This window comes from Glycine max, chromosome 11 (assembly GCF_000004515.6).
Source record: "Glycine max cultivar Williams 82 chromosome 11, Glycine_max_v4.0, whole genome shotgun sequence".
Taxonomy (NCBI): Eukaryota; Viridiplantae; Streptophyta; class Magnoliopsida; order Fabales; family Fabaceae; genus Glycine; species Glycine max.
In genome coordinates, this window is record NC_038247.2 from 37,182,780 (window position 1) to 37,244,438 (window position 61,659).

Here is a 61,659-nt window from a genome sequence, read left to right on the forward strand (position 1 = left end):
TCATTTTCTTTCAAATAAAGATTAAATTAACAAGTGAACACTACACTGCATACCTTGGACAATAAGTGAACTTACCTATGCAAACCAGCACAAAACACAAAAAAATAAGCAAAGTAAAAGTGAAGTATAAAACAATGACATTCCACGTTTCTTGAAATATGACAAGAAAGGAAACTCTCAGAAAAATTTGTCTTCGGCAATAAACAAGCGGAAGAATCACAGAATCTGAGCAGCTGTGTTCAATTTTTCAGCCAAGCTAAGCTGCGTTCTTGTAATACTAGATAAATACAGCAAAAGCAAGTGATCCTGAAATGGATGAAACACCCGTGTCAGCACAATCAAACTATGGAAGGCAAGCTGAAAAGACTTGCCAAAAAAGCCAGTAATATAAGAAGTAAAATCTGTTCCATCGTGTTTCACAATTTTCATCAAAAATAAGAACTCCCAGTAAACCACTAACACAAAGCATAATCTTACCTGCAAACTGTCATTCACAAGCTTATCAAAAACTGATGGGGACAATTTGGGAAGGGAACCTACAGCATCTGATATAAATCTCCCGATTTTGTTGTCTGGTGCAACTAGCCCTTCCTGTGTTGAAAAATTATTTAATAATACAATCTCAGATGAAAATGCGAGAGATTAAAGGCAACAATATCATACCACAACATCGTTAACATATTTGTAGATGTCATCAATCAAGACTAGCAGATGTTGCATTGATGCTTCCATCCCTTCTAAATCTGAGGGAATTTTGTCAACTGCGGTTGCCTTCAGCATATCAACTGCCATTACCATAATAAACATAAAATCACAGCTAAAATCATTCAAAATAAAGAACATTATGGTTCCATTTTTATAGAATAAAAATAATTGCAAACGATAGTTAAAAGATGATACTGATACACCATTGTCATTAAGTGGTAGAGAAGAGAGAATTAGAAAAGTCTAACATAAAAATAAAATTTCAAGGAATTTTCTTCTACGCTATGAATATAAACAAATGGACAGCTTACTTAAACTATGAACTTTCATCCAAGTAAACGTCCAACCAGACATTTAACAAAGGGATGTGAAAGCACCCACAATTCATACCCTAAAAGACTAAAACAAAGAGACAACGGTTTACAAATTTGTCGTTCCTGAAGAGAACCCAGGTCAAATGGGAGGACAGACAATTCCATCTTGTGAAAATGTTCAGTTTCAAGACTCAATGAAGTATAACAAAAAAATAAGGGCGATAAACCTAAGCCATCTTGTGAAACTAGAAGTTCTAATTAAGGAAGATAAAACAGTGTCACTGAAACATCACAGTATGAATACAACAGAAGTAATGCAAATACATTTTTTCATATAAATATTGCAATATACTCTCAATAATCCCACAGAACTTTAACTAGCACAGCAGAATTTGTAATTTAGACTAGATCCTTTCAGCACAATCCAATGTGAAACTATTGCATAATTAACAGCTAAAATAATTACAAGATCCTCCATATCAGACAATATTTTTCTAGAATACAAGCCACAGATATACCAGTAATTGATTGAGAGGGAAATTTAAAACAATTTTCTCTTCAGATGCATTCACGAAAGTAAGCACATAAGCTTTAGCAAATATATTAAATACGAAATAAAATTAAAGGTTTAGAGAGAAAGAGAGAGAGGAGAGTGAGCAAAAGGAAAGAGAGAGGTCGATTCAAATGATACGTCCGACCATTACTTACATCCAATTCGCTCAGCTTCCACCATACGAAGATCCAATGGAATTTCTTGAAACTGTGCAGCAATTTGCCGTTCTCCAAGAGATAAATTGTTAGACACATATGCTTTAATAGTACCCGCTCCATTTGTAAATCCTGTATCAACCGTCAAGTGTATGGGATTGGGGACTTCTCGAGAATAAAACTCGTGAATTAATGCACTACCACCTGTTACTCCAAGACCGGTTGAATACCTGCATAAATAACCAAAGTTAACATTGCTTTTTTCTCCTAGAAAACAAGAAAGAAACACAGGGATCCTACTGAGAGTCTGAGACAATAAGAAAGGGAGGGGGGGACAAAAGAAGAAACAATATAGGATTAAAACAGCTCTCAAGTACATTTTTATACTAATAACTGAAGCTCTCTCACTAGGAAGCAACAAAACCAACTTCATTTATAAAACATAGAGTGAAAATGGCACATTGCCCTCCACCCAAATACAATGCCAAACAAATAAACCTTTCAGAAACCAATGTAAACATTTTTAACCTAGGCCATATGGATTTCAAAGTTTTCTGGGCCAACACTTCATTGAAAATACCATTTTGATAACCTTTTGGGGGGGGGGGGGGGGGGGGGTGGGGATAGACTTTTAAAAAGTATTGGAATTACCATCCTACTATGATTTCCTTTGGATTCACTTTTTGGTGGGATATTAACATATTGTGGTGGTACTCTATATCCAACGCAACCTGGAGAAAAAAATAAGCAAAAATCATTTATTTAGTGAGAACAGAATAATTTAGTTGATGTTTAAGACCCTACAAGCAGAAGAGAGACACTTAAAAGGATGACTGAAAAAGGTCAATAATTGAGTCAAAAAGTAAATTTTAACTATGCAACTTTTTTCCCAGCTTTTAAATATTAGTGTCCACTATATAAGTACTCAATATCTTAAATTTAAAGCTAATATTAATATGCAAACTTTTCGCTTTCTTGAAGAAATCTATGTGGTTCACTCATTCTAATTGACTTCGAATCACCAAACTCATTGACAAAGAGAAATACATTGGCTCAAAAGATGATAAACTATACAAATATTTTTCCTGCAAGAGACCTGAACCAACTTTCACCTAGTAGGATATGGCTACAAATATGAAATGTGCGTTCCTCTAACTTCCTTCCACTTCGAGTTTCACAATCTAAATAGAACTTCTTTATATTGTGGGAAAAGTAGCCTCAATTGCTCAGATATCTAATAATGACTAAAATGGGAAGGAAAGAGATGGGATGGAATGAAATAAAATTATATAGCATTATTTGGATATTTTATGATAAACAGAAAAACTATGTCATTCCATTGTCTGGAAAGTATAAGGAATAGTAGTATTATGACTTATATTAGAATTATCCCATCACATACCCATAGAAAAAAAAAAGTATTAGATGACAGTTGAGACAAGTGAAATAAATTCAATTCCATTCCACCTATTTTAAAAAATCCAAATAATGCCAACTATTCATTCCATTCCATCTCCTCCTTCTAACAATCTAAACGAAGAATTCACCAAAATTTCCAATATAAAGTTAGTGACATCCACACGTGCTGTTCAATTACAACTTGCAAGTATGAAGCAACAATTAAAAAGAACAGAGAGCATAGTAATACAAATAACATTAATAAAAGCTTAGGTCCTATTTGGATAAACTTCTAAAAAAAAATAAAAAAGGCAAAATGAGAAAAATGCCACGCATTGTCTGGCAAATGAATGAAATAAATTGGAGCAAAAATATACCTAAATATGAAGCCAAATCCTACAAATCAAAACATGAACTAAATAATTAAAACTCATACTAAAAAGAGAAAAAAAAAATCGATAGTTTCAGATCCAGGCGAGGAACTAAACTCCTCATATGTATAGCAGCGGCTAACAAATATATACTAAAATTATTATTGATAATAATGAATTAACAATTAATAGTAAAAAAGAAAGTGAAGAACCTGTTCGATAGATTCGTTGTGAGGAACAGCATAGGAATTGCGGATATCGACGGTTCCATCGGGAAGGACGGAGCCGAGTAGGGTTCCGATGACACGATCGGCTTGGTCAGGGCGTCGAACGTAGCAATCACAGATGTTGAAGATGACCAGAGGGTGGACCTTCGCGGACAAGCTCTGCGAAGAAGAAGATGATGAAGAGAATTGCAACACTGTGCGATCGCTCGCGGCCATCTTCGGAGATTCGATTCGATTCGATTTAGCACCTTCACTACTCACTTCACCGAACACAACACAAGCACCCTAATCTGTAACTAGGGTTTTACACATGGGCTTATCAATATTTGTTGTTGGTCAATAGGCTTATCAACAATCACAATTCAACATTTAAAAAAAACAAAAACTCAGATCACTTCATAAAATAAGCCCGTTAGGCCCAATCAAGGAAGCTCATATTACTTACATGGTAATATTTTTTATTGTTTAAGCTATATTTATGAAATTAACTATTTTCGTCCATCTAATTTTATAATTCTATGAATGATAAAAACACATAATAAAAAAATTTAGTTTTTGTTGTTAAAGATTGTTTTCTAAGACTAAAAAAAAAAACATTGTTATTTTTATCAATTATTTATTTATCTGTGGTTCTCAATATCTTTTGTGATTTTATTCTTATCTTTATTTATTATAACATTTTAATTATCTTTTTTTTATCTATAACTTTATTATTCCTCTTAGAAATAATAGGAGTGTTCATTAATCCAAATCAACAGATAATCTGATGATCCAAATCAAACCAATTAAATTGGTTTATATTTTTATTTTTTTAGTTTGGATCCAACCCGAATCAAACCGATTAGAACCGATAGTAATTGATTTGTGTATTGGATTGAGAATTGTTAAATCCAAACTAACTCAAACCAAATCAGACATATATTATTATTTTTTAAATATTGAAATTACTTATATTTTTATGTTGTTTTATGTATCTCATTTACATTTTATGTCCATCACACCAAGTGTGGCGCACACACAAAGAGTCTCATCCAGTCGTTGTTTTTCCTCCTAACGACGGTTGTGAACGCCATGAGCTTCTTTCAAACCTCCACCTAGTTGACATTGGTAGTACAACTTTGACCTTGAGACCTCCTCGCAATAGATTTGACTAATTTGATATATGTCATGGGATTATCTACACATTGGTAGTACAACTTTTATATTTTATTTTTGAAATAGATTTTTTTATTGTTTTTTTTTATCGGATATTTGATTATCCAAACCAAATTAACCCGTTCAACATCGGTTTTGTTTAGTTCAAGTTAGGGAAAAAAATAAAATCCAAACAAACTCGATCCATGAATACCCTTAAACCAACTTGATCCATGAATACCCCTAAGAAATAATACATATAGATGATATGATCATTATTTTCTCTAAACTCTTTTCTTTTCTACTGCTCCTAGTTATAATTTATTTAACAATTATTCAATATAATTATTCTATTTTTATAGAGAGAATTTTGTAAATAGTAAATTTTAATTTTTTACAAATTATAAAAAAAATTACAACTATAAGTTGTATAAATTATCTTTTATTATGAAATTATTTTTCTAAAAATTATTAAAAAAAGTTACATAAAATTTTTTAACTTGTAATTATTTTCAAGATACTTTTGTTGAAAAACATTTGAATAATAATGATTTGAATTATAATATTTAATTAATAATATATTTTAAGTTTATATATCAAAGTTGTTACAAATATATATAAAATAATTTATGTTGAATACAGATCTTATAATACATGGGAGACGTTTCATGAGAGTAAATTCTTAGGTGCAAATAAAAATGATAAATATCAATTTTCTTAAATTTAAAACATAAGAAAGAAATTAAAAAAGATACTTAAAAATTCACTTAAGTACATTATTATCATTGTTGTCATCATCATTGTTATTATTGTCTTCATCGTCATTACTATCATTTATCAATGTTGTCATCATCATAACTAATATTACTAAAGTTGTCATCACTATTATTATAATCATCATCATCATCGTCATCACTTTCATCGTCACTATTATTATTAGTTTTGGTTTAATGAATTGAAATTTAATGATCAAAGTTAATCGTCAATCAATCAAAAGATAAGTGTTGAATTTTACCTTTTCACAACTACAAACATTGGTAGCTAAGTGGTAATTTCTTTTTTAGTTTTCCTAATAAACTCTCTATTATAGGATAGTTGTTGGCCATTACCTTATTTCAAAATGCATTTTTAAAGAATTCTAATATATCGTTCCTCAATTTGCTCAATCCCCTATATTTTGCCTCCTCGTATGGATACACCAATGAAAAAATTGAGTTTTTGATAACAATACAATCCAAAGGGAGAGTAGGCCCAAGAGGTTGCAGAGGATACCAGCATATCCCTTGCCTTGCCCGACAGCACTATCACAATTATAACAAACTAGCATGTTTCCACTATTCTGTTATTTGCAATTTTGTTATCATTGTTATCTTTTTCTGTTATGGGTCATGACTGCCTAGTCTTATTCATTGTATGATCACTATAAGTATACCATGGAAAGAAAATAAGAATAAGAGAAGAATTATCAAATATAGGTTAGTGTAGTTAGCTAGCCCTTTGTTCCTAACAATTTTTAAGAAGTATCAATTGAATTGTTCTTTATTTTTTTTTATTAAGTCTGCATATTTCGTTTAAAGAGAGAATTAAAATTTGTTAGGGGAAATTTTTAAACTTAATTCACCCCCTCTTAAGTTATTGAGACCACTTGTTTAATAGACCCCCCTTCTTATGCCAACTCCGATTCCATGCTCTGCACCTAAGTCAGCATCACTCCATGGCAGCTTCCCATGGAAGCTCCGTAATGAAGTCACGCATAATCATGCCACCTAGTCCTGCACCCAAGTCAGCATCACTTGCCATGGCGGCTTTCCATGGAAGCTCCGTAATGAAGTCACGCATGCTCAAGCATGCTGCCTCCATCTATTTTCATCGCCGACAACCACGTCTCTCCTTTCTCAATTTCTCTCCCTCTCATGCTAGTGACGACCAGAGGAATGTTCGCAATCACGGTCTCTCGCTCTGTCTCTATCAGGCTCCTTCTTGCACCTGTTGTTCTCGTCGTCATTCACGTCGTCGCCCCTCAATCTCTTGCTCTGTCCATCATCAGCGTCGACGTCCTCCGCCACACCCGCCACCATCTCCCCACCACCACGACCGGCACGGGTCTGCACTTTGGGGACAGTGGTGTTACGATCGTCCAGCTCCTGGTCGTTCACTGTTCTCCTTGACTGCCCCGACAACACTATCACAATTATAACAAACTAGCATGTTTCCACTATTCTGTTATCATTGTTATCTTTTTCTGTTATGGGTCATGAGTGTCAAGCCTTATCCATTGTATGATCATTATAAATATACCATGGAAAGAAAATAAGAATCAGAGAAGAATTATCAAATATAGGTTAGTGTAGTTAGCTAGTCCTCTATTCCTAACAATTTTCAACATTCTCCTTCAACCAAATTGTTTGAGACTTTTGCCATAGAAAGTTTCATCTCATGTGTGATAAACAAAAAAAAAGTGTGTTGTACTGTACAATCCTCTTAAGTAACCATCTACTGATTGAGAATTTAAATAAGACAATTCACCTTTTTCATATTCCACATCTGTAATTTGTCCTTTGTCATTTTGATCCTTTCATCAAGCTTAATTGTCCACATGTACCATGTTCCACTTCTTTAGTTTTTACTTATAAGTCAATAATAAACTCCTCAAACCACCACATCGATCTCTCTTCAAATTAATATGAAATATGATGTTGCCCCTTCCTTTTCCCCTCACAAGTTTTTTTTTATATGCCCCCTAACACTTAATTGATTTAAGCCCCCTGCTACACACCAACACACCCCTCCTTTTGCTTGCTTGAGATCAACCATCTCCCTCCACAACTATTTTTTTTTTTCAGTTAATTCACACGGGTTGTACATATTAAAGAAAAACATATTTTTCTCCTTATCCCAACACCCACTAGACCTTATATAGAAAATGAATTCCCTAAAATATATACTTAACCTCGAAAATTGCACACCTCCACATCATAATTAGTCATTCCAATTTTCCTTTAGTTTGTATAGAAGCCCGTTACCACTTTTACAACGACATTCCTATACAACCTTCTTCGAAAATGGTATGAGAAAGAGAATTTGTTGGTTTAGGAAAACTATATATAATTGTTGGTTCATGAGGAAGCAGACCCTCCATATTAAGATATTCAATGGATGGAGAGGTGTTGAGGGTCTTCTTTCTCAAATCAAGATACTTCTTATTAAATGAGATAAAGGGGTACAAAAATATATATGAATAATTTTTTTGTGCTGTATTAATTTTTAGTTAAATTTAAATTTACCCAATTAAATATTATAGGACAGTTAAATTTGAAAGAACCATTTTAAAATATATTTTAAACTACTTTTATATATAAATTCTACATTTTTTTTGTTTTTCTTTGTTATAACACCTATTTTTATCTCACAATTTTCTTTTTTTATATATTTTTTCTTAATTGTAGAAAGAATCGTAAAAATATTCTCTTCTCAAAATGTATTCCTTTTTAACTCACCTTTCACATATTGAAATAATTTACTTATATTGACAAGAACCACCAATGCCCAGGTTGGGCCTGTACTCTAAACAAACGATTGTTTTTTTATGTCTTCACTAATTCAAATAAGCATGAATTCAAATTGTTGTCCATACCGCAGATATAATGTAAGATTTAATTTGCAATGTCTAGCTATCGACTAATCCTCTAGTAAAAAGGTTACGTAAATTGCAAGTTGTTGATTTCGTCACCTTGTCATTGACATAATTCATATATAATTTGCAATGCAAGTAAAACTTCAACCAAACGTTGTTTGATTACCCACTCATTTCCTTATTCTAAATCGAAAAACTAAATATGTTTTACTAACGTTATCTTTAAATTTCGTGTGTGGTGTGGTTTATCAAATCAAGACTATGGCACCCAACGACCGTAACGTTTTTTAAGAATTGAATAATACAAGTGAGCATTATGCTTATGCAAGTCATGGCACTAGAATATATACTCATTGAAAGATGCCAAAAGTAGAGGGACAAAACAGGCTCAAGCAAAAAAAGGGATAGCAGATAAGCCCAAAAAAAGAGGACGTTCTTTTTTATTTGATAGATTGATCACAATTACATCACACGCATGGCCATCTTCCAACTTAAAAGTAGAGGAAACCTGGCCCCTTAGGCAACAACACACGCGCACCACCATAATCATACTCATAATATTACATTACATTACATAATTTACATACAAAATAGAAGGTTTAATAATAAAAAAAGAAAGAAAAATAAGGAGAAAAGAAAACAGATGACGATATATCATAAAATATAACCAGAAACTTGCTTGGTTTGGGTCTTTTAATTTACCCAACTTGATTGACCACGAATCGTTGTAATCCAATTAATTAACTGGATTTGAAGGGAATGGCTCTGATTACAACTTGGTGGTAAAGAGCCGCAAGAGCTGCACCAACGAAAGGTCCAACCCAGAAGATCCACTGTATAACAAAAATGCCAAGCCTCATTAACTTATTAGGCTTCAGAAAATTCTTAAATTTGATACTTAAGAGAGAGAGAGAGAGAGATTTTAGTTAACATACGTGATCATCCCAGCCAAGGTCTTTGTTGAAGATGATGGCAGCACCGAGACTTCGTGCAGGGTTGATACCAGTTCCAGTGATTGGGATTGTGGCCAAGTGCACCAAGAACACAGCGAACCCAATTGGCAAGGGTGCCAAAATCTGATCATTTGATTCATTGATTCATTGATTCATTCAGTTCCATGAATCATACATGTATCTATTTAAGTAATTTTTTGCATGCATGTTAATTATATATTATGAGACAAGAGAAGAGGGCATGCACATACAGGGACGTGTGAGTCTCTAGCGCTACGCTTGGCATCGGTGGCAGAGAAAACGGTGTAGACAAGAATGAAAGTGCCAACAATCTCAGCACCAAGTCCATCACCTTTGGTGTAACCAGGGGCAACAAAGTTGGCACCACCGTTGTGTTGGCCGTAGAAGGTTTTTCCCTCGAAACCTTTCACCACGCCAGCACCAACGATAGCACCCAGAACCTGCATCACCATGTAGAACAGCGCCCTGGTCAACGACAATTTCCTCGCCAAGAACAATCCGAATGTCACAGCCGGGTTTATGTGTCCCCCTGAATCAATAACACTAAGTATGATTAGAGATCCTAAATGGACCAATAATATAATCAAAATCAAAATGAAGAGCATATATAATTTATGATGATACCAGAGATGCCAGCAGTGCAGTAAACGAGAGCGAAGATCATGCCACCGAAGGCCCAAGCAATGCCTTGAATGCCAACAGTAGCACACTTGGAGCTGGACCTATTGACACCCATGACGGTTAAGATGGTTATGTAGAGAAAGAGAAAAGTGGCTACAAACTCGGCTATTCCGGCTCGGTAGAAGGACCAAGAAGTGAGTTCGGAGGGCTCGAAAAGTGGAGCCGGGGGTGGCTCTGTGTAGTCCTTTCCATCGTCTTGGCTCTGAGCCGCAGTTCCAATCGGTTGCCTCTCTGAGAATTTGTTAGCTCCCAAGGAAACATCTTCCTCTTTTCCCTCCATTTTTCTTTCTCACTCTAGCTATTTCTTGCACTTGTGGTTCTGATGGGGTTAGGGCATTATTTATATATGCGGACAGTGAGTGGGGGTGGCTGGGGTGGGTCCCTACTATGTTGTTTTCAATGGAGTTTTCTATTCATGAATGAATCATCGCAGTTGGAAGGGTATGATTGGGCAACACAGACAATGGTACCTTCCTCGCTGGCACCACTCTAACCACGAATTTCCCAGGCCCACATGGGCATGCTTTCAGTGAGTTGCACATGCACATAAATTATACATGATATGGAAACCAAAATGGAGAACTTGCCAAGTTTTAATTTAAGTGTCAAATGTGAAATTCCAAAATGTTTGGTAAGGACTAAGGAGTGGCGGTGCATCTACTAATATTTATTTATTTATTTATTTGGAAAAATCACACTCATGCCCTTTAATGTTTAGTGAAATTATATTTACTTTGATAAGAGTCTGAAAACTTGGAAATTGAAAATATATCCACGACTAGCAAAATTATTATCAGATTTCTTCTTTCTCAAGCCGCAAATCAATTAGAGTATGGTTGGCATATGGCTGTCCAGCAATTAACTTATCTCACGTCCGCCACTACTAAATGTTAATTCTCAATTAGAATAATTGAACGTAACGACCTCTCTGCATTTCTTAGGTAAACTCTTGTATATTTTGATTCTATCTGTTAGCTAGGACGAGACAATGATTAACTAAGCCTACATACAGAGCTGCAAGTATGTTAGGTAAATTTGCTTTATGTAGAAGCACAAGATAAAATCAATTACAGAGTTAAAGAAAATGAATAGAATAAAAGTTACGAATTTTTACTATTAAAGGTAGAATAAAACATGGATGAGGATCAAAAATAACGAAAACTATCTCAAATCATGAAAATAAAATGAATTCACGATAAGGTTATATGTTGATTAAAAAAATATGGTTTAACTTCTTTTATAGATGAGACAAAAAAAAAATTCATTAAAAAGAATAGTGAGTTTCATATCTAGGCTTAATTGCAAAATCAATAATAACAATTTTGCCAATTTTATTACTCTTTTTTTCTCGTGCATTTTTTTATCCAAATTTTTTCTACAAATTTTAGTTTACCATTACATTTTTTAATTTTTATACATTTTATCATTATGTTAAAACAAAACAATGTCAGTTTTACAAAAAATGGTAACAAAAATAAAAACAATGTCATTTTGTTTTTTTAAACTTTTAATAGGTTGATATAATTTGTAAAAATTTAAAAAAATATGGTAATAAAATATGTGAAATAATACTGTTTTCTGGTTTCTGTGTGGCTATAAAAATAAATAAATTTAAGCCATCCATTTAAAATACTATAATAATTAATAGCTACTTTCAGTCATACACATACAAAAAGTTGTTATCACTGATCACATAAAAACAAATTAAATATTCTTAGAGCTTGATTATTTTAATAATGCTACCTAACATGCGTTAATTCAGTTCCTTGTCTAGGCCCAATGACTTGTCAAGGATAACATTAATAAAAACCAAATGATTTGTGATCACTTTGCCTAATAAACCATTTTTTTAATTATATAAAAAAAAACATAGGAGTTTTTCTTCATCATTGTGCTCTGGCAAGAGCCACTGGTTAGATTCATGAATCACTCACGTGTTGGTCAAAGTACAGTGGCACGTTCCTTCTTGTTCTTGCTCCTTTTGGTCCCTGTGTTTTGTTGTGTTAAATAAAGAAACTGATCAGGAAATAACTTTTTGTTCTTCACATTTTGTTTTCCTTTTAGGTGCGGGGAACACAATTCCAGTATTCCACTCAAGTAATTTTTGTGGCAAATTGCTTCCTCCATATATGCTATCCACTTCTCATTGAATAAAGGACTTTGGAGACAGTTATATTTGTATACGAAATATATCCCACATCCATAGAGTTACCAAGTTTTAAACATCCCACATCCATGACCATTATTTTGTATTAGAAATTTCTCTTATTTGAGGACTTTTGTATTTTGTAATTTTTTTTACAAAGCATATCAGTTTTACAAAACGAAATTGGTATGAACATCTATAGATACTGTTACAAGTGAATTCGGCCTACTATGAGAAATTGAGAAGTTAATTTCTTTCTACTCAGAAGTCAAATGTTATAACATTATTTTATATGATTTATTCATTAATTGCACATTATACATGAGATATAACTCACATTCGATGTAAATTTAATTAGAATATACAAATAGTGCATATAATGTTATTATTCTATTGTCACAGATCGACTTTTTTACATAAAAATTAAAAATATATATATATATTTATTCAAATAATGCAACCCAAAAAATATATATTCAATAATACAACATTATATCAACTGAAAAATTGGTTCCCTCAAGTCGATTTTTCACTTGTTTTTTATTTTACATGAATCGATTTCATAACATGTGTTTTGTTTTTTTTTTTTTCAAAAAATTATGTTACGATTTCATAATTTTTTTTGTTGGGTGTTTTCTGCTACTTATTTGGCTTGTTGGTTCACCCAGATGACACTTGTGACAAGCTTTTTGCCATTGCCGCAAATGATGGAGTTCGACCATGGGGGCCGGAGATACGCGTAAATGTGAGAAGACCTGGTGGTGGTTACGGCAAATCACGCTGGCTACGTGGTGAGGGTGAATCAAACAGTAAATGGATCAATAATGATAGTAGAGCACAGTACCATAAATCTCTTTAGTTAAGTGTTATTAAGTTTTTAAGAACTCATTAATTATACTTAATCTATTTTTCCTTTTGGAATGTGTTACAAAAAATCACTAAAAAAAGTGAAAGACAGGAAGAACCATTATACTTTTTGTATCACCAACACTGTTAGTGATACTTCTACTCCAAATGAGGCAGAAGCTTGGGCTTTACACTCAGTCATTCTTTGGATAAAGAGACTAGGTCTTTCAAATGTTGTTATAGAGACCGATTACAAAGCGGATTATTTTCAAGTTAACACTAAGGGTTCAACTGATTTTCATGTTATCTTGAATAGCTGGAGAGATCTTCTTTTATCAATTTCAAACTCTAGAGTGAATTTTATAAAGAGGCGAGTTAATCATGTTACTTACAATCTTGGGAGGGCAACAAAATTTTATGCTAACTCTCATGTCTTTGATTATATTCTCTCATGTATTATTTCACACATTGTTAATCAAATAATATAACTTTATTTTCCCTAAAAAAAATATACCTTTTGTATTCTTGTTTTCAAGATTTATTTTTCCACAGGGCTGCCTTCAAAACCATCTTCTATAATCTCATTTTCCACAACTAATTCATGACAAACTCATACTATCTGCAAATCCAAGTTTTTTTTCAAAGGATATGATAATCCAAGTTGAGGAACCTTGGTAATTGACATATGCAAAGAAATGGTAAAAAAGAATATGAACATGGTTTTTGTAGCTTCAACCTTCAAGATCAAGAGGATAAATAATCAAATAAAAGGAAAATCATAATACCATTAATACGGCAGAGTGAACTTAGATTTCATCATGTCCAAAAAAGAATGAAGGAAAAGGAATTAGATATAAAAATAGACGAAATGAGATAATGTTATTATTCAGCATGTGATTTAATGAGTGTGCGACTGCGCTTATTTCATACCGCATAAATAAACCGTCAACCTTTAATTATTACATAATATTTTGAAACTTGTGGCCCTCATTTAGTAGACGGTATATGGTGAAGAAATATTACATAATTTTAATATAGTTTCCTGTCAATAGTTTGTCAACATTGAGAACGATATTAATAAAATATATAGCTAAAGAAAATTTATCATAGGCTTCCAAAAGTTTTATGTGTGTGTGTATATATATATATATATATATATATATATATATATATATATATATATATATTCAATTATTGAGGCATACGGTGCTCTGAAATGAAAGAGACAACTATGATTTTTTTTTCTTAAGATAATCTATTCTTCTAATGACAAAATACAAGGGTCCTAACAAAGTTTAATTTTAATACATTCCAAGTCTAAGTTCCATTTCATAACTTTTTTTTATTATTTCTTTTAATTCTTTTTGTTTTTTTTCCACCTCATCAATTACATCGATATATAGGCTATAGCCTCTTTATTTGTGGAAAGCACATTATGAGGAGATAATAGCTTTGGGTTTTTGAAAACAGAAAGAACCAAATCATTCCTTTTCTGGTCCAACATTAAATTGTCCGCAATTTGTGGCATTTGCTACGTTATTCTTCACTGCACCATCAGTTTCGCCCTTGTACTGCTTCATTGTAATCATTGAAAGGATTTGGTGCATTTAAAATATTCAACTGGTAGTGCCTTTATTTCAGATAATGGAAAGGTATAATCAATCATAGAGCTAGTAAATTGATATACAATATGCTACTCCTTTGCTCAAGTTTTAAAAAGGATTAGTGTTTTTAAGCATTAGTTGATCCCTACTTAAAGGGGTTTGCATTATTTGATAGTGAACCTTGCTATAAGTTTATTATATGTGAACGTAAGGAACATGACTTCCCCATTTGCAGATCATGAAAATATTGAAGTTGGAGAACCTTTGGACTCACAAGGTTTTGAAATTTATTCCATTTCCAAAGCATTGACATTTCACTTCCAAGCTTTAACGTACACCATTGGTTTATTCGAATTTTACAAATTTCAAACATAAAAGCTTTGACTCATAAAAGTCACTCATATTCCTTAACCATATTCATGATGAATCATGCCATCTATGATTTTGTTAAAGACTTAAAGTGTTCCTTTAAAGTTCAAACATTTTTACTCTTAAAAGCATAAAGTATAGAGAACAATCATTTCCCAAGTATGGAGATTTCTAGCCCGTTGTAATTTAGATTTTGATCTTAGCTTACTAGCTTCTCTAGCTTTTTGGATATGGTGGTATGTACTTACAGAATGAGAAGTTCTTTTGGCTGATGATTATTTGATAAAGTATTTAGTTGGATTGACTGCATTGGCAGGCATTTGTTTATGTGGGTGTCTCACATTGTACCTACCCTTAATTCCTTGATTTCTGGCTAAAAATACATATATTTTTTGCCTGTGATATGTGTTACCTTGTTCCATTGTTTTTTCCTCCTAATTTTGATGATTTGAAATTTCAAATTTCATGATCTCTAGTTATTAAATTGCGGAGTCTTATAAATTTAAGAATTTAATATTGATTGAATCCTTAGGGTCTTAGGGCAGAGAGAAAAGATTTTGAGTTCAAATTTTCTGTTAGTAAAAATTAATAAACTAATAATTAATATTTATCAATAAAAAAAATAATGATTGAACCCCTCCAATAAAATTAGAAAATAATAAAAATCAAATTTTCTGGTTTAAAGCACTCATCGTTCTATATATATTTTTACACAAAAAAATACCATTGTTAATTTTAAACTATATATTATGAAAATTTTCTGCTGCTCTTTTTCAAAATTTTACTTTTCTTTCTTTTCTTGTTTGCGGGTAGAATTGAGTGAGATTGGCCTAGAGAGGGCAAGATGGAACACCATAGATTATGAATCCCCTTCATTATGGCGACCTACTAGATCCGAGGGGGTTTATGTCATTCAGAATTTTTTTTCTTCTTACAAATAATGCTAAACTTAAAACTTTTACTTCGGGGAATTGCTATTGGTCCCAACCAAATTGATATTAGCCCCTACCACAACACAACAAAGATCAAAATATTCTTTCCAATTAATGGCACTACCCTTCCCCCACCCTTTCTTCCTTCCGTCCTTTCTTTCCTTTTTCTCTCTCTTCCTTCCTTGCTTCATGCAGCTCTTTCTTGTGCATGGTATTTTTTTTTCATATTTTTCAATATAACGAAATCATGATTTTATTGTACAAATTGCACAATGATTCCATTTTTTTTTATTTTGTGGCAACCCCAAGATTTGGTTGTATTGCAAAATTTGTTTCAAAATGGAATTGTTATTCCATTATGCACTTTTTTATTAACTCTCGCTTACACAATGAAATCGTGCATTTTTTTTGGAAACCCAATTACATAACAAAATTACGATTCCTTTGCACTAGTGGGGGTGTAAAAAAATATATAATGAAATCGTGATTTCATTGTGTAATGTACAACGGAATCATACTTATGTTGCATAATATTTTTTGCACCTCACTAGTACAACGAAAGTGTATTTCTGTTGTGCGTTGTGCTTTGTGGGAAAGGATATTTTTGGAAATTTTTAATATTGGTAGGGGCCAATAGCAAAGGTATTGGGACCAATAACAACCCCCTACTTTGTGTGTACTATTGGGCCACCCAGTTTGGAGACTTTGTTCATCTTGTTGGGCCTCTTCTGGCCTTTAGTCCAGTGAAGTGTTGAAAAAATAATATTTAATTTTTTATATAAGGACAAAAATAAAATTATAATTTTGATAAATAATTTTCACAAAACTAGCTACTATAAGTTGTAGCCTTGTAGGTCACTAATTTTATATATATATATATATATATCCAACTCTTCATATTTACTTTTGTGAAGTACACAATTATCTGGATTGTGTAAATTATACGCACCCAACAAATTGAAATGGGAAAGAAAAATGGATCCTTATCTATTAAAAAAATTACCAAATTGAAGAGTGATGTTTGTCAGTGTGTGGAAGTAACTAGAAGTCCCACTCCTACGGTATGGCATAACAGTTCAAAGGAATAATTACAGTTCAATGGAACAATTAAAAGGGGTAAATGAGAATCAATAGAAGTGCTGCAAACACAAGTTATTCCATATATATTCCATCATTCTCATGCACTGAAGCCAAACGATAACTCACAAGTATTTGTCTTTGGTTTATCCGAATTCCACGATGTTGTTTTCTGAAGGTTGAATGGATAAGTAACATGCTTTTTTAACCCTTTTTAACACGACATAGACATTATCATCACACTACAACATCTAAATATGTCCAAGCCATTGCATGCCACCTTATTATTCAAACAAAAAAGACTTATTATTTTAACCTGAAAATGCACTTTTTAGATCACTATCATAATTTATTATTCCAAAATCTATCTATAATTTTTATAAATAAAATAATCTCATTTGATGTCATTTTTTCCATATATTTTTACCTTTTAACTATTATAAATCACTACATGTACAACATTTTATTTTTAAATCTAAATAGTTAAACCCAATTACATACATATATAGGCAATTTTTAAGTCCCGACATAGAGTGTCTTTTTTGCATCATGGACGCTGTGAGCTCTGCTAGGGTTTCAACTGATGCAACTTCTTCCCATGCAAAACCCTCAACGAAAGAATATGATCCATTACGTCGCAGCAACAGAAAGGTCAAAAGGAAGTCTAATGGAGGCGAAGAAGATTGTGATATGGATATAGAGAAGGAGAATGTAGGGGACCCGATTACTACAAACAAAAGTTGTTGTCCAATGGGACTCTTCAATGACAAGATAACATCACTTCAGGTCAAAGGAAGATTCACAAGAATTTGCGTAGATCTCGAGTTAGACAAACCGCTACAGCCCAAAGTCATTGCACGAGGATACCTGATCAACCTTCAGTATGAAGGAAGGGCTTCGTGCGATCTGTTTCAAATGTGGGAAATATGGTCACAAGGAGTCGCAGTGTGGTGCAGATCCATCGCCAAGCGTAGAGAAGCAGAATTCAGGGGTCACCGGAGACACAGAAACAGCGCGGCAACAACCCGCGGTGGATTCCAATATTGGGGGGATCTCCGTTGTAGCACAATAAGCCCCACAGAATCAGCAAACGACGGAATCTAAGGGATCCAATATTATTGGACATAATGAATATGCAGATCATGTGCTGCTATACGGGCCTTGGTTACTGGTGAAGAGGAATGTTCGAAACCTATTAATTCGGGAGGACATCACGTCGAGAATCCAAAGCCAATGTATCCTCCTCAAAATATCATATCCATATGAAGATTAATCCCAGGACGAACAAGGAATGGTCCCTTACTGTAATCTATGCTAGCCCACAACCAAGTCATCACCAAGAACTTTAGGAAGAGTTGATTAATATAGCAGACTCTATGTCTCACCCTTGGGCTGTGGCGGGTGATTTCAATACTGTGTTTTTTCACAATGAGAGAATTGGAGGGGGCCCTGTAAACGCATAAGCCAACAATCAATTACTGAACTGCCTTGATCGTTGTCACCTTGAAGATATGTGCTTCACCTAGTCTGGTGGGGTTTTGAGGGAGCAGATTGATCGCGTAGTGGCCAATGTGGCATGGTAGGAAGCCTTCCCCAACTCTGTTGTGATTCACTTGGGATTATTTTCTTCCGACCACTGCAGCCTTTGGCTAAAATCTGATGCTAGTAGTCCTAGCCAACACAAACCTTGTAAATTTTTGGGCCCTTGGCTAGACATCCAGAGTTTCACTAACAGGTCCATCAATCTTGGCCGATAAAGGACGATTAGACACCAAATTTGGAACGCCTCACTCATTCTCTTCAGATTTGGAATAAGATGGTCTTTGGAAACATTTTCCAGAAGAAGAAACAGACTCTGGCAAGATTGGAGGGTATCAACTCTTCTCTGATGCAGCACGTGGATTCAAGCCTGCACCATCTGCGTCAAAAACTATGGGAGGAGTATGTCAACATTCTCTAACAGGAAGAACTTTATTGGTACTAACTAGCCCGCAACAAATGGATCAATTTCGGAAATCGCAACAGCAGATACTTTCACCAATCATTCCCACTGAGACAGCGCCAAAAATGGATTGATGCCATGCTTAATTCGGACAATGAATGGATCACAGAAGAGACAACAATCAAACAATTGGTAAGCCATCACTTCCATCAACTCTTCCATTCAGAATTAATTATGCCCATGGAATTACATACTACTCATTGCTTTCCTATGATTATGCCGGAGGATATGCTTCACTTGGAGAGTCCTTTCTCGCTTGAGGAAACAAAGAAAGCTCTCTTTGCAATGGGGAATTTCTAGTCACCTGGTCCTGATTGCTACCACCCACTGTTCTTCAAGACCCACTGGGAGACAGTGTGAACATCCATCTATCAGGTGATGAATCAAGTGCACAAGAATCCGGCCTCAGTCAACAACATTAATCAAACAACACTGACCCTGATCCCCAAATGTGAAGACCTGTCCTCGGTCTCTCAGCTGCGGCCCATCGCACTATGCAACATTGTCTATAAGTACTGACAAAGATCATAGCCAACATAATAAAAAATATATCGTCGTATGTGGTGGGGCCTTTATGGAAAACATTAGTCAAGGCAGAACTTCTGTGGATAACTACATCATCTTGCAAGAGTTGGTGCACTCATTTACAAACCTGAAAGGGGCAAAAGGTTATATGATCCTCAAACTGGACTTTGGACTTTCAAAAGGCATATGATCGAATGGAATGGTCTTTCCTTAAGGATACCCTATGAGTTTACATTTGCCGAAATGGATGATTGACTTAATCCATGCATGTTTTAGTGCATCTTCTACTGGCATTAACTAGAATGGAGCCCAGATGGAGAACTTTTGCCCTCAAGGGGACTGCGGCAAGGATATGGAGAACTTTTACGTTTTGGACGGATTGCTGGATCCCGGGCTTCAAGCCTCTGAGCTCGATGACGCAAATTCAAATTCCTCAGCATGAACTCGGGTTGCTGGTCTCAGCCTATGCAACACCGGAGGGGTGGAACTGGAATCTACTGGGACAGCTTCGGCCCCCTCATGTCTGCTATGTTATTGCTGCGGTCAACCCACCAAACCCAGAGAAGCAAATGGTTGTGCTGACTTTTTAGCAAATTTAGGACATGAATCTAATTCTCCTATGTATGTGCTACCTTCTGTACCCCCCCTCCTAGCCTCGCTTGTTGCGGCTGATGCGAGAGGAGCTTCGTTTCCCCGTTTGATGGGAGTTAAGTAATAATAATAACATTCACTTTGATAACAACAAAAAAAAAGTGTCTTTTTTGCGTTAATACTTATAAAAGAAACACGGGTTTTCTAAAAGGTTAAATATACCAAAATAAAGAAACAATATATGGTTTCCAAATCAAATTCAATTCATTTTTTAAAAATATTGAACTGGAATATGCTGAAGATAAACTACCATAATAATTCTAAAAAGAACTTAGTTGTCCTGTTGGAGCCCGTCTTTTTCCTTATAGTTTTTCTCCGTGTTGGATGCGCTTGAATGTTGTGTTGCACATGTATGCCGTAGCCTAGTAGGAAGGGTACCAGCTTGACATACCAACAACGTTCAGATCAAGTGGCAGGATTGAAATTATATACCTCAGCAAAAACCCACATTCTTTTTTTTTTTAACCAGTAAATTGTATTATGATAAATAAATATAAATGGTACCAGAGACACCTAAGTTCTGAATTACAAAACAAGCACCCACACAGATTTGATGGTTAGATAGTATTGACCCTAATGTAGAGTGTAAATACTTAATAACCAAAAATCTGTCTCTCACAGCTTAATGCTTTTAACTGCTTATTTTCTTTTAGTTTTTTTTTTCTTCTTGAAATACAAATAATTTCAAGATAGAAGTTGCTCTCGTATATATGTAGTAGTATTTTTTTTTCTATTCTCTAATAGGTATTTTTTTCTAATAGATAATATTAAATCATCTTAGTAGAAAAACTTTCCCAGAAGAACGTATAGAATATCTAGAAGAATTTAACAATCTAATTTACCTCTTAAGAGTCCAAGGAATATTTGTAATGCTAAATGGAGAGAACCCCGTCCAAATTGGAAGCATTCTTTCAGCCTTCAACCGAAACCACGACTTACTTTCCTTTCCTACCTGTTTCTTCGGCCGGTGGGTATTTTTTATTTTTTTTTCCTTGGTTGGTGGGAGGGGGTGGAGGTCTAGTTGGCCTTTGCTAATAATCTAATAATCAATATTTTGTTCATTCTACTTTCATAAAAGAAAAACAAATATTTCCATTGTATTTAAAACACAAAAATCAAATAATAAATATTTTCTTTAATTTTAAAGCGTATAAAAAAGATAAGATAAAAGTAAATAATTATTTAACAGGAACCCTAAAAAAATAACACACCGTGGAAGCATTTCTCCAAAGATAATTTGTTAAATATTTTACAACGATCAAGACCATTACAGAATTTAATCCACTTTTCCTTAAAGAAAAAAAAGAATTTCTAAATTACATCTTTTGTTTTTTGCTTTTTCCCTCTTTATTGAGGTGTAACACTACCAAACTAAACTGAATAACATTATCCATAAAATGCCCAAACCGAAAATTTCACTTTGGCCATCGTTTTTGTGCCGTTTTTTTTTTTCCCTTATCATATCCATTTGTTATTATCGTTATTATCCCACAAGTATCCAAGAAAAGTCTTGGCGGCATCCAAGCTTGGAAAATACGTCGGTTCAAGGAAAATCTGAGTCAACGAGTCAGCCGAGTCGCAACTCAACCCAACTCGGTTACCGTTAGCCTCGGAGCTTCCCATCACCACCGCCAACACCTGCTTATACGCGTAGAAGAATCTCTTCATCGCCGCCTCAATCGCCTGCATCGCCTGCAACAAGTGAACCTTCTCGAACGCGCTCTTCGAAACGTAGAGCTTCATCGCCGCCTCTTGAATCCTCGGTCCTCCCTTCGGATCCACCTCCACCTCCAATATCTCCGGCACCTTGTGCCTCAGATCTCTGCACATCTTCGTCAGTTCAACCAACTCCTTCGACCTGAAGCAGAACGAAGCCGTTTCGCCGCCGGAGGATTTCACCGAGAGCTGATTCTTCAGTCTCAAGAAATCGTCCGGATCCATCATCAGGTGGAGGTCCTCCACCTCCGCGAGAAGCTTCCAGATCCTTTCCACGGCGTAGCAGTCCTCAGCCGCCTTCTCGAAGGTTCTGGAGAGGACCGCGTCTGCGATCCTCTCTAGAACCTTCCGCGACGCGTGGATCCACGACTCGGCGATCTGGTGCGTCGCGTGCAACGCGTGGTTCTCGTGATTCTCTACGCGCTCATCGTACGGCGTCGTCTTCAGCGCGTGGATCTCGTTCGGCTTGCACACGAGGTCGTAGAGCAGGCTCGGTTTGCCCGCTAGGTTCGGCTCACCCAAACCCAGCGTGTAGGAACACCTCCTCATTTGGCATTCAACTGAGAGAAGGATCCTCTGCGCTACGTCCTTGGATTTGTACCACGTGGCAAGCCGCGGAAGCAGGCTTGCCTCGCTGTAGCTTCTGCTCTCGCTGCTATTGTTCCTGCTGAGATCAGCGGTTGGTGCAGTGCCACGTGTGTCGGAATTTTGTTCCTCATCTTCACAAAGTATGGCAATGATTTCAATTTGATGTGTGATAAGAGACTCTATCCTGCGAGTCCATTCTCTGTGGTTGGAGTAAGGTCTTGGATCGGAGAGAACAATGGAGAGAAAGCGGAAGGTGATTTCGAGAGCTTGCAAGATAGGTTTTAAGATTGGTTCGTTGTTCCAATTAGGAAAATCTGAGGAGTTCCAAAGCTTTCTGAGTTGAGGAAGACGGAGATAGTAGTCGTAAGTGGCGCAAACAGAAGGTGCGGCGTGAGAGATATCTGTGGTGCGGAAGGGTAGTTGCAAAGAGGGTAAGGACTTGTTGTCGGAGAGAGAGAGTTTGAGAGTTTTGGAAGGCATGTCGGAACTTGGCATCTTTGATTTCCAATGTAAATCAACCATTTTCGGAGAATAAATAAATAAGATGATTAATTTTGTTTTTCAATGAGAGGATGGAGAAATGGGTGTCGTGGAAGGGTATTTATATGAGATGAGAGAAGAGTTGTGGCTTTGTCAAGTTTGAAAGAAGGAGGAAATTAAGGAGTAGAAGACGTGTCGACTGGGAATGTTGGGTTGGGGGGCATGAAGAACGAGGGATTGGAAAGTCGCGGTGGTTTGAAATATGAATTTAAAATTATACGGAAAGTAGTACTAGTAAATAGTAATAATTAAAGAAGACGGCTTCTAGCATGAGAAAGTGAAGTAGTTTGTTTACCATAGGAAAGTTTCTTTGACTTAGATATCATCTGTTACCCACAGCCACACTAGTATACCGTGATCTCTTCCGTAACTAATGGTTTGTAGAAAATATTAGTTAGAAATTCCAGCTGTACTTAGGGACGCAAGCAAATTTGGGGAACATATTTTTCAACAAATCCACACATTTATTTGTTAATCTCAAAACAAGAATATTAAGATTCTAAGATTCCTTTGGGTATCATTATTAAGTCAGTCCAATCCAAGCTCATGTTCCAGCAAACTGAACATCATAACCAAAACTTTCTTCCGTAGAAAAGATAATTACTCATAAGAATAACAAACAAGTTTCCTTGTAATTTTATTGGAAAACAAACTAATCTTTGTCGTTGTTTCTCTATATCTGGTATTTTTTTTATTTTTTTTCTAATTCGCACCGGCGACTCCCTTGGCATTGTCCTCTCGCCGGCCACGGGAACGCCCACGACCTCCCCTGTCGGAATTATTTAAAAATCAACGCTCCATCGCGGAAGTCGAACACATTGCGACTGTGGTTTCTCCCAATCGTCATCGTCGTCGCCAACAACAACCAAAACAATCAAACAATCCCAAACACAAACCCACACCCCCCAAAAAAAACAACACACGAAAAAAAGAAATCAAATCGAACAAAAGTTGAGAGAGTCTCGATATTTTTTAATAATTTTAATCTAATCTTATTTTCTTACAAAATGGATCTAGTCACAAAATGACACTAAGAAAGTTGGAGAAGACGTAAAGTACACCTGGACTTTTAAATTAATTGTTATTATTTTGTAAACTAAAAAAACTCTGGTATGATACATAAGCTACTTTACTTTCCTATGTTAGAGGCCGTCATTAAAGAAAGGATAAGAAATATTATTTTATAATTCTCTTAGGATGGCATGTACATGAATTAAGGAGAGGGGATAATATTAATTTTATGTGTTGATAGAGGAGGAATGCAAAAAAATAACAATAATATATCTAGACGTAGATGCAATGCAAAGGACTAAGAAGAAGGTGTCCCGTGTCCGTATACTTTGAACTGTCAAGGAGAATATTGGAATTGGAATAATCAAAAGATTAATTAAAATGACTAAGTAGTGGGATCGTTCAAGTTAGACCTTACATATCATGCACGCGTTTGGAAGCCAACTGTGCTGTTTCGCCAATATCAATCGCTTTTTTACAATATGTTTAATCTAGTTAGTTGATTAAATAGGACCTATAAATTATTATTAATTTTATAATATCTGTTTTTAGTTTTTCTTTTATAAAAAAAATTGATGTGCAGTTATATTAAGCGCAACCCATTTCACTTGATGAAATCCATGAATAACATACTTAATTAATCAATATTTATTATTATTTTTAATTAAAACAATATCCTTTTTATACTTTAGAAACTAATTCAACTAATATTCGTAATTGTAAAAAACAATTGGTGAATTACTCTTGAATCCTTTTTTTTTTCTCAAGCATCACGATTTTCCTGAATAGCCAAATGAACACACTTTTTTTTTACTTGATCTGATCATTGGAGTTAAACAGTACAAATTAATTCAACACATCTTTATATATATATAAAGAGTGCAGTTCATAAAGTACAGTAATAAACAAGGCTTCATTATTGCTAGTTGATGAGTTCCGGTCCTATGATCAAACTCCTTTTTAATCTAATTTAGAAAATAATTAAGCAATTTTACTCTGTATCTCCCATATACAGTGGTGACCTAATTCAGGAACTCATCTTACTTTACCTCAGTTTTAAGAGATCTGCATGACGATTTCTTTTGCCAGATGCATAGTAATTACTTTATTTATACATATCTTGAAGTACATTGTAGATATTGGATACTATACATTTCCTTAAACAGTAAGGAAATCTAGAGAGTAGACTCTAGACTAGATACGTAGAATAGAATGGAATAGAAATGGTTATTTAAGTGCTTTTTATTTTTCTCATTCCGCAGTCACCAATACCAGCGGCAACCAACTTTTTACTTAAAACTTACCGGGATTCATGCCTTTTTTTTTTTTTTTAATATTAATATCAATAATAAGATTTTATAACATTATGAATCGTTTTTTGTTGCAATTCGCCAACTTTGTCCAGCGTCACATATTGCAAGTGAGCGGGCCCCACGAAAAACAGCTGGATATCATGTATTTATATATATATGATCACCAAAAAGGTTAATTTTTAACACGGTCTTGCGGCTAAAGATTTCATAACTAATCTCATAATCTACTCTAGTATAAATATAAACATATTACACGATTCTAAATTTTCTTACATTACCCTTTTAATGATTTTATTAATTATGTAAAAAGTATTAAGCATTTTTACACATTTATAATATTAAAGTATTTTACTTTTCATTTAACATTTTTACTATATAATATTCATTTCACTTTAAAATATATGTTATTTTAACTAAGTGATGGGACACAATTGATTAATATATCAAAATTATAGTTAAATCATTTAAGTATTATTCGAATTTAATTATTGGTAAAAATATTTTTTTGTTAAATTTTATTTATGTTTTAGTTGAACTTTAAATTAGTTAGATTTTATTTTTCTGATGAACTGAATGATTAAAATGGAACAAAGATGTACCAAAATACATGTTTTAGTTTTTTTAACTTTTCCAACTGATACAATATTAACTTTTGTGACTTTTAATCTAAGTTGTAAAGAAGAAAAATCTTAGAAATTGAGAGAAATATTTATGGTTTTGTTATTACTGTATTTAAATGGAGATAAAGGTTAATTAAGTGGTTAAGATGAAAAAGGAAGAAAGTTGTAAGTTTGATCTTCTTTATTAATCAAAATTAACCAAACTAACAATTAATAGTATTTGTTAATAAAAAAATTGACTGTATTTAAATGCTGAGAAAAAAAAAGGAAGGACAAGTCGCCGTTATACATAATTGAATTGTCGGATGTATTGATACCTTAACTAACCTGATCCTGAAGTGAGTATTGTGTACTGATAAAAAAAAAAAGTGAGTATTGAGTAATGTCTTGTCTCAAACATAAGCAAACATGGATTTTTATTAGTCAAATTAAATTAATTTTAAAGTCATATAAAGAATAAATGTACACCCGGGTTAGAAGAATGCAACTCCAAAATATTTTATAGTGGATTAAGAGTTCCTTTGTTTTAAATCTTTTCTTGAAAAATCGCTTTTGTAAAATTTTATGGGTTGGTTTAAATTTTATATATAATAGAAAAATATTTATGATTATTTTCAAATTTTGCTTTGAATCTCTATAATAAAAGTATAGTTTCATTAACATTAATTTTATTTTAATGACGGACTCGTGGGATTTATTATTTAATTGAATATAGAAGTACTTTTTAAAAATAAAATAAACACACTTAAAAAAAATACTACTATACTGAAGTGGATTACATTACCCTTTTTCATAAAATATATTGATAGGTTAAAATGGGTTGAAACAATGTGAGAAAAATAAGAGAAAGAAAGACTTATATAAGAATATTACATTATCTATTATTATAAATTATTTTAGATATAAAATTAATCATTTTTCATTACATAGTACTATATGATTAAAGATTTTTTATATATTATAATGGGATAAAATTTACACAAAAGCTTATTAATTTCGTGTTGATACTTTAGCTCTCAAATTTGAATTGCTTTGGTCTTTCAACTTTTAACTTTAAGTCTATTTTGTCTTTTAGCTCATTGATAGTATAAAACCCACGCAAGGAGTATTTTATAATCACTGCAAAATGCAAAATACGAACAACGGCTTACTTTTAAGTTGACACAAGGATTAAATTGAACAAAATTTAAAAGATATAAGAATAAATTAATTTTTTAAAAATATAAAAAATGAAATTTAAGTATAAAACATAAGCTAAAACTCTAAAAGTATAATGTAGCTTATAAATAAAACAGAATACAGTCTTTTCTATCATTATCTCTATACTTATAACGGATTAGCATCATCAATGTTTATATATTCAAATTCATTTGATCATTCGGTACTGTCTGCCACTTTCTTTTTATGGGTATAAACATATATATTTCAGTTTTGAGGCTGAAGTTTCCTTAATTATGTTTTTTCTTAGTTTTTAAAGTTTTAACCCGCTTTTCCTATTTCCATCGACATCCATTGCGGCGCTACATTGAGCAACTTGCTTAGCTCTATAAAATTGACACAAAATGTAAATGAAAGTGAACGATTAAACGGCTACAAACAATTGATCAAACCCATTTATCATCCCAACCCAAAAAGAAAGAAAAAGAAAACAGCTTATAGAAGATTGAACTGCAGACATTTTCTTCCAACCATATCTAACTATGCATGTCCCACAAATTTGTTAATTACTTATTACTCTGACTATGATGACTATCTTTCCTTTTTGTCTTCTGAAAATGACGCTTCCATTATTCCAATTTGATCTTTCTCTTTTGCAGCCCTGCAGGGGTCGATCCCCTTCCATTTTTAGTTCTGTAATTTTACGAAAGGGGTGTTGATTTATTTCAGGAGTAATTTATTGGAGTTAAATGACTAAAGTCTCTTATTCAAATAAGATTTGAATTAATTAAAATAAAATACTAATTAGTACATATAATTAACGAAAATAAGTAGTAATAAATGGTTTTTGACAATAATTTCACCAGAATTGTCAAAGACGTGGTGGTGCACTCACGCTGTCGGCGAAAGGTAGACAGATCAGGTTGCTCTGGCGGTGCTCAACTGTGCCATGTTTGCAAGAAAATAAAAAGAAATACTTAAAAGAAAAGCTTTCCGTTATCCTGTACAGTAGTTAAATAAAAATAATATATAGATAAATAATTAATAAAGTTTAATCAAATAAAATAATGATGTATGCATGATTCACTTCATGGATTATGTCTATATTTAAGGTAAATAACTGACTGATTTTAGAATGAGAGATTATGCATATCTTATTTATATTTTAACACTTTATCTATAAGCAATGATTCAGTAAAAGAAAATACAAGCAATGATAAGTTTTATCATTCACTTGCTTGAAATGATTTAATTTTGAAATGTCATAATGTAAAATAATTATATCATCGTTCAACGCATAATTAATGAGTTTAATAATGCATAACATGTATTTCAGGAAAAAAAGAAATATTCAATGACTTGTAATGCATCATTGATTAATAATGGAAGAAATGGTTAGCAAGTTAGTTTGAGTGGAATTAAATTTAAATTCTTTAATAAATTTTTGAATTAGAGTATGTTCATGAAAAAACATAATAAAAAAGAAAATTTCAACTAAAAATAATTAATTAAATTTTTGGATAAAAATTAGTTATTGATATAATAAATGAATATTTTACACCTATAACATGATAAAATAAAATGCTATGAACAAATATTTCTGGCATACTATTTCAAATCTTTTTATAATTGATTTAAAATTATGTATATTCTCAATAAATATATTTAGTGAGTCTCATTTTTTTTACAGGTAGTGAGTCTCATTTCTAAGTCCTGTTTTGTGATCATATTCCTTAAGTAGGCAGACTTGATTGAATTTTAACAGATAATAAATTAAATAATGGGTTCACTACTAAAAAAATGAGTTTTAACATCGTCTTATTAACATCGGTTATTTGAAAACTGATGTTGTTAAGCACTTACAACATCGGTTTTCAAATAACCGATGTTAAATTAACATCAGTTATTTAAAAACTGATGTCGTTAAGCACTTACAACATCAGTTTTCAAATAACCGATGTTAAAATCACACTAAATTTAGTTTTAACATCTGTTATTTGAAAATCGATGTTGTAAGTGCTTAACTACATCGGTTTTCAAATAACTGATGTTAATATAATTTTTTTAATTATTTATATATTTTAAAAAAAATCATATATTGCGTTATTAATTATATTTTAATTTAAAAAAATATAATAATTAATAAACAATAATAAATTCAAAAGGTAAACATTTAAAAATTAAACTAAATTTTTAAAATGAATTTCGTAATTTTAATTTTATTATTTTATGATTATCATTTAAATATAACACATATTTATATAAATTATTTGATATTAGTTAATTTGAAAAAAAAATTGTTTTTAATAATAGAGTTTAACTTTTATAGAATTTTTATAGAATGTTGGTAAAAATAATTATATAGTAAAAAAATTAAAATTTATTATTAATATATTATTATTTAATTATTATATTTGAAAGAAAATGATATTTTTATTATTTTTAAACAAATTTTTCAGAACAAAAATAAAAATATTTTCATGAGATATGGAAATTATGTTTTAAGTCTTTAAATATAGAGTTAATTATAATTCACATGTAATTTATTTTTATTATATTTGTCATTTTTTATTATTTTTAACTTCATTTGTTAATTATGTGAATTTTTTGTTAATAAATTTAATAAAAAAATTATTTAGGAAAGAAGAAACAAAGAAAAAAAAATTATATTTAAATAGTGATGAATATTTTTTGTCAAAAGTTATTTTAATACTCAATTAAATATTTTTTTTTTAGATTTACTTAATAAAACTTTAAATTTTAATTCACGAACTAAGTTTGAGAACATGAATAACATATTTGGTCTGGTAACCACGACACACTCAAATTTAGTATGATTATCATTTATGAAATGATTATCACCGAGTTCTTATTATAAAAAAGTCATCCCTATTAATATTTAATATTGTATTAAAACTTAAATTTAAAATCACTAGTTAAATTAAAACAATCTTATTAATTGATTTATATACTTAGTAGCAAACAAAAATTGTTACAATTTTTTTATAATATCAATTAATTGAAAAATATTTTGATATAATTTTTAATATAATTATTACAGAAATTTACGATACTATAACTTACTGTCAAAAAAGTCATAGAATGTATGCATACATTATTTATTTGATTAAAACGTATTTTTCGTTCATCTATTTTTTAAAAACTATAGTTTAGTAAAGGTATATCCTAATAAACATTAACAATTTTAGGACAAAATGAATCATAAGATAAATTCATTTTCTCTATGTGTGAGGATGGAAGAAAGTGACTATCATATATATATATATATATATATATATATATATATATATATATATATATATATATACACGTCAATCAATTAATGAGTTGAAAAATAATAAAGTAAAAACACAAGATAATGAATCTTAATAATTTTCAGAGTAATTTTTAAAGAATAAAACAAATTATTTAATCACATTTCTTAAAAAATTTGAATGGCATAAAAAAAAATCTCGTATTGTATTAAGAATACAAATAATAAAATTTAATGATGATATTTTAATAATGTAAAATAATTTAATTTTATTATTTAACCATAAATTAATATTGATATGATTTCTAAAATAATTTAAAATTCATATACCATATAAAATTATGTACACAGCTAATGCATAGTAAATTTTCTAAATCATAATAGTTTTAGAAAAAGTGTATTAGATAGTACCAACACTCCAAGGTACATCCACGCATCTATATAAACTCCGAGTTCATGATTTTTGTTTTTTTATTATTTAATTTATTGATTTATTGCTAGCTGCGTGAAGTGCACCTAACTAACGGGTTGATATGAATTTTATTAAACTTGGGGAATATACTATTGGGATTTGAAATGTTTAAAATGCTTGTTTGATATTTGAAATTAATCATAAAATTGAAATTAGATTTATTAATTTAAATTTATATAGTTGAAACTTGAAAGTCTTTAAAAATCAAAATTATAATTTAATATCACGATTTTATCAATTAATAAAAAAATATTAATTTTAATTATCTAGCTGAAAGTCTTTAAAATCAAAGTTATAATTTAATATCATGATTTATCAAATAATAAAATAATTTTTTGACGTTCTTTCTAATTCTTACTTATGTTTGTTTCAGATTATCAAGAATTGATTTTGAAGAAATATATATATTACATTAAAAATTCTTGTAAGCATTTTACTAATTTTTAAAAAGTTTTTAAAATTTAAAAAAGGTTATCCTATGTTAGGTTCAGTTGGGTTTACGTTAAATAAGACCCGAAACAATTTATAAAAATCATGGTGTCCAATTTTTGTCAAACCAAATTCTTAAATTGGGCCTATACGTTATTTCTCCTGTAAAACCCTAAACCCTCAAATTGGTCCCACAATTACTGCAAGAGTAGTATTCACAAATTCAAATTTAATACCTCTCCTCGAAGAACTCAGGTGCGCTTCTCTTTCCCCCCTCTTCTGTTGTCTTTTACAGTTTTTAGAATTCATTTTTATATATTACTCTGCCATTTGCTTTAATTTAATTTTTGTTTGATGTTCTCCGTAATTCATGAAAATGTCGCATGTTTTCTTAATTGTGGAGCATTTTGGGGATATCCCCTCCCTGGTTGCACTTGAGGTGATTATTAGGAGAAAAGCACGTGTGTGTTTTTCTTGCTTATTGTTTATTTTATTTTTTCAACAATTTGGGGTGTGTGAATTAAAATGCCTCTATAATAGGAGATTCAAGTTGACCAACTGTTGAAATTCTGGGGTTATATGGGAAAAGGAAAAATTGATGCCACTGACGTGTTTAGATTGTAACAATATATAGTTAAATTGATGCCAACTGTTGAAATTCTGGGGTTATATGGGAAAAGGAAAAATGTATCCACATGATTTATAACAATATATAGTTAAATTGTTTTTAAGAGTAGTAGAAATAGAAATTACGTTAATAATAATATATAGTTAAATTGTTTTTATTGGAGTTGCAATTATTTTTATAAAATATAATTGGAAAATCTACGTTAAGCCCAAGCTTAATAATATTTATAGTTAAATTACGTTAATAATATTTATAGTTAAATTACGTTAAGTTGATAAGTTGTAAAGGAAAGTCTACTTTTTTTTTTCAGGCACGTTAAGTCCAAGCTCCTTAACTTTAGATAAAAAATAATAAATTATTGGAAAAAGGATGATTTTGTTGAATTGATCCTGATAGACTTTCATTGCGTATAGAAGAAGTTTGAATTGAAAAATTCTTTCTTCAACAAAAAGTTCCCTTCCCAATTCCTCCATCTCTCTTTCACAAAAAAAGTTCTTCTCACCGCAAACTTTCGTTCCTTAGCAATTCGAAGAATGGTAGTATGATTTCTGTTCAAATACATTTTACTTGATTGATCCATTAATTTGTTTTATCTTAACTCTTCTAGTTTCTGAAGCTAAAACAAAAATTAAAGATCATTTTCAGCAATAAAAATAATTGAAACTTAATAGAATGAAAGATGAATTTTTTTTATAGATAATAGTTGAAACCTTGTGCGCAGACTATGGTGGATAGGATTTTCTTGCTATCTTCGAATGGGCTAGTCACTTGTTTATTAAAGTTTGCATGTGGGTAGGAAGGTTGCTATTAATTGGATGGTCTTCGATGGTGCAGAATTGTGATCTGGTTGCTATTAATTGGATTTCATAGTTGCTATTAATTGGATTTCTCTTAGCACCTAGCATTTTGCTTGAGAGAATGAGTGGGGCAGTCTGATGGTGAGTGTCTTTCTTAAATCAGTGAAAGTAGAGTAAATAATGTCATTTGTAGATAGAAAAAAAAAAAGGTCAATATCCTATTATAATTATAATTTGACATATACGTGATATGGTGCAGTAAAAAAATATACATAATATTTTTTTTTTGGTGCTGATATATATGATGTTGATTTTTTTTCATCAATAATTAATATTTGTTATTCTATCATATAAAGTTACTTAGTTTAGATAAATTTATCCTTAATGATATAATTAAATATTAAAATCATTTTTATTGATATAATCTTTATCTGACAGAAAATAAAATATTAATATAAATATTATGAACTAGGCTAACAATCTAACATACTATATTAGTAATATTTATTATTTAAAATACTTGTAATATTGATATACATGAAGTTTTTGCTAACAGAAAGTTTTATTAATATATATGCTATGCTATATATACTATATTTTATTTGTCAAAAAAATAGTTTATTTTTTATGAAATAAAAATTATATTACCTAAAACTGATCTAACGCATATGAGAATTTATTTTTAATCATACACCTAGAAAAAGAAAAGAAAAAACCTCAATCGCATAACAAGGACTTTAATATGCATAAAAAAAAAGTACTCTAAATTATCGCGTTTCTGGTTACACTTGCCCCACGGTTTTTACCCGATTCATTTTATGCAACACGATTTCTACAAAGAACAAGAAACTTGCTATCTACAAATGACATTATTTGTGGATTTTTCCACAAATATGTTGCTCTATTTGTGGATTTTTCCATAAATGATTTTTCCATAAATTATGTTAGCCACGTAAGTAAGAGTTTGGGTGCAAACAACACTGTATCCTTTCCGCCATATTATCCTTTATTCTTCTTCAAAGTTTGAGTGTAGCATTCATATTGATATCTGTTTTTCGGAATGATGATTGATGTAGGTGTTCATTCAGTTATTTATTTGATTCTTGTTTTCATTTTGGATCGTGCTGCTCATCATCACAGGTACAAATGTTTGTTACCAATGAATATTTTTATTACGTGTTCACTGCCATTAATGACAATTGATATATGCTATATAAATTGTGTTCATGATGAATGAACCTTAGATTCCCGTTTGAGATTGGATGCAATGATTCTTGCGGATAGTTTGCATTAATCATTGTATTTAATCTTGAATTGTCCGTTTGGACAGTTTGGGGAGACTGATATTTTTATGGTAGATTCATGTGTTAAGGTTAAAATTATTTTGTTTAATTTGATAAATTTCGGTAATGCATTTCTAGTTGTTCTCTGGGTGCATACTTGATTATCGGAAAATTAATTTCACCGATTTCATGTTGTGTACTTGGAGACCAATGTGAAATGCTGCCAAAATTTTGTCAAATTTAACAAAATAGAATTAACCCTGATGTATGAAGCTACCATAAAAGACGGTCTTCCCAAATGGGATAGGGCCACACCTATAATAAAAAAGTGAGATTTTCATGCATCGAATAACTTTGAGAGTATGACCGAGTTATTACTTAGATGGATCGAAGTTGGATGAATGAAAGTCGCATCAGCCCAGAATATGAGAAAGGCGTCGAGCAATTCTTACAATTTGCTTCAGAAAGAGGTCAACCGGATGAAGATGAAAAATATTATTGTCCTTGCATCAATTGTTTGAATGGAAGACGACAAATACTGGATGACATATGAGAGCATCTATTGTGTGATGGAATTAAGAGGAATTATACGACGTGAATATGGCATGGTGAAATGACAGACATGCAGAGTGGGCAGCAATCCGAACCGTTTGATGTAGAAATGGGAGATCGCTTGAAGGATATGATTCGTGACCTTGGACAAGAGTGTTTTCAGCAAGCACATGCCCCTATGTATGATACATTACAAACTGATTCAAAGAAACCTTTGTATCCAGGGTGCAAGAATTCGTTGACGCTGTTGTCGGCAGTTTTAAGTCTGGTTAATATCAAAGCCAGATATGGATGGAGTGACAAAAGCTTTAGTTCACTGCTTCAAGTAGTGCACGACATGCTTCCAGAGGAAAACACATTGCCTAAAAGTTACTATCAAGCAAAGAAAATATTGTGTCCCATGGGTATGGAGTTTCAGAAGATTCATGCTTGCCCGAATGACTGCATATTATACAGACATCAATTTCAAGAAATGTCGAAATGTCCTAGGTGTGGGGTATCACGGTACAAACTCAAGGATGATGAGGAGTGTAGTAGTGATCAAAACTCAAACAAGGGCCCCCCAGCGAAGGTGTTGTGGTATCTTCCGATCATTCCAAGGTTTAAGCGTATGTTTGCTAATGGAGACGACGCAAAAGACCTTACATGGCATGCAAATGGGAGAAACTGTGATGGAATGCTTCGTCATCCGGTTGATTCCTTGCAATGGAAGAAGATGGACCGTTTGTATCCGGATTTTGGCAAAAAGGCAAGAAATCTTAGGCTTGGACTAGCCACTGATGGAATGAATCCATATGGCAGTTTAAGCACGCAACACAGTTCGTGGCCAGTTTTGCTAGTGATTTACAATTTGCCTCCTTGTTTGTATGAAACGAAAATACATGATGTTGTCTATGATGATAACGGGCCCAAGACAGCCAGGAAATGACATCGATGTTTATCTCAATCCCTTGATTGAAGACCTTAAAAAGTTGTGGGACGAAGGAATTTTAGTGTTTGATGGGTTTCGAAATGAGACATTTAATTTACGTGCAATGCTTTTTTGTACCATTAATGATTTTCCAGCATATGTGAATTTGAGCGGTTACAGTGTTAAAGGCCATCGTACATGCCCCATTTGTGAAGAAGACACAAGCTACATACAACTGAAACATGGAAGAAAAACAGTTTACACTAGGCATCGACGTTTTCTTAAACCTCATCATCCTTACCGACGATTGAAAAAAACATTTAATGGAAGTCAAGAGCATGAAAATGCACCGGTACCGTTGACTGGCGACCAGATTTTCCTGAACCTGATGCAATCACAGAGACTCGCACTGCCTCCTGAACCTGATGTTGGTCCTTCAGCTGCTCGTGTCAGCACAAAGGAGAGTTGTGTTGATCCCTCAAGAAACGATCTAGACACCGGTGACTAATACAAATGTGGGTTGTATATTGAAGAATATCCTTCTCGCCTGGTTGCCCTGGGAAGAGTTTATGAGAGATCCAAAACCATTCACAACATTCCTTTGCTGCATGATCAAGTTAAGGTTGGTGTTGAGGAGATTAGAGATATAGATGCTCCCATTCCTGTACTCACTAAAGAGGTTAAGGTCATGGGACAGGCTCTTAACACATTCCTTGCTTGGCCGACACATCTAGTCAAGCGTTTATCAGAACAGGTATTTTAGTGTCATTAAATGCTTATTTTTCCAATTAAAATGTTTACTGTGATTAAATTATGTCAATTAATTATGTTGGATAAACAGGGAGCTGTGAGACCCGCGAAACCTGCAGATAGGCCGGATGATGAGGTCGATGATCCGCTATATCTAATGACATTGACCATTCCACAGCTTTTTCTGAAGCCATTGCAGGTTATGTGGGATGCTACCTTGTTTGGCCTGTTTAATGAAAACTTTCCTTTGTACATAAAGTATGAAGATCTGTCTGAAATTGCACATGGTGGTCAATGTCTCAGCATATCTGTTATACAGTTGTGGATTCTGTAAGTTAATTTAGATTATTGTTAGTTACCTAATTTATTGTTTTACCTTCATGCATAATTTACTTTGTGTTAACAACAATAGGCATATGACTGAGACAAGTATGCGAGCTGGGAATATCGATGTGTATGGATTCCTCGAGCCACAGTCTATCTAGAGATCTGGCCAATCACAATTTGAATCAGAAAATTACATTAAGAACTGGATGCAAAATTCAAAACGGGATGTGTACCTAGGAGCCTACTTGAATGGGTAACTTAAACTCAACAAATGAATTTAAATAATGTATAATAGTATAATAACATATATTGGTCTCCACTGCAGTGCACATTGGCAAATGGTCGTCATTTTGCCTAAGGAAAATGTTGTCATTTGGTTTTGTTCGTTGCATAATAAGCCAGACAACTACCTCAAAGGCATAATTAATAGGTCAGTGTTGTTTTTTAATACATTTGCATTAGCATTAGTCAGGTAAATCAAAATTTTAAATGTACAATAAGAATCTATGTTTGTATTCAATAGTGCTTTGAAAGGACTTGACGATACTCAACAAAGTAAATCCAAGCCTCCTGCTAGGTGGATTGTTGTTAAAGTAAGTTATTTAAACAATATGTTTTCACTTATATTTTAGTATTGTATAGACTAATTTGTACTGAACGTTGCATATCTAAATTTCATAATGTATTTAGTGTAATAGACAAAAAGGAAGCACTGAGTGTGGGTATTACGTCATGCATTGGATGTCAACTATAATCTTAGGAAATTTCCAGAATAATTGGGAAATGGTAATTTTTAATTCACCAAATTTCATATTATTATGATTGCTAATATATTATTAACTTATGTTTTATTATATCATGCAGTATTTCACTGATCCTAGACCATTGGAACCAGAAAGATTGAAGGCGCTTCGCAACCAGTGGGCAAAGTACTATTTGAAAGTGAAAAATGAAACTTAGGATGTTTAGACAATCTTGTAATTGTAGTTTATATTTACTTGGTTAATTTACAATTCATGTCTCAACATTAAATATGTTTTAAATTCATAGTAATTAGTAAATTTCTTATTGAATTTTCTGGTAAAAATTGTTTCAAAACAGAATGAAAATTATATGTTGTGTGGTCTGATTTTAAAATTTGCAGGTTATTTTTGGAATTTATTGAAAAAATAGACATCATGTTAAAAAAAAAATTTCTAAAACAACATCGGTCTTTAAAAAAACTGATGTGAAATGTTACTAACAACATCAGTTTTTTTAAAAATTGATGTTAAATGTCACTTACCTCAACATTTTTTAACATCGGTTTTTAAAAAAACTGATGTTGTAAGTAACATTTCACATCAGTTTTTTTAAAAACCGATGTGAAATGTCACCTACAACATCAGTTTTTTAAAAACCGATGTCAAATATCACATTTAACATCAGTTATTTTAAAAATCGATGTTAAATGTCACTTACAACATCAGTTTTTTAAAAAATCGATGTTGATTTATAGATTTATAACTTTTTTTTTCCATAATTCATATCATATAACATCGCCTATTTAAATAACCGATGTTAAATATCACTTACAGCATCAGATTTTTAAAAAACCGATGTGAAATGTTACTTACAACATCAGTTTTTAAAAAATCGATGTCACATGTCACATTTAACATTGGTTATTTAAAAAACCGATGTTAAATGTCACTTACAACATCAGTTTTTTGAAAAATCGATATTGATTTATAGATTTATAATTTTTTTTCCATAATTCGTATCATATAACATCGCCTATTTAACTAACCGATGTTAAATATCACTTACAACATCAGCTTTTTAAAAAACCGATGTGAAATGTTATTTATAACATCAGTTTTTAAAAAACTGATGTCACATGTCACATTTAACATCGGTTATTTAAAAAACCGATGTTAAATGTCACTTACAACATCAGTTTTTTAAAAAACCGATGTTGATTTATAAATTTATAATTTTTTTTCATAATTCCTATCATATAACATCGCTTATTTAAATAACCGATGTTGTATTTATTAGTTAACATCAGTTTTGAAAAACCGATGTTAATGATACTACTTTCCACATCGGTACTTTCAACATCAATTAAGAACCGATGTTGAAAGTCTTAAATAATCGATGTTAAAACCTTATTTTCTAGTAGTAGTTAAAGTTTGCTAGAAACTACATAGTGTATATCTTACATTTTTTTATTATAATAAGAAAATCTTCCATTGATATGTATTTATTAAATTATAAAAAATATATACATAGTTTGATAAACAAGTGGTAAATCTGTTCAAAATTTAAGTTTATGTCTTTGGTCTGTCAAAGAAAAAAGTTTGTGTTTAATTAAACTTCTGTGACCTTAATTTTAGGTGATCTTCGATTTTTATAATATTGATTTAAGTTTGAAGGTATAGAATCTTTTATCGCAGAGACAAGTTTATACAAAACTTAAGTAAGACTAGTTGAAAGAATTTTTTGTGAATTTTATTTCGACGTATTTTATCTCATATATATATATACACACACATATATATATATATATATATATATATATATATTTATATAATTAAAGTATATATTATCTTAATTACTAATTTATTTATTGTACCCTTAATTTATTACATAGTTTATTAATGAGAATTCTCCATGTATGTAGATGCATTGACCTATTAATAATACACGTAGAGGTGATAAACATGAACTATTCGTTAAGTAAAAATACTCAAATTTAATTTGGACCTTTAAAATCATCAAAGTCCAATGAAAGTTGAGTTATTTTAGATTTTTGATAGGTTAAATTTTTGGAGACTAAACCCAAATCGAATTATGATTAGACCAGATTAAAAAGACACATTTAACTTAAACTCAAAATTTAATGTTTCAACGATCCATTTTGTCAAAGTGTTAAAACTAAAAATATGTAAATATAATTTGTAAAAACAAGTTTATACTTTGAAGTGTGAACAACACTTACATTTAAGAAGAACAAATTGAAGTTTATTAAACACACGAACAAAATAAATAGTTGCAAAATTTAGAATCAAAATATCTGGTCATTTGTTTATTGTGATTTTGATGATAAGGATAAATGAAGATCTGGATGGATGAATAACTGTAAAGCGAAAGATGATGTATTCCTAGCCAATGATTATTTGACCCGAAGAACAGTCGAAACGTGTTAATGTTGATAGAAATCAGTGCATTGGGTAGGTTTGCCAATTTGTTGGCAAACATGCATGTTTTGTGGCGAACTACATGGGAAATGGGAATCGATCAACTTAGAATCAATGAATGAATACTATAGGCTAGCCGCCATCTCATTTTTTTTTTCCCTTCACGAAATTGTACTAGTTGCATTTGCATACATATAACGTGTAATTGTGTAAATCATGCTGCAAAAATGATTCAATCATAATATTAAGAAACATTTACTGTGCTATTGTGTTTTCATAATTATCTAAAAATTCCTTATTGGTTTTTAATTCAAACACATAATATAAAGTTGTCTTTATTTCCTCAAACAGTAATCGCATTTCACTCAAACACATTTACTATGCTATTTTATTTTTTCATAATATAAAAAATTATAAGTATAATAGCAGTATTCTTCTTTTCGCCATTCAAAGAAAGATAATGTTGGAGTCAGCCGTCAGGGATACCTAACTTGGTCCCATGATTCATGACCCGTAGGATCAAGCAGAGGATAATATATATCCCCGTCAGAGTTGTAGTAGATGAAGTGATGAACTAATAGTTTAATGGATAGAGATGGCATGATAAGAGTCTCTTTCTTTAACTTTTTTTCTCACCAGAAGTAAAAGATAGTATAGTCGAAGTTTGGTATCTAATCTTAGGTTCTCGTTATCAGATATTGGCCCATTAAATATTAGGAATTTTCGGGTTTTCTATGTACCCTTCAACATTAAATGTAGACATCGATTTAGTTAGTTGAAATTTCAACTGTTATTTATTATATTTGTGTATCCTTTTTATTCTTTAGTCGTCTTTGAGTCAATGTCTGTATGTATTTAGTCTCTATGCGTTACTAATGCTTGATGCGAAAAAACTATGCATTTTTTGACATTCTTTGATCGCCTTTGAATCAAGATACACACATATTTAATTTCTTTGTGCCACAATATTTAAGATTGAGTGACTATGTATCTGATTCTTATTGGATTGATGTGTTTAAGATTTATTATTGGACCCAAATATGATATTAGTATACAATTTATTTTAAATCTAAAAGACCGAGAAGATGATATTTTTAAGTTATGTTTTATTTATTCAAAACACAACTTAACCAAAGAAACAATTTCTATAATGAAATAGATAAATTAAATTTTGATTGAACTTTTTAATAATTGAAAATCTAATTAATTTTTTTACAACAATTAAAGCTTAAAGAACATGATTCAACTTTTTAACAATTGAGGGATTCAATTAATTTTTTAAAATAATTAAAAGATTCAATATAACATTTTAATAATTAAGGAATTTAATTAAATTTTTAATTATAATTAAAAAAGTAAATTATATAATTAAGCCTAAAATTTATTAAGAGTGGGGTAATATTTTTTTAGATTAGAAAATGACAATAACATAATATAATATTTATACATCATATTAAAGTAAAATGAAAACTTAGTGGGACATATGCCTCACTCCCTTAGGCATAGATCCGTCCCTGGATATTATCTCCAAAGTGTTGGCATGGGTCACATATTCTTTGACTGGTAAATTCTCCATCTGTAACTTGTTCATGTCACTTGGCTTCATAATTCAAATGCAGCCGACGATGACAATAATTTTATGCACTGACTTTTGGAACCGACGGATGCAAAAGCAATGATATTCTGACGTATAAAAGAATCAATTATGAATCATGCTAAATGTAATTTTTAAAGTTGTTATTTGAAAAGTCAAGATTATTATTATACAAGTGATCTATGATTAATAGATGACAGAGTAAAATCTTTTACATCATAAATGTATAAATTCAAAAATGTATTAAAAAAAAAAGAATATTAGATAAATGTAATTTTTCAAACGGTCGACTGATGTAATTGAATCCCAAATGTTTGGACCTATTCCTTCACCAAGAGAGTATCACACTGTCACTATTTGTTTTAGGAAATCTCTGGATCGCATGAACAGAACAAGACAATTGAGTACTTAAATTAATTAAAATGAAATTGTATTACCTTAATCAGTGAATTCAAACTTAAATCTTGAAATGTATATTTACGTTAAATACTAAACAAGAATTTTTGTAACTCATAATATTTTTATCCAGCTTGAGTACGATTGAGATCTCTATAAAAGTATCGCAAGACCAGAACAAGAGTAAACTAATAAGACCGTAAAAGTAGCATGAAATTGTAATGTGTTTCAAATTTTTAGTCAAATTAAATCTAGTATTTGAAAATAGTAATAAATATATAAATAGAAGTAAAAATAACAAAACATATAACATCTCAGTAAATAAAAGGTTAAACTATTATTCTCAATGATTTAGTACTTGACCTCTTAATTGTAATGTTTAATAACATGCCAAAAATCAAGTCTCTTAAGAATGTGAAAAAATACATCTAAATTTATCATGTAATTTATACTGGGAACTAGCAATTTATCTTGTAGTATGTCCATCTAGTCGTGATATAGTGACACACGATTGCGAGGTGTAGTTAGAAACTATATATATAATTTATTTTGATAATATTTAATCTAATTTATGGGCATTACTTTGGTGGATTAGTATTTTAAAAATAGTTTAAAATGGACAGTAATCTTAAATTATTAAATTAATTTCATTTGATAGATCAAATTTTCATTTTCTACATTAGATAATAGCTTCTACAAATCTTTTCCTAACTTCCTAACAACCACTGTAGTCAACACCGTAGGCCGGCCGCCACCGGGAATCGACGGCATTTCATAAACTTCAATCTAGCTTCCACCAATATCTTTTTCTACTTCATGTGGTTTCATCATTTTTTTTTTCTCATTTTTCCTTTCACAATCAGTTTTTTCTCTACCTCCAGATGAACTTTTATTTTGAAGCCATAACGAAAAGTGAATCTTATAGGTTGTAGGGTAAGGAATTGGAAGAGAAAGAGGAATGTTATAATGGAGAGGGTCTATGGTAAAATATACACCACGGATCAATCGGACGGTTTATAACTGTGATTTAAAATGGACCACTTTTATAGGTGGAACACTCTACAATTGGCCCTAATTTATGCTGTTTAATTATTTAAATTTAAGTAGAACTTGATAAATAAAGTGAAAATCAAGAAAGCTTAAGCACGGATATTGTTTTGAATTGTCGTTATTTTATACAATCATCAAATTACACAATTTCTTACCTCTGGCCGGTATACATTTTGTTTTCCTGCCAAGCCTTGGCAAATGGCAATTCAGTGATACCCGCCTAATGCAATGCCCTCGTTTGACAGTTTTCACAACTAGTGCAGCTATGTGTTTGTTTTAAATTATTATCTATAAATAAAGGTAAGTTGATTTTTTTTAACAATATTTAATCTAGTTAATTAAGGTTTACTAAATCTGTAAAGTGTATGTGGAAGGATCCTTATATTTGTCATACTTTGAGGTAATCTTGATGAACGTGAGAAGAGGTGTGATAATGAGATATATTAAAATCTCCCATCAAATAAAAATAGCACCGAAATATGAAAGATAGTTCAACAACACTTATACTTGAGTTTAAACGTGTTCATCCTTGATTTTTTGGGCATGGCCTATTTAATTATTGGGTCTCAATGTGGGTCAGTTTCCATTTGGTTAGTTAAACGTGTCTATGAGATAAACCCATACCATCCTTGATGACCTGAGAAAGGAACTAAAAATCGCATACTTGAAGAATTCATGATCAGATGCCATCGCTTTGGATGACTTTTTTCATTTTTAAGGAAAGTGGAAACAAAACATCGCAACTCAAATAAATTGACCATCAATCATGCATATTATAACCAAATGAAAAAACTTGTCGAAGGAAAAAATGTTCAAAACACATGTAACGGAATAAAAAAAGATTTATTTTGCATCTAAATTATATTTAAGCATGAAAAATTTTCTTTAATAATGTGAAAATCTCACGTGTATCAATATCTCTTTATTCTAAACATGAAATTTTTTTGTTTGTTTTTTTTCTCTTATCAAATATTTCAAATTATTTATACTTTTAATGCTAACAAAAAATATAATAATATTCCATTTAAGAAATTAATCAATCATTTAATCATATTATCTAATTTAATTGATCATCAAATATTAAAATAATATTAAAATTAAAATACTCATTTGTATGCAATATCGTAATTAATCATTAATTCTATCAGTTCAATAAAATTAATAAATGAAATCTATTAATATTTATCTAATAAATACTATCATATATATATATATATATATATATATATATTAATCTATCTGAATTATTAATGTCATATTTACAATAATTCTATGATCAAGAATAATTTAATTTAAAATTAAAAAAAATATTTCTCATTATTATAATATTTATTATAATAATAAATATTTATTTTTAATCAAACACATTATTAAATAAATTATTTAATCACATAATGACAATAATAATAATAAAATAATACTTTATTATTAAAACTAAAATTAATTATACGATGACTTTTATTATAAACATAGAAATTTATTCCCAATTAACTTGCAACACAATCTTTAGTTATGTGAGCCTCACTTTATGAATTTTAACAAATTTCAACAGTCAAAATTAGTAGTAATGTGTGCTATAGCACTCTTCACCAAAAGCCACAATTATTTATAATAAAAGAGTAATTAAAATAGGAATTTATAGAAAACATTAGGAATAATGAACAGCATAAAAAATTACACCTAAACAAGAAAAGATCTCTAGTATTTTACCAAACCAGGCAGCATGCTAAACTAGACTCAATTACCATAGACAACTTAATCAAACAAACTGAAGCCCATGTCGTCATCAGATTCATCTGCTTCTTCCTTCTTTTCCTCCACCTTGGATGCAGCCGCTGGAGCAGCGCCAGATTTAGTAGCAGGTGCGGCAACAACCGCTACAGCAAATTTACTAGGATCCTGCAATCAACACATCAATGGTTACTAAGAAAAATGAAATTTGATTTTTTTTAATAACTCATTGCATATTTTGGTTTCATGTTAGATTCTCCAGTATTACACTAAAACACCGATCAACGTGATTTTAGCGGATGATTTTCACATGTTTAATTTTATGTTAAAAAATTGATTGTGTCCAAAAATAATTTTGTGTTAATTAAAGCAAGAGTTCTACTAATCAGTGCTCTTGAAGCATTGATTACAAAATTTAAAGAAAAAAATATTTATTATGAAGATTAAAAAAAATTATGAAAACAATTTTATATATTCAAATAAAAGAATTCTTCTTAATTCCTTAACTAATGCTCCAAGGATATTGTCCTGGTTAGGATTTGTCTAAAATAATTTTAAATAACTTTCACATTTGATAATTTTTTTATACCATTATATTACTATTTTACTTTCATAAATATTTACTCTCTCTAATCTTAAATATAATAAAAAAAACATTACACATTAATTATAAAAATTAATTAATTACATTTAATTACATCAATTTTAATTAAAAATATTTTTTCTAACTTATCTTTTATTGAAACTTGATATCAAAGATAAAAAAGAATCATTAAAACTAACATATCAATTAAATATAAAATATTGAAATAATAATATTAAATAAAATAAAATATTAAAATTTTCTTATATTTAAGATCAGGATTTTTTTTTCTTGTATTTAAGATAAAAAAAATAAACATAAATCATATTACTTTAAAATTAAATTTAGAAAATCAATTTGATTAATACTAATCTAAATACTATCAATGTTCAATGCCCATTAGAGACAATACCTTCAAGTACTCCTTAACCTTGTCTGCCTCGGGGAACGAATATTCTGTTGCCACTGCAACAGCCAGGATGTTCTTATAGGAATTGACAAACATGTGTGGAGCAGCTGCAATGGATGGGTACGAGATAGCCAATGAAAGTGAAGACACCATACAGACACCCTCTGCAAACTTGACAACGAGGTCATCTTCAGTGAGATCAAGAACCTCGGGGCTAAAAACTGAACCATTGTCATAAACAGAAACAACAGCAAGCCCATATGAGAAAGGCCTTATCGCAAGCTTGGAAAGCAATACGGCTTCGGAAGAGCCAACCTTGTCTCCCTTCATAATGAGTTCTACAGGGGTGACAATTTCCACAGTACCCTTATTAATCTTGGTAGGGATGTTAAGCACCTAAAATTAATGTGTATATTAATTAAAATGTGAACACCACCAATCCACCATATATACTAGTATCAACAGGTAAGTTCATTTAAGTTCTTAATCCCAAGAACAAGATTGCAGAAATTAACCTGAAAGAAAGAGGTCTGAGAGGGATCCAGCCCTGTGTTGCCTGGGGGAACAATAACATCAATAGGTGCAACTAAACCTACACGAGCAGGAGCTGCCACCTGTATAAAACATTTCAATAACAAGAATTAAAATAAATAAAAAATGGAGGAACACAAAATATGTGAAATTGAGAAAATAAAGAAACTAAAAGCGCAATTAAATCTAATTTTATTTCGATAAAAGATCAACACATAGGATTATATACCATAGCAATATCAAATTCAATCACAAGCAAAGTATTGCAATAGAAATGTGTAACCGTCTACAACGACTTCAGATGATAAATGAAGCACAAGCACGTCATAACCGAGGCAAGGCAAGGCAAGAAGAAGAAGAGAATTCACGGGTGGCAATGCACGATTTTTCAAAAGCTAGTAATTCCAAAAGTTCAAGGGAACTGATCGAACCATATGCTTTGGAAAGATATACATATCCATAAACATTAAATTGACACATCACATTAAATTAATTAAATAGAAGCACCAAAACAAAACCAAAAACGGTAAACATGCAAAACCTAGAAACCCCATCAAGTGCAACGAAAAATAAGTGTACCTACCTTGTACTTGGAAACCACTTCCTTAACCTCCTTGACGTCACCTTTGGTGAAAATCAACCCCACGTTACCCTGATTCAAAGAAAAATATATACATCAATAAATAGTTGAAAGTGGTAGTAATTAATCAATAAGGAGATAAAATGTTGGCTTGGAAGTAAAGGTTTGAATTCCTATACTAACAAAATTAACAACTAATTAATATTTGTGATAAAAAAAAACATGAATTAAGGAATGTTAAAGCAAGCGTGCATGGATACAGTACTGACGACTAGAAGGGGAATAAGGTTGAGGATGGTGGTGTCGCCGGTGTTCTGGGCGTGGATCTTAATACTGCGCTTCATCATGGTGTTCTTTCCCATGAGAATCACCGAGTCGCCACGTAGACCGTGTCGAATGTTCTGAAGCTGGTTGGATCCGACGTTGTCCGCAGCCACCACAAGAATTTGGGTGTAATTGTCCAGAAGCTTGCACAGCTTCGCATCGTATGCTATCTTCTTCTGCGCTTTCGTCAGTTTCCTTGCCATTATGAGGGCCAAGACAAAGTTTATCTCGTTAGGGCTCAGTCAAGGTGGACAGCTAAACGGCGCCGTCTCTTTAACCGGTGGAGAGTATAGCAAAGACGATGAAGAAGATAATTTTAGAACTGAACTATAGAAATGTTTTGGGAACACACATTGATTATAACTGCATGCACTAGTGAACGTGAATCCACGCGGAATTCTTATTAACAGAAAATAAAAATAACAGCCCAACGATTATACTGCTCCTAGAATCGTGGTACATTTGACTAAATCACAAACAGAAAAACAAAATTTGTCCCTAACTGCAGTTGTTAATTAGCACTTTTGCAAATTGCAACAGCTAGCTCCACTACTACATCTTTGACGGCTTAATGGTAGAGACATTATCACAATCGGCCACTGTTGGACAATTTTGCCTCAAATTTAAACTTCTCGAAATTATTCTTAACTACCATCCACTTGACATGCACATGAAGCTGCAACAATAAACTCTAGTATTTCTGTAGTAGAAAGAGTAACCATCATTACTTGTTTCTTTGAGACCATCAAACTGCTCCTGATAATGTAATTCAAAACTCTTAATATTGTTCATAAACTTTTTAAATTTATCATGTAATTCACACTGGCAATAAAAAAATGTTATAAATAAAAAACGCCTTAGTACAAAATATTTATCAATTATTAACAGCTACTCAACTTTGTGAATTGTGATCATTCTCATTATTTTCTTTATTATATTTCAGAACTTTGTCACTCCTGTATGTGAGTATGTCCTAGTCGTAATATAATGACGCGATCATCACGACTTTGAAACGTATAAAAAAAAAATACTTTTTAGTTTGATATATTCAAGTACTTAATATTTCTCTGTCTTAATCTTACACTTTATAAGAAAAAAAAATCCTACCTAATTTGAATTTTAAAGAAAATAAATAAAATCTGAAAAAAATTATAAATATCGGTACTTAATTTAAGATATATATATATATATATATATATATATATATATATATATTTAATTTAGGTAGAACTTGGCAAATAAAATGAAGTACGTGGAAAGCAATAAAGCTTAAACACGAATATAGTTTTGAATTTTCATTTTGGTTTATACAATCATAAAATTACACTTTTTTTTCTTCCAAATCTTAGCAAAGGGCAATTCATTGCAATAGTTTGACTGTTTTCAGAGCCACTAAAGCTTGGTGTTTGTTTATCTATTAGTCTATAGAACTTATAAATATTAAAGGCACTAGTCTTGTTATTTTAAACAATCTTGTTAATAAGCCATAATTTAAGTATCCCTAAGATCCACTAAATCAGCAAGGTTGGTTAATCCGTGTGTGAATGTTGTAAGTTTCATGATACCATATTTAGGATAAAAAAAAAAAAAAAAACCAAGTTAAGGATGTTGATAACAAGGCGTTGGTTTAAAGGTGGGAAGTAGTTGGCAAAAAAAAATATTCTTGAGTTAGTAACAGAATAGCAACGGATGAGAAGTGCGCATACTTGATACTTTTGGGCATGGCCCATTTGATTAGAAGAATTCAGATGCCATCGATTAGGATGGGTATTAATTATTTTTATGGATCGAGCAGAAACAAAATTCTGCAACTCAAATAAATTATAACCTTCAAGCATATCCATATTAAGTATTAACCAAATGAAAAATACTTCAAAGACACTCTTTAGTTACGCGAGCCTCGCTTTCTGAATTTCAACAGTCAAAAGTATTAAATTGGGCTAGCACTCCTCTTCGCAAAAAGTGAGAATTACTTATAATAAAGATTAATCAAAATAAGAATAATAGGAATGAAAATTATCAAACTAAAAAATATTAAAATACCACCAAAATAAGAAAATATCTTGTTTACCAAACCAGACATCAAGTTAAACACTTAAACTAGAATCCATAAAATCCAAACTGAAGCCCATGTGGTCATTAGATTCTTCTGCGGGTTCTTCCTTCTTTTCCTCCTCCTTGGTGGCAGCTTCTGGAGCAGTGCCAGAATCAGTAGCAGCCTAGCAGGTGCGGCAACAGCAGCTACAGCAAATTTACTAGGATCCTACAATAAAAATGTCACTGGTTACTAATAAAGATGAAAATAATAACAAAATTTTCGAGTGCCACAAAGCATATGATAGTAACTATTAGATATAATATCTTCAAGTACTCCTTAACTTTGTCTGCCTGGGGGAATGAATATGCTGTTGCACTGCAACAGCTTGGACGTTCTTATAAGCATTGACAAACATGTGTGGTGAAGCTGCAATTGTTGGGTATGAGATGGCCAAGCCAACGAAAGTGAAGTCACCATGGAGACACCAACAGTAAACTTCGTTGGTCATCTTCAGTGAGATCAAGAACCTTGGGGATAAAAACTGAACCATTGTCATAAACAGAAACAACAACAAGGCCATAACAGAAGGGCCTTATCCCAAGCTTGAAAAGCAATGCAGCTTCAGAGGAGCCAACCTTGTCTCCCTTCTTAATAAGTTCTGCATGGGTGATGATTTGCACAGTACCCTTATTAATCTTGGTAGGGATGTTAAACACCTGAAATTACTGTGTGTGTATATTAAATGTGGACTTATCAACAGGTAAATTCAATTAAGTTCTTAATTCCAAGAACATGATTGCAGAAATTAACCTGAAAGAAAGAGGTCTGCGAGGAATCCAGCCCTGTGTTGCCTGGGGGAACAACAACATCAATAGCTGCAACCAAACCTACACGAGCGGGAGCTCCCACCTGTATAAAACATTTCAAGAACAAGATTAAAAAAAAAAAAAAAACTTCGTACCCCATTGTCCACAACTTTATCGCTGCACCAGGACTCGCCCTCAAGAACAAGATTCAAAAGCGAGTATATAATAACCTAGCAGCTTAATTAAAGCTAATTTTTTCAAGCAACATAAACATGCACCAATCTTCAACAAAATATAGTACTAGTTGTTTTTAGCTTAGATACACTTGTCCCCGAATTTTCTCAGTTTCATGAATTCATTGCCATTTTTTAAAAATTTGATTCCTACTATTTTAATTTATACATTCTTGGTCCATTTATCAACTTAACACCCTATATTTAACAAAAATATTGATGTAACATTAGAGTATTGTCATCCGTGCCGACTACAATTTAATTCCCCTTCAAAATTTTGGATAAAAGTTGGATGTTAAATTAATAGATATATAAACCAAATTGCATATTGGATAATTAATTAAGACAATAGAGGATCAAATTCACAGAAAAAAAATGAAGCGACAAAATTTGTAAAATTGAGAAAAGCCAAAATGACAATTAAATTAATTTTTAATGGAAAAAATTAACACAAATTTTGAGTAATAATATATGAATATCCATATATTGTAAATACCTACGTCACATCCTTATTTTGTATATATCTTTTTCTTCCTATTATATATACATTTGTCTCTCTTTTTTCTCTCAAGATGTCAAATTTAATGCCATAGAGTATCCGAGCTTCTTTATACTAAGATTATATACAATAACATATAAAAATCAACATCACAAGAAAAATATTGCAATTTGCAACTTAAGTGTGTAATCAAGTAATAATCTATATGCCGGGTAACAAGTAACTGGATAAATGAAGCAACAAAAGAATTCACAGGTGGCAATCACACAATTAAGCTCAAGGGCACAGTTAAATCAAAGCATATGTCTTCGAAAGATATCCATAAACCATAATCAGTCTTCCATTGTGTTTTGCTACACAATATTTATATAATGCTGGCTGCATGCCAATGACGAGTCACATTAAATTAAACAAAAGTACCATAACTAAAAAGGCCAGTAAACAAATCCTAGCAAGTAGCAACCTCATCATAATGCAAGAATAACACCAGACATGTGCAAAAATTAATTTGGTAAAAAAATCAAACCGAATTAATTTTAAATTTTTATAATTAGTTCAGTTTTATATTCAAATAGTTAAACTAATTTAGAAATTGGTTTAAGATCAAACTAGTTTTAAAAAATTGATTCTAAACTGAACTAGTTTTTAATTAATTTTAAACTGATTCTAAGAGACGAATCAGTTTCGAATTCACTTTTGAACTAGTTCTTCAACTATTTTTTCAAATAAAAAATATTTAAATAAAAATCAGTTGAGTGTAAAAACAATTCGGTTAACCAAATTGATTTTATAAAATATTGCACTCATTTTTTAAACTAGTTCAAAAAATCACAAGAACAATAATGAGTCTACCTTGTATTTGGCAACTGTTAACTTGTCGTCAAATGCACCAAATTTGTGTGACAAGTAATAAAGTATTCAGAAGTCCAAGTGTCAAATTCATAGAGACTTTGTTTGTACTTAGATTGATGCAAACCCAATTTACAAGCAAGAGATAAGGAAATAAAATAATAGATAAAAAAAGAGAGGAGATAAGATAAAGATTTTTAAAAAAATATTTAAAGATAAAAAATAGAAGATAGAAAAGATAAAATATTTAAATTAAAAGATGATAAATATAAAAAATAGAAGATAAAAAAGATAAGATAAGAAAAATAAAAGACTAAGATGAAGATAAAGAAAGATAAATTCAGAATTTGATAATGTTGGGACCTAGTCTGCCTTATTTCCCAAGATGTATTATTTTAGATTTTTCTCTGTCAATTTACTAAATTTTTAGATTATTTGCCCTTGATGTCTCTCGACGACAAGTCTATCTATCTATCTCTCAAATGTCTTTACAAAGGCTCAACATATAAAATGTATAAAGTTCTAAGTCTAGATATTTGTTTTGATGCATGTGCATAATGCAAACACTCTATGTCTAGCAATGATTTTATTAAAATACTCATTCCCTTTAGTTCTATTAGAAATTAACCTCTGTCGAGCGACTAATCCCTAAAATTGATGCATGTAAGACCTTCCTTGTATTTCTAGTAAGGATTATCCTCTATCGAGCACCTAATCACTAAAAATGATGAAAGGATGAATGATACATTAAATTAAAATAAGAAAGGATAATAGGAAAGAAAACATCTGCTTGCATTGATAAATGAAGTGTATCTTTTAGCTTTTTAGGGTCTGTCAGACTCTAACTAAGGATTTAGCCTCTCATAATCATAAGGAGCCTTACACTTGAAAAATGATTTAAAAATTGATGAAAAAGAAGGGATGGAAAAAGGACAGACAAAGAAAGATTTCCCTTATTATAGTCACTCAGGTTTAAGATGTATTCATCAGAGAGAGCTTTGAGTCTCGGGGTGGTGTCTTCTCTCCTTGGCTTAACTCCTTTTTTAATAGTTGTTGGAGTGGACTCAGATCTGATGTCAAAAATCTTCCTTATTCATATTTTGGATATTTTTCGCTTTTAATCCCTCCTTTTTATATCTGCAAATCGTAAATAAGAAAAATATCAATTCCTAACATTTAAACCAAAATTAACTGCTAAATAAATATTTGTAAAGATTCATATTTAGCGGTTATCAACGACGTCTTCCCGACCTCCTTCAAGTCACCTTTCATGAAAACCAACCCCACATTACCCTCATTCAACCAACATTATATCAATTATCCAATTGCTTGAATGGTTCAAAGTTGTAATTAAGCATTAATCATTAGTGTAACAATAGAAGAATCAATGAAAAGCCACTAGCAATATTAAAGCATGCATGCACTGACCACTAGAAGGGGAATAAGGTTGAGGAATGCTTTGTTGCCGGTGTTCTCGGAATGAATCCTTATAGCATGCATGCACTTCATCATGGTGTTCTTTCTCATGAGCACCACCGAGTTGCCACGTAGACCCTTTCAAATGTTCTGAAGTTGGTTTGATCCAATGTTGTTCGCAGCCACCACCAGAATTTAGGTGTAATCCTCCAGAAGTTGGCACAGCTTCGCATCGTACGACACCTTCTTCGCTTTGGTGGGTTTCACCATTGATAGTGTTTATGTCTTTTTTTTTTTATTCATGAGAATCAGTATTATAAGATTTATATTAATTTACACATCATCTCAACCAATTATGTTGGATTTCCTTGACAATAGTGTCTGTGTCTAGTTCTTAAACTATAACAAGGAAAATAGGAAATAAAATAAAATAAAATAAAAAGGGGTAAAATTGAGGGCCAAGACGGAGTTAGGGCTCAGTCAAGGTGGATAACGAAACGGTGCCATCGCTTTAACCTCTTCTTGGTGCTACTACAGTGGAGAGTGTAGCAAAATATAAATTAAGGTGAAGCTTGAGAGTTAAGTTAATATAAATCGTGGCAATGTAGGGGTTTTTCAGATTGGGCTAGCAATGGGCCTTTTCTTAAAGGCCGTTTTGGCATTTCTATCCCTCGATTCAAAGGAGGGGAAGAAAAAAAAAGGATGAGTGGGAATGATACATTTCTTCTTTGCTTTGATTCAAGAGAAAAAAATAAACATGTCATCTCATCTGGTTCATAAATGTATGGGAGAAAATATGAATAATATATTGTTATATTTTTAGCCTTAATTGCAAATTTTATCATTTAATTTTTATTATTTTATAAATTTTATCATTTAAGTTTTAAAATTTTGCAAATTTTACCACCACTAATATGTCACAAAAGAAATTAAAGATAAAATAAAACAACGTCATTTTGTTATCAATGTAATGGTAAAATACACAAAAACAAAAAATTTGGATGTTAAAATTTGTAAAATATTGAAAGTAGAATGATAAAATTTGTGAAAAATAACTTGAGTACTGATAAAATTCACAAAATTATAAAAGTTGGATGGTAAAATTTACAAAAATAAATCTTTAGTAAAATTCGTAAAATAATAAAAGTTTGATGGTAAAATTTACCATTAAGCCTATTTTTATAAATAATAATAAAATAAATAAAATTTATTTAAAATTTAATTTTATAATTTAAAATATAAATCACTTATTTTCCCCTTTAAATATCTCAGTATTGGAGAATAAATAAAAGTGGGAGGTGACAAAATTTAAGTTATTTTATTTGAGAAAATATTTTATAATTTCATTTTGTATTTTTAGTTTTAAGTTTTAACTACAAAAATCACCTTATTTTATTTTCTGTTTTTCAAAAGTTTATAGAGAGAAAAAAGATAAAAAAAAAAAACAATACAAAAAATATTTCCACTAATTTTTATGCAAATTACCGTAATCTTAATTAATCTCCATATGATATCTTGTTGAATGTTATTAAGTATTTTTTGCAAAATCATATTCCATAAACATATAATGATATATGGGCTTGTGGGGCTAGGGAAGGACCATTTAGCCTTTTGAGTAGTAGTAGTAGTAGACAGGAATGATCGTACCAAACACTGGAATTAAAGGATAAAGGACAGAGCACGTTGCGGGGAAGAAAAAGAAATGACCAGCTTCAATTGTTCGTTTTGCATAGTCATGTTACATCCGTAATTTGTTACAGGACTGGACCAAGAATCTTGACTTTAAAAGGAATTCTATAGGTTCAAGGTCTACAAGTTTTGGAGATCTCTTTTAACTCCTAAGGCATGCATATTCTATTCAGGATAAAAAACAAAAAAAAGCATTATATTCGCTTCATCAAGTTTCTATCCACATGTGACTATTCCCTTCAAATGATCCAACAATGCTGGGTAAAAATCTAGTACTATTATGAATTTATGATGAGCATTAAATTGGAGAATTTTATAAGAAATGAAATTGGAGCAATTTGTTTTGTTGCATTTTTTCTCGTGAAATAATTTATTTAGTTGGTTGTGCAACTTAGGTAGCAAAGTTGTGTAACTTAAGTACCGATTGGGTTGAGTGGAAAAAAGAAGGAAAAAGAATGAAAAAAATTAAAAATTAAAATTAAAATAAAATGTAAAAATATATATTTCATCTTATTTTAGTATTCATTTCTTCTTCTTTTTTTTTACTCTTTTTCTCTTCAAGGGAATATAATCTTAAACATGAATGGTATGTACCATGTACTGACCAAAAAAGAAAAACAAGATGTTTATGCAGTTTGCATTTTTTAAAATACACCATGGTCACTTCAAGCAATTTTAGCCTTATATGGCGGCTAAATTTTACCGAATTGAACACGCAGAAAAAAGAACCTAATATAACCTATAAATTCCATTCTAAATTTGGGGGGAGACCAGTCTACGAGTGTCCGAATCTGATGATAACAAGCAGTGACTAATGACATTTACAATTCACAATGTCGAAGTTCAAGTCTTCATCCCTATAATGTCATTGTTAGGTGGTGATTCTGTGGAATCTTCATTCTTCCACTACCAAAAGAGTTTACCTTCTTGAAAGTGATGCCTCTGTTATTAGGTCTTGCTCTCTAAGCACAAACATAATATTATCAGTAAGAGCAATCCAACATTTCAAGTATAGTTATTATTATTACAGCCAAGATTGCCATGTAGTTATATATGACTTTCGGGGTGAGTATTTCAAGTGGAAAATGGAGTGTGCCCGTTATAGCTATGTTATGTTATGATTGTATTATCTGATGGTCTTTCTTTATTTGATTTTGTTTTATTCCCATACTTATCAAATTTGATGTAACATTTCATTGATTTTGGTTCTTTTTTCTTTTTGTTCTATACAAAAAAATTAATCGCCTGTGCTATGTGTGGCAATTAGAAAAGCCAGCCTTTTTTCTTTAGGGTTTGATACTGCTTTGTTTTTAGGTGGTCCATTTAAAACATAATACAACTGTGTGTTTGATTTAATTTATTTTAAAAAACTATTTTTTTCAGTTTTTAATTAAATTATTTACTAAACTAATTTATTTAATTTCAAGCATACACAAGGTTAATCACTGATTATCTAAACTATAAGTTTAAAAATTCAAAACAAAAAAATCAAACATGCATATTCAAACAAGTAATTGAATATGTTCCTTTGACGAGTAGTCAAGTAGTGAAGGAAAAAATAGTCACGAATCATGATGAATTGATGACAATCATTTCTTTAGGAAACGTTAAGGTGAAACCGAAACAAATTTTCACTCAGTTTACGAGACGATGAAACATATATTCAGTACTGATTGCAATTCATTTTTTTAACAAAGTTTAAGTGTCTCATTATGACATATTTATATTTTCGTATTCTTGTAGTAACTTTAAAATTGGGTAAATTCGTGCAAACAAATAATAACTTGTAACAACTAACAAGTCTAACAATTCAATGAATTTGAGATTAAAACGTGAACCTAGAAGGGAGGAACTAACACGCATGAGAACTGACATATCCTATAATCTTGACTAGGGGCTATATATTGTTCCCATACACGAAAAAGCTAGCCCTACACAAAAATTCAATTTAAGTAATATAAGTTTAATTTTTTTCAGATAAGATTTTTTTTTACCATGATATTGATGTGAAATATCAATTAATTTGACTAATAATTAATCTTTTCAAAAGAATTTGATTAATTACTTTAATGAAATTTTATCTTTTAATCATTTTTTTCTCAGACTTAAATTTAAGACTTTAGAGAAATAGAATTCGGTATGACTCGGATGAATGAAAAATTAGTTTTTAATATACTATTAATGTTCTTAACTCAAATAAAATTATTTTATGTAAAAGATATTTGTAGTTTAAATTAAAATATAGTAATTTTTAAAGTATAGATATAAGTGTATTTTAAATATATTCACATTGAAGGCTATTTTAAATATATTCACACATATATAAAAGTATATTTTAAAAAAAAAACGATGAATCTCCCTTACAACTTCCTTTTTGAAAAAGATATGACAACTAGTATATTTATTGTCCTTCATTCAAATAATGCAGTTGATAAATCTTATAATTAATCCAATAATGGAAATGATTAATAGGTCCATTCCAATACTCAAAAGAAAATTGTGAGACCCACAATGCAGGATGGATCGATTTCAAATAAGTAGCTTGAAAAGAAAGAAGGGAATCCAAATCAGTAAAGCAGTGATTACTTCGCAACCATGCTACTGCAACAAAAATGATAGCCAATGCCAAACATGATGAAAGAGATAAAGTTTGCATCTAGTACTACTATGGTGTTTCCAAAATTAAACTATAAGCCACCTAGCCTATCCTATACTTATATATAGATGAATTATAACTATGAAGGCCTAGTCATTATGTCACTTTGAAGTTTGTACTTCATCTCAACTTGTGGCAAGAACCAATCATTTTGTTGCCCTGGTATTCATATTTCTGCACTCACCATTTCTCTAATGATAACTAAGAAATGGGGATTGAGTACTTTATATAATGCTAAGGGACTTGGAAATTGAGGATGGCCTCACAAAATAGGAATTCTGTGCTCCACATTCATAATTCTTGGTCCTACATACATAATCAGATCACATTTCAAGCTTCAATATTAACTCTAGCTAGTAGAGTTCAACCATTAAAATATTATGCATACAGAACGTATAAATTTTATAAATTAGATTGTATAGGTTTTATTTTCATGAATTAGATGCATGCATGATTGACCCTTTAAATAAATTTAATTGTGGAGACTAAGATCATAAGTATGTTAAGGATGTTTGTTTCTAGTGCTAATAAAGTTGACTTCGAAAACGGAAAGGTGGAAAATAGATAGAGGTATAGTCATAAAAAAAATTGCACCGTGCAAATTCTTTTAAGAGATAAAATTCAAAAACGAAACTTTTATAGAGAGAAGAAAAGTCAAATAAATCCAACCTTTACATTGGCATTTTAAATTAAATAATATTTTTTTCCATTTGGTTTTCCCAAATGTTACTACTTCTAATCAAATTTTCAGCTTTAACCCTTTGAGCTCTATGGAAAGGATGGTTCTAACTTGGCCACACCACACACACAAACACAACCCCGGGGGCATTGACTCATTAAGCAGGCGAAGTATCAAAACTTGTCATATTGATATGATTTGAAAAACGTAGTGGTGATTGGGATTTGCAATATTTGTAGGACAATATTTAATTTTTTATTACATGGACCTAGTCCGAAGGACAAATATAGAAGATGGCCAAGAGAAAAATCAGATAATTAATTGCTAAAAGTCGCATGAAGATTTGAATAGACGCCATGCTACCAAATATGCGTACCAGTGTGGATTTGCTTGATCCTGATGGCTGCCAACTTTACGGAAACACTGTAGATGAGGTTGAAGTTTTTTTTTTTTTTTACCTTCCAAATGCATTATACCTAAACTACTAATAATTGTCACTGATAAGTGATCAAGTATTCAAACAAATGCGTGCATGTATAATTGTTCATAATTCATTCACCACATACTTGTGGATGATGTAAACCTCCTCCCTTGTATAGTAGTCTAGGGATTTTTTTTTTAAAAAAAAGGAATAATAAGAAAGAAACCTTTTAAGTAGTCAATACTCAATAGTGAGGGTATTATTGTTTTGGACTGATATATGGGGACTCAAATATTATTTTTGTTTTGCATAAATATTTTTCAAGAGATAATTTTATTTGAGACACATTTATATACTAAATATAAATATATCTCTTACTAATTAAGAATTTGAATCTTAATTTATCATGAAAGGAGAAATTAACTGCTTATGCTATACTCAATCATCAATAACTGATATATGCATTATCTCGTGATAAGAAGAGTTTTGTACAATGAAGGGTCGTCCAACTGCCTCCGTTGGATGAATTTGATAGGGTTAACAGAAAATAGGAATAGGATAATGCTCAATTATGAAAAAAAATCAATATGTTGGGTAGCCATGCAAATTAATTATCCGGTTAATTAAAGCAAGAGTAAGAGGGAAAAAAAAGAGATTAGGAGCAAATTATGGAAAAGTTGGAAGCCGAATGAATGAGGAGGGGAGGTCCCCCTACCCACTAACCATGTTTATTTAGTTTGTTGATAAGGAAATCTAATGGATAGAGATCAACCGCAAAAGTTCGAATGCAACTTTCTTTGACTGACAAATTAGGAGTAGCAGTTCACCAAATCCTTTTCCAAACAACCGGTTTTGTCAAAGGTTGTTTTCTCCCTAATAGTACATCGATGCCTATGGATCCAAAGGCTCATGTACAAAGTTAACTTGTTTTACCTCTGTTTATTTCATTTTTGTTATCTATATATTAGCAACGGATACAGCTTCAATATCTTCAATGAAATTAATTATATGTCTAAAAGGTATATAGATATCTGAACAACGATAAACCAATTAAAAATACCACTATTAAAGATTTTTTTTATAATTGTTGTTGTGTATAATTTTTCATTGCGATAAGAAAAATTATTATTAATAATAAGTATTTGAAGTTTATGTAAATAAAATAAAAAAGTATTTTAAATGATTTACGTTTTCAACTTCGCGTGTATATGGATCCACTTAAAATACGTACATTTGAAGCTAAAATCACATCAAATTAAAGAAGAAGAAAAATGTGGAAGCTGGACCTTGTAGTTTTATTACTCTTGACACCCGATAAACCTATGCGCATGAAAAATTAAGCACTTCTTCTTCTTCTTTTAATGATTTTTATTATTTTTTATATTTTTGAAATACTGTCATTTATATTTTAATTAGATTGCTATACTATATAACTACTTTATAGAGCTTCAGCTAAAAAAAACAAAAACTACTTTATAGAGCCAGATAATACTATATTAACAATAACTGCTTTGAAATATATTTAATTGGATCGTAGAAAAAATTAAAACATAAATCTTTTATTGAATATATTCAACTATAACATATCAACGATCATATTCTCAGCAAACCAAAATTATTATTTAAGCAAAGCAAGTATAATAAGCAGAAATACTAGCGTGAAATTGACATGATATTCTTAGGCAACGGATACGTCCACTTCATCTAGACAATCCGCCCTAAGTATAGTTAATTTGTTAATCACAAATTGAAAGTATACGTAAATAAATCCTTCCTCTCAAAAAAAAATTAATAATCCTAACTCACAGACTAACATCCTTAACCGTCTTTAACTAAAATTTGCGTTTCCTTTAAACAGGTGGTAATTCTGTAAGTTACGCAAGTTCAGATACTAGTGTAAGTGTATCTCTACTCTTTTCTGATTTCGTTTGAATGTTTTTTACTATGTTATATATCTCACTCAAAGAACATGTCTTGCTATCTTTAATAGAGTCTTCCTTTTCCATTCTATTTTTTTTTTCATTTTTAGCATTTGAACTCAAAACCTTGCTTCAATAATCTAAGTTCAGTTACCCCTGTATCTATGTAATGTTGGTTGATTTCATTTTAATGTTTGAGTCCTAAAAGATAAATGCTTTTTTTTTTTTGGAAATGGTTTTTGTATAAGATTATAAAATACACGAATACTTCAATTTTTTTTGAATCAATATTTGTTTTAAAAAACATGTGTAAGCACCGATTGCTTATCCTTATTGCGGGGCATGGTGATAGCTTTATTTGTTTAAAACAACTAGCGTCGCATCACATCATTTTTAACGTGAAAGAGTAAAATTTATTTTAACGTCATACAGACGTGTTTTAACCGATAGTTGTTGCATTATGTATTTGTTTTAACGTTAAGAATTTAATAATGTAGTCATTGCACCATTTTTTTAACATTACAAAATAACCTATTTTTAACGTTAAACTACTCATTTGAGGAGGTTTTCAGAAAGCACCATATATTCATGTAAGCATCGGTTTCTTATCCCTTATTGTGGGTCAGTGTAAGATTTATTTGTTTAAAAGAACTGGTTGTTGCACGGCAACATTTTTAATGTGAAAGTTAAAAAATTATTTTTAACATGATACACATTTTCTAACGGATGGTCGTTTCACCATTTATTTTATTTAATGTTATGATTTTTTTAACTTGTAGCCATTGCATTATTTTATTTTTTTTTGGAAAAAATGTTAATTATATTAAACCCAAAATGATACAATAATAAACGGGTATACCCGCCCCGTAATTAAAGAAAATCAAAAGTCCCCCTAATACAAAAAGACCTATATCAAGATGTTAAAACAAATGTAACAGATGCGTTTGTTTATACATAAGAAACTTAATCTTGCTAATAAACTCTATTACAGAAAATTAATAATCTTCAAAAATCAGCTTGTTCCTAGACAGTCAAATGCAGTAGACTGTAATTGCTATAGCCAGACAATGTAATTTTCCTTAGAACACATGATGTGGATCTGCCCCTAATTAAAGAGTCAGTAATGCGCCGCTGTAAAAGAAGTGAAACGTCTGCAAAAAGGAGCCAAATCACTTATTACTTATATAGGCATTGAAGTTTTTGGAAAGCACTAGATAGTAGATACTTGTATAAGCATCATTTTCTTATCGCATGTTGTTGGCCATGGTGTCAAATTTATTTGTTAAAAAAAATAGTTGTTACATTTTACCAATTTTAACGGAAAGTGTATAATTTTCTTGATAAACACTACAATTAGGAATTTTGGTTTCTTCATTGGATCCGAAACTATTTTCATAAGTTTTGGTTT

At 31.3% G+C, this 61,659-nt stretch overlaps 5 protein-coding genes and 1 pseudogene across 5 annotated transcripts in view; 1 reads left to right on the forward strand and 5 right to left on the reverse strand.

Annotated features, from left to right (window-relative positions):
• Positions 1 to 4,068, reverse strand: part of LOC100790913 (eukaryotic translation initiation factor 3 subunit F) — a 4,091-nt gene extending 23 nt beyond the window's left edge. The window contains exons 1-6 of the mRNA XM_003538404.5: positions 3,709 to 4,068; positions 2,379 to 2,458; positions 1,728 to 1,957; positions 664 to 785; positions 478 to 591; positions 1 to 306 (exon numbers count right to left, since the gene is read on the reverse strand). The exon at positions 1 to 306 is cut by the window's left edge and continues 23 nt beyond it. Of these exons, the coding sequence (XP_003538452.1) occupies positions 217 to 306; positions 478 to 591; positions 664 to 785; positions 1,728 to 1,957; positions 2,379 to 2,458; positions 3,709 to 3,939 (867 nt within the window). The 5' untranslated portion in view covers positions 3,940 to 4,068 and the 3' untranslated portion in view covers positions 1 to 216. The remainder of the gene's footprint in view (positions 307 to 477; positions 592 to 663; positions 786 to 1,727; positions 1,958 to 2,378; positions 2,459 to 3,708) is intronic.
• A 4,835-nt stretch (positions 4,069 to 8,903) lies between these two features.
• On the reverse strand, positions 8,904 to 10,464 carry PIP1-8 (aquaporin PIP1-8). Its single transcript, NM_001254121.2, has 4 exons — positions 10,090 to 10,464; positions 9,696 to 9,994; positions 9,427 to 9,567; positions 8,904 to 9,324 (listed from the first exon to the last, which is right to left on the reverse strand). Exons 1-4 carry the CDS (start codon positions 10,424 to 10,426, stop codon positions 9,232 to 9,234), a joined length of 870 nt encoding a protein of 289 aa, NP_001241050.1. The 5' UTR covers positions 10,427 to 10,464; the 3' UTR covers positions 8,904 to 9,231.
• Positions 10,465 to 21,519: 11,055 nt separating this feature from the next.
• On the reverse strand, positions 21,520 to 23,176 carry LOC547603 (Hs1pro-1 domain-containing protein). The gene is given in 1 exon segment (NM_001248304.2): positions 21,520 to 23,176. A coding segment is annotated over 1 exon segment (1,368 nt). The 5' UTR covers positions 23,125 to 23,176; the 3' UTR covers positions 21,520 to 21,756.
• Positions 23,177 to 35,977: 12,801 nt separating this feature from the next.
• On the forward strand, positions 35,978 to 36,824 carry LOC102669838 (uncharacterized). Its single transcript, XM_006591736.1, has 4 exons — positions 35,978 to 36,089; positions 36,123 to 36,343; positions 36,431 to 36,669; positions 36,752 to 36,824. The coding sequence occupies exons 1-4, from the start codon at positions 35,978 to 35,980 to the stop codon at positions 36,822 to 36,824; spliced, it is 645 nt and encodes a 214-aa protein (XP_006591799.1).
• A 7,819-nt stretch (positions 36,825 to 44,643) lies between these two features.
• LOC100791968 (60S acidic ribosomal protein P0) lies at positions 44,644 to 47,249 on the reverse strand. The gene is made up of 5 exons (XM_003538406.5): positions 46,992 to 47,249; positions 46,726 to 46,794; positions 46,127 to 46,225; positions 45,615 to 46,007; positions 44,644 to 44,787 (listed from the first exon to the last, which is right to left on the reverse strand). The coding sequence occupies exons 1-5, from the start codon at positions 47,247 to 47,249 to the stop codon at positions 44,644 to 44,646; spliced, it is 963 nt and encodes a 320-aa protein (XP_003538454.1).
• A 1,884-nt stretch (positions 47,250 to 49,133) lies between these two features.
• Positions 49,134 to 53,157, reverse strand: LOC100801310 (60S acidic ribosomal protein P0-like; annotated as a pseudogene).
• Between the last annotated feature and the right edge of the window lie 8,502 nt (positions 53,158 to 61,659).

Excerpts from the sequence above, each read along its gene's own strand:
- PIP1-8 (NM_001254121.2), bottom strand. The coding sequence starts at position 10,426 with ATGGAGGGAAAAGAGGAAGATGTTTCCTTGGGAGCTAACAAATTCTCA. Across the intron at positions 9,568-9,695 it reads CTAGAGACTCACACGTCCCT|ATTTTGGCACCCTTGCCAAT; the intron begins GTATGTGCATGC and ends TCAAATGATCAG. Across the intron at positions 9,325-9,426 it reads ACCTTGGCTGGGATGATCAC|TGGATCTTCTGGGTTGGACC; the intron begins GTATGTTAACTA and ends TTTGTTATACAG.
- LOC102669838 (XM_006591736.1), top strand. The coding sequence starts at position 35,978 with ATGCAATCACAGAGACTCGCACTGCCTCCTGAACCTGATGTTGGTCCT. Across the intron at positions 36,090-36,122 it reads AAGAAACGATCTAGACACCG|AATATCCTTCTCGCCTGGTT; the intron begins GTGACTAATACA and ends TGTATATTGAAG. Across the intron at positions 36,670-36,751 it reads GTTATACAGTTGTGGATTCT|GCATATGACTGAGACAAGTA; the intron begins GTAAGTTAATTT and ends TAACAACAATAG.
- LOC100791968 (XM_003538406.5), bottom strand. The coding sequence starts at position 47,249 with ATGGCAAGGAAACTGACGAAAGCGCAGAAGAAGATAGCATACGATGCG. Across the intron at positions 46,795-46,991 it reads ACCTTATTCCCCTTCTAGTC|GGTAACGTGGGGTTGATTTT; the intron begins GTCAGTACTGTA and ends TCTTTGAATCAG. Across the intron at positions 46,008-46,126 it reads CTCAGACCTCTTTCTTTCAG|GTGCTTAACATCCCTACCAA; the intron begins GTTAATTTCTGC and ends CATTAATTTTAG.